Source organism: Ictalurus punctatus, chromosome 15, assembly GCF_001660625.3.
Source record: "Ictalurus punctatus breed USDA103 chromosome 15, Coco_2.0, whole genome shotgun sequence".
Taxonomy (NCBI): Eukaryota; Metazoa; Chordata; class Actinopteri; order Siluriformes; family Ictaluridae; genus Ictalurus; species Ictalurus punctatus.
The window spans coordinates 6,440,001-6,507,500 of NC_030430.2; the positions used below are offsets into that span (position 1 = coordinate 6,440,001).

Genomic DNA, 67,500 nt, shown 5'->3' on the forward strand with positions numbered 1-67,500 from the left:
TTTATTGGGAAGGAATTTGGTAGTCATATGTGGACCACGGAGACATATCTCAATTTCAAAAATGATTCGATATAAATCTGATATAAATGTGTCTTGAGTGTTTTAAAAAATGCATTTTATTTAGAATTAACAGTATATCTACGCAATATCACAATGTGCCATCATGCTTGCGTACCCTCACGTCCTAGTTGTGAGACCTTGATTGAACTGTTTGATTTTATCTTGCCGAAAATCTCTAAGTAACTTCTGGACTACTGCGCTGTGGCTCAATTGCTTCCACACAGTCAGAGACAAGATATCCAGTAGATATCCATTTATTCAATACACATTTTTGCAGATCCATAACCCAACTCCTTCATAATGTCATTATTTTTTGTCTATGCTTTTAACAGATCCTATAAACGTCTAGACAGATCAGTAACGATCTTATGTTTCAGTACACTACAAACAAAATGTTGCATTTACTAGTTACTCTTTAAGAGGACTCAGACTGATGACATCAGCAGTGACCACAAAGTGTCTTTCTGTCTTTCCATTGCCTCCTCGAGCCACTGTACCGCAGTCATATCGGCTATCAGTAATGACGTGCTTAATCATTTATGCCGGGGAAAGTGAATGGATAGGAAACAGAGACTGTATGAGACAGTGAGGAATAAAAGAATGAAGGACAGAGCACAAATAGGGAAGCAGATCAAGATTCTTCACATGGGAAATCAGACACTCCATGCTCCCACATATAGCATGTGTAAAACTGATAAATCTCCTTCCATATCAGTGCTCATACTGAATGATCATTTACAGACCCATCCTTCATCAATAACTGTACTGACTGTCCCTAACCACAGACATGAAGACTTCAAAATGGGTTGATTTGGTTCATGGGAGGGAGCGGTACAATTTGAATCAAATCAAGAAAGCTGGAAAAATCCAGTTTTCCACAGTATGACCCTTTATACAAGCTAGTTGACTATGTTTACTCTAATATCAAGTATGGTATCTATTACAGTGATTTTGGCTCATGCTTTTTCTTCAGTCTCTCAGCAATTCTGGATGGATAAAAGCAAGTAGTTGGCAACTCTCTCAGCTATGGCGCAATATTAAATGGCTGCTAATGGCTATTAATGTCCTTTGATGGTCCCTCCACAGTAAGGGCACTGTCCATAAACATAAACTGGACAAAGCCAGCATGGTCATAGTCAGCTTGTGGTGTGTTTGTGTAGGCAGCGGAGAGCTCGGCTCAGCTTGCCTGGATGTGGGTCAGAACTGGGATCATGTGCCCAAAAAAATTCACCCAATGCTTTCAGACATACAGGTTTACTGTAGACTAGTCTTGTAAAAAGTTCAAGGCTAGAAAGCTCATGCTTGCTGAGTGCTTGGGTTACAGGTGTGAGTAGGGGGGAGTTTGGCAAGCAGAAATGTGTGTGTGCATGCATAAGTTTCCAAGACAAGCAAGGGTATGTAGCACACACTGTTTCCAGGGCAGAACGGCGCTTGTGATTCTCAACCAAGCGCTTCATCTCGCTCCTGTTACACCAACTCTCCACGACCTTTATGATCCTTCTTTGAAAGGATTGCAATAAAACATAATCATGTAATGGAGCGATAAACCTGGATTTTTCCATGAAAACGTCAAGACGTGTTAAAAGAATGTGAATATTATTTGACAGTTCTACATTTGGAACGAGTCCATCACATGGTTCTCTCTTGGTGTTGCTGAGGTTTGAGGGTAAATGATGCGAATCCTAGCTCGGCACCGGGAGCGGCTCAGATGGATAGATCGGATGGGGTTTCAGTAGTATTTGAGTGTTTGCAGGTACACTGCCGAATGGCATGACGCAATAAACACGAGGTGTAAAGCGTGAACGCTCTACTGCTGACGCCAATGGAAACAATTGTGAAAAATGATCATGTTTGCTAGAAGCTGTGCAAGTTATGAAGTCATGCTTTCTTATCTGCGAACGTGGGGTTTCCAGAGGCCTGCTTTATATAGTTCCATTAGAAGCCAACGCCGTCTTTCTTTTATTCTCGAACGCTCTAATTTGGCCAACATGCATTTCCTGTCTGTTTGAACGGAGGCATCGGTTTTGGCGTTGATTGTCACCCGCTTTTTCACACGTTCCCTTTTTTTTCTTTGCCAGAGGCTGAGAAATGACTCATTAACCAACAACTCACATATACGTCATTATTCCCATACGGAAATGACGCGCACCAACTTTATCGTGGCAACCACAGCAGTGAGCATCCCTTTAGGAAAATATCCAAACTTTAATACATGGCTACGTCTTAGTGAATGCGTCGAGGGAGTTGCTTTTTCACACGCTATAAAAAAGTAGCTGTTTTCTGGACGCCTTCGCGTCTGTCTATTCAACTTGCGAAATGACTATGTCCTTTGATAGGTGTTCATGTCAGCCCAATAGGGGAGGGTGTCACGATGTTTAGGCTTTGTCAGGTTGTAAATGCAGCTCTGTCTCCTTCTCCATGTGGCTCCACCAGCATTCACTGCAAAGAAAGAACACCAAATCACTTTGACCTATTTTGCCCATCCAGGGCAACTATTCCATTTGATTAGGAGGTCATTCTTTTCCATCACAGTTGTTTATCCGCTTTAATTGGCCAACAAGAAAGAAAGTTAAAGATGCATCACCCTCTAACTTCTGGTCATTTCTGGTCTTTTCAGCAACCGTTCTCTTTCTTTTCTGAGGTTCCGGTGGGAATGACTGGCTTGAGCACTCTGAGCAGTGCCGTTCCGATGGGAATCCCGGCCATATAAGTCTCAGGACTTAATAGATGTCAGGAGGCCAAGGCTGATCAGATACAAGCTCCCCCACACACACTTCCTGCGTTTGGGGAAGAAAAGCAGAGCAGACTAGCTGGCAGTTTGAAGACAGTCAGCACAAGCTTCAAAATGCTGGCTCTTTAAAGGAACCTTCCACTCTGAAAGACATTAAATATATTTATATTGAAATATTTGTGATGTGTTTAGTGAATCTGGTGCTGATTTGTTGGTTGGTGCGGTATTTTTGTTGTTCCTGGTTGTGGTTGACGTCACAGGGGCACATTGTTCAACAATCCACCGTAAATGATAATGGTCAAGTTCTGTTTTTACCTCTTAATAAAAAAGAACCAGTTTTACATTTCTCACTCACCATTTTCCCGTGACTTTCAACATCGTATTAATGAGAAATCCAGCGTACAAGTAGTAGAGACACTAGTGTACTCAAAGTTCCAGAACGCAATGCAGCTACACGAGGCAGCTGTGCAGAGACTCAGCTTGAACGTTTAACAATCTACAAGATCTACAAGACAAGTGCGATGTTGTTGTTGGTGGTTTAGCATGAAAATTGAAGCTGTGGAAGCTGATTTGTTTGAGCAGAGGTTACAGATGAGTAGGTGAGCGAGCTAGACAGACTAAAGGACTAAAGTGCCACTTCATCGCTCTCTTTAAGTAATGGTAAATTCCTACTGGTGCCACTGTTAGCAAGTAGTCGAACTGCATTGTGGGTAAGAAGATGACATAATGATTGTCGTGAGTCGACTGTCTCACCTTCAGTTGATCGTAATGGAGAATTCCAGTTTACTACAAGTATTTCTTTCTATCTCTTTATATCTTCTCGTTCTCTCTCAAGAAGAAGAAGAATGAAAGAACCAGAGAGAGTTCCAATGATTTTAACCGCTGTGGCGATCTTAGGAAACGAGCCCAGTCGGATAGAACTAAGCAATGAACCCCTGCCAGTCAGCCTTTGGCTCCGCTAAGAATTAAACATGACAAATCTTCACTCAGACATTCTTAAGCTGCTCTGGCGGCTGTGCCAGCCCCAGCTTGGCGGCGCTCTGAGTTATGATGTGAGCCGGGTTGGAGTGATACACTTTTTTCCTGCCCGCTTGGGTAAAGACGTGTCATAAATCTATCACAGACATCTTCATTCAGGGAGGCTGTGCATGATGGTTTTATAGGCAGAGGCTTTGAAACAAGGCTGTAAAGCAAGCAGTGGTTATGAGAAACAATGCAAGGTATGTGTGTACAGGCATAGCAGTGTGCTTCTTTTACAAACACCGAGTTTTTTTTGTTTTTTTTTCTGCTGCCTTTACCTTGTAAAACATAAAAACCCCAGCTATGGAACACCAATTTTACCTTTGATTCCATTGCACAGATTTCCTCAAAGGATCTAATTGTAAGAAAACAAGCTGCAGGCAGATTTCCATTCAGATACATGCAGGAGATGTTGGACGATTGAAGGAACGTCAAGTTTTCCCAACTTGATGTGCGTAAATGTGCCGTTCATAACTCATACAGCTACCTCATGAATCATTTTGACAAATGCATTGCAAGTATAGAGGTAAGATGCTTGAGAAACCAAATTTTGATGATGTGTCTCAGTTCATTATCACTGGCATGCAACTTATTTCCATTAAAATAGCATTTTAAAAATTACTTACAATGATTAGAGTGAAGCACTCAGTAATGTCTAGCTGCTAAAAATGTATTGTGAATGCAATACAATGGCAAGTATTGAGTTTACAGTAGTCCATTGAGTCCATAAAGCTAGGTTAGGCCAGTGTATGTGCCTGACAAGTGTTCCTGCTCCTGTGTACATTATAACAAATGGCATAAGTGCCCATGCATTGCAGTAAACGGTATTATGTGACTGCGTGCATGGGCCCAGTCTGTGGTCATTAACGTATGTTTTTTTATGAGGCATTCATGGCTCTCTGGAGACAATGCTGATGGAGAGTGCTCTGAACGGCTCCATTGACTGCGCCAACTGAAACTCCCGGCTAAAACCAACAGCAGAATTACATGCTTTAGTGAGCAAGACTCCTATAAACCAGTCCTGAGAGAATGCTTGGACCCCAGCCCTCGGTGACTCCGTCTCAAACTGCCATGGGATGGTGGAAGGGGAGTGCTGGGGAAAAGGAGGAGGGGGTCTTGTTGCTGTTGTTTTCTTCTCTGCATACCGCAGCGTGGAAGCGAGGGAAACACGAACATCATAACTCGGAACCTCCAAAGAAAATAAGAGACAGCAGCTCAGGGTTTCGGGACAAGCTTAAAAGATTTCCCCCCCCAAAAAAAAAAAACACAAACAAATCTCAATTATTCTCTCAAATTGATACTTTCTTTTTCTTGCCAGCTGAAACTGAAGTCAATTAATAGTGAAGCCAGAAGCAGTGGAGCACGGTAGAAAAGGTCCGGTGGGGATTTCCATTCCAAAGCATATGCCCTTTCTTCTTTTCTTATAAGCCGTTGTTTGGGACATTGTCCGAGTCCGTTGGGATGAAGCCCTTTCTCCCTCATTAGGGTCCATAACTAGCCCTGTTTGAGCTCAACCTCATCTATCAGAGCACCTGATTGTTCTCAAAGCAGCCTTTTATCGGCGTGGGGTAATTTTGCTGTTCCTTTCGGGACCACGTTCATTTGTTTTTTACCGCTTTGTGACGTCTTTAGGGGCCCTATTACTGCCTAGCTCTGAGTGTCTCTAAGGGTGATGGAAAAAATCTGAACCAATTACCTGTTAACCCAAGACTGAGAGAGAGGAAAGAAGGAATAGGAGATGGAGAGAGAGAGAAAAATAGACGAAGCGGCGAGGCAATATAAGGTGTTTAAGACATCTCCAGGGATTGCCAGTTTGTGATGAAATATGGCTGTGCAGTTGAAGGTGCTGGGAACTTCATCTCCGCCTGTCTCACCAAACAGGCCCATGAATTATAGCAGGCAGTGTTGAGGCAGCAGGGGCCTGAGACGCAGAGAGCATAACCCTGAGAATGGAGCTGCTCGTATTCACCGTCCGCACTAATTGGTTTGGTTGGCTGCTGTTCCTCGGCCTACGCACACAGAGGCTCTGTTGAGTTCATTGATCTCAGCCTACATTGGGAGGTCTTCCAGCTGCACTAGGGTGCTGAATGTGCTGATGCTATCAGACTCATTTTAAGTAACATGCCATGCCACATTACACTTAGTCCAACATCAAGCGGGCTGGACCAATAACACAACAACTCCTCTTAAAGCATTCATTTATCAGCATTTATCTGGGTACATTCTGAATACACAAACAGATGGAACATACTGTAGATCAACTGGAAAAAAATTTTTCCCAAATTATTGTTATATATAATACACAGTGCCCTGCATAAGTATTCACCCCCTTGAACTTCTCCACATGTTCTAGTGTTCCAACATGTTTCAGAAATGGAATTACCTGAGATCATGTATATACACGAAATAATCCTAAATTAGTTCTTCTGGAAAGAGAACCTACATATTTGCAACATCAAACGTGTAGCTTGTTAATGAAGAATTAAACATTTTTTTACCACATTTTTGTCAATAGTTGGTCAAAAGTGACCTTGTGTTTGACAGAGACTACCTCTTTTTCGAATCTTTCAGTCCAATTACAGCATTACTTTTACTATAACTATTTTCATTTAAGAACATGGCTTCGCTGGATTAGAACCTCTACCAGGCTATGAGTTTGACACCATGTGTTTGGACAACTGGGAGGTCCAGTATTCTGAGCACCTATCTTCATTAATCGACTAGCTACTTTCTTTATGCTGGTCAGTTGTACTAATAAGCTCAGTTTCCAGCAATATCCTCCTGTCACACCAGAGCAGCAAACAACTGCTACCCTTTCACATCAATAATGAGAATACAGCCCCAACCAACAAATTAGCAGCAGAATCACTAAAGACCTCACAAATATTTCCATATAAATGTAGCCAAACATGGCCAAAAGTATGTGGACACCTGACCATCAGACCTATACAGTATGTGTTTGATGAACATCCCATCCCAGAATTAGTTCCCCTCGGCTTTTATAATAAGCTCCACTCTTCTGGGATGGCTTTCCACTAGATTTTGGAGTGTGACTTTGCGGATTTGTGACCATTCAGCCACAAGAGCATTAGTGAGGTCAGCTGGGCAAGGAGGCCTGTGGCGTGGTCAGCTTTCCAATTCAGTCCAAGTGTGCTTTGGGGTTGAAGTCAAGGCTCTGTGCAGGACCCTCGAGTTCTTCCACTCCAACCTTGGCAAACCATGTCTTCATGTAGCCTGCATTGTGCACAGGAGAACAGGTTTGGGCCTCTTAGTTCCAGTGAATGGAAATCTTAACGCTACAGCATACAAAGACATTCTAGACACTTCTACCTTTGAGGGAAGGACCACATGGTCAAGTGTGATGGTCTGGTGTCGACATACTTTTAATAGTATACCCGTTTAGTATATTCTATTGTCTAAACTGATTACTGTATAAAGAAGGCAACAGTAATCTTTCCTTGATTGCAACCCAGATGCCTGAAGCATCTTTTTTGACAAAGTGGCCTCACGAAGAACTCAACCACACATTTGATTTTGGTGAAAAATCACACAAAATACAGGAACAAAATATGCTAAAATGTGAAAGGGTTGTTTTTTTTTATTATTTAAGTTCCTCTTGGAGGAAGTTTCCTTTAATGTTGAACCAGTTCAGATTGCAGGTGAACAGCAATTTTACATCTATTTCTGTCTCCAGATGCAGCATTCTGTGTGTGTGTGTACTGCAGTACTGCAGTCACTCACCCATTGTGTTTAATAGAGCGTGGCAGAACTCTGTGCACGAGAACGCAACTCTAATTAAATCACCGCTCATTTTCTGCCTCACTGAGGCCACTTCACTGTGCTGTCAGATAATCAGTCGAACCTCTGCAATTACACACTCCCAGCAGACACAAACGCTACCTGATGGCGGGTCAAATTAAGGACCGGGCCTATTGCTGTGAGCGTTTGGAGCAGCTTGGTTTAATTCGTCTGTGTTGGAGGTCGTCATAAATGTAACCTCGGTGAGTTTTACAGAAACAATCACACATAAACTGAACTGTGTAAAAGAGAGAGCATAGAAGGACATCAAAACAAATCTAAAAAGGGATTTTTAGATATTTAGTGTGTGTGTGAGTGTGTGTGTGTGGGTGTGTGTGTGTGTGTGTGTCTGTGTATGAAGCCTCCCACCCGCTCAACCTCCTACCCACTGTCAACTCTAATGAACTTTTATTGACTGTGACACTCCGAGCACAGACAGAACACCCGTCTCCCCCACTCCGAAAACCAAGAGGGCAGCTCACACCACACACACCACACACACAATTCATCTGCACATCTGTCCCATACAGTAGGGTGGGAAAGGACGTGATGAATGATGCAGATAGAGTGTCTATTTAGTAAAAGGACGTGCCTGTGTATCATCACGGCTCCAATCAAGTGAGCAAGAGACGTAGATTCCCAGCATAAATACGCTACACCGTCGATAACTACCTCGACCAAACAGTGTTTACATGTCTGGCTGCTATTCTGCAAATTCCTTGATCCGGAACCACCTCTTCGATTAGCTGTAATTCCAGCTGTCAAGACCTTTTGCCCCTTCCCTGCCATATTTTCAAACGTTAGCGCTATTTCCTCACGAACGAACATGGCGCGTCGCTCTCACCTTCCTACATAAATATCAGCCTCAGGGTCTCAATCTCTAGTGTTTGTGTAGTATCATCAGTAGAACCCAAAAAGCCACGGATCATAAATCTGCTCTATTTTTTTTTTAAGTCCCCTTAATATTTTTTTAGTCATTTATAAACCACACATTGTGTTTTGTCTAAGGCTTATCTCATCAAAGTCCGTATTTAATGCCTATAAGCCTGTGGGGCCCCCTCTGGGGCTGATCGCAGATCAGTTAATATGTGATTTTAAGCCTATAAATGAGAGAGGCGGTTCAGGGTGATCAGTGAGATTATTATCAGGATTTCTGAGGCCGGGGAAATTCTTAGCAGCTTCCAGGACCAGTCAGAGAACGACTGAGGCAGATAACGGCTCGTCGTGTACAAGATCTGACTCTGGATCAGAGTTTAAATTTAGAGAAACTTAGACGTACATTTCAGAGTGCTGATCTAATGTAAATTTATCCAGAAAAATCTGAGGCTACATCCAGATAATCTACATACATATATATATATATATACACACACACACACACACACACACACACACACACACACACACACACACACACACACACACACACACACACACACAGGACGATGAGGTGATTTAGTTTTATTTTACAGAAGGTGGGACACATAAAAAAAAAAAATACATGAGGCAGGTTAACCTTAACAAGAATGACATCCAGATGTGTATTCCCAAAAACCATATATGCAAAATTATTTACACCGAAATAATTGTCAAATATTATCCATTTAAATTTTTTTTCACTCATCTATAAATTAAAAAAAGAGCAATATTCCATTTAAAAGATGTAAACTTTATTATTTAAGTGTATTTTTTATTTTATTTTAATAAAATTATACACCCCATTATGTCTACTCAGTCACAGCTACTAATCAGAAACTATGAAAAACTATGATTTAAAAAAAAAAAAAGAAAACTATAAGCAGATCCACAATAAAAATATGCGCCAAATAATTATGTCAAATAGAAACTGTGCTTTAATGATTTAAATAGTCAGTGTTTCATATTAATTATTATATGGTATTGTAAATTACATATAAATATATATAAATATAAATATGTACATATAATAACATATATAATACAATCATATATTTAATAACATACATAGGCTATTAAAATGGTAAACAATGACCTTTTTAATTTATATTGTATGTACATTCTTATTCAAAATATTTTTCTTAATTTATTATATTTATTTATTTGTTAGATATTTATTTATTTATTTAACATTTGTCTGTTGTCTGTTGGTGAAACTAGTGTTTGTGTTCAGTATTCTATTAGACATCTGAGCAATTATTAGTGCAGAATTGCGGAAATATTGATCTTGTATGGGATCAATAGAAATATGAAGTGAAGCCCTGTCAATAAGGCTGCTAATGCTCAAGTTGACCTTTGACCCTTTCCCTCTCTCATGGCCAGCAGGGGAAGATAATGGCTTCCATGATGGTCCGAGGGGCCCTGTGACTTTAGGGCCGAGTGTTCGTTGGCTCCACGGCAGGTTAATGGCGACCTGTCACTCGTCATCAGCTTCCATTACGAGAGTGAGACGCCGTGTTTGTCCGTGTTTATTAGTTTGCCATGCGCTGAGGTGATCTGCGTTTCATTACGCACTTTCTGGAAGCGATCCACGTCGAAGCTCACTCCCACGCACTTGCATACCTACTCACAATACTCACATTTCTGAAAATAGGCCTGCGTACGGATTTCCGTCTGACATGCTCGTATGTTTTGGTACTAAGCAGAGCTACATGCTCTCTCAGTGGGACAATGAGAAGAACAACGCTCTGGAAGCAATCCGGTGTAATTTCGGTGTATATTACACGGGCACGCAAAACATCTGAGGATACATGTTTCATCCGATTCGGCTCTCGTTGGTGAGAACATGCGCCGTGTCAAAGTGCCTCTACTTTCAAAGCCTTCAGCGTAATCCTGGTTCCAAACCATTCCTGCTGACGGAGGCTTACGGTCTGTCGAGATTAGCATTTACATCCGCGAAGTTGTGTTCCATGAGAGACGCGAGTTATACGATGCCATGTGCGATCGATTGAGCGTAAGGGCGCACAGTGGTTCCTAGCACGGCGTAAAAGGCCACGAAGAGGCCACGCTGAGGTCATAAACCAAGGCTGGGTCATGAACAATGTGAAGCTAATAAGCTAGCAGAAGTCGTAAGGTCGTGAGGAAAGAGAAAAGCCTGGGACGTGAACTGCGCATACATGCATGGGGTTCAAATCCTGGCAGAAGTGTGAGGTCGTAAACCAGAGGTTAAGAGTCAGCAGTAAGTGTGAGGTCATAGAATAGGGACTGAGATGTTTATGTTTCTATTGAAATATTTGTTGTTTGGTGCTGTATTTTAATTATTCGGGTGAGCAGTTGTGTCCCGCTCTGACATCCCAAGAGGATGCTGTTATTGCTAGCGCAGTTACAAAGAAAACATTTCAACCATCTCAAGCATAATTGATAACCATCAGGGTTCACTACAGCTTCCTACATTACCCACAATGCCATTTGACTACCTGCTGTGGGAAATCATCTCTACCTAAAGAGAGCGTTGCAGCAGTGCATTAGTCCTTTAGTCTGTCCACCTCATCTGTAGACTCTTCTCAAAGCTTCATTTCATGGCATCACGCTAGTCACCTCATAGATCGCTAACTAGCCAAATCAACTGTACAGCTGCATTGCATTCTGGGACTTTGAGTCCAGCGTTTGCAACAGTACTTCTGTGCTGGATTTCTCACTAATACGATGTTAAACGTCACTGCAAAATGAAAAGCGAGTAACAAAATTATTTTTGTTATTTTTGTTTTTTGCTAAACCTGATGGTAATCTCTTTTGTCTGAGATCGTTCACACGTCCACCTGCGACATCAGCACAGCTCACAACCGCTAACTTTTCACAGGAAGAACGATAACACAGCACCAAACAATAGATTAGCACCAGAATCATTGAACACACCAGAAATCTCTGCTGAAATAAATAACAGAAACCATCACAGAAATTCTTATGTTTTCCACTACGAATATCAGTACAAACCATCAGCTAAACATTAAATCATTACCACTAGTGGTCCTTACTGGTATCCACTAGACATAACATACCACCTGTAGAAGGCAACAAATTACCAGTAGAGACCCAAAGGGACCATTACAGTTTCCATTCAAACCAATACAGTTCCCATTTAAACCATTTAAACCATTAAAATTTCTGAGGGTTTCTATTTTTTCCCCAGCTTGGATATCTCAATATAAACGTTTTTAATGTGATCCAGATTGGATTTTTTTCTTTTTTGCTTTAACTTCCATGAGAAGGTTCATATTTAGTTCTTTAGTTGCATTTGAACAATGCCGGTAGCATTTATGCCGTCTCGTGGTGGTAAACTGTACTGCCAAGACACAGGACACACTGTAGCAACCAGTAATTGTGTTTAGTTTAACCTTTTAAGAACGAAAATGACCTGCCTGAGAATTATTCTACTGCATAGTGCCATATACTGAAATGATTCAATTATTTCAGATTTACACTCCGTATGTGGTTCCTGTCTCAAACATAAACCAGATTTTGGTGCATCCGATCTCTCAAATCCGATAAAATATCAAAGGAACTGTGTTTCACATTCTATATTGTTAGCATTATTAGAAAACGAGGAAAAAACGTTTGAAAGAAAACAAGCCGGAGAAGACCCGATGACTGCTTCTGCTCCGTCCATGCTCATGTTGAAATTCGGTGTATATGACCTGCGGATGTGTAGATCCCTGCCGATATCCTTCGATTAATCCGACTTTTTGAAGTTCACTTCAAATCTTGCCATTTGTCTCACCTGCGTGACCTCTCTCGGTTCATTCGTGTCAAACCCAACCCAGACTGCGTCCAAAGCAAATTCATTATCTCAGGATATGACATAAGGGGGTCGGCCTCATGGAGTTATTTAGCACGCACGTCGATCGGATCGCGCGTTGCGTTTGAAGAAGATTGGACAAAGATTGAAAGAGCATGACCGGCAGTGCCTGGACGGAGTTAGGAGCTGTGAAGAAAGCAGGTATGGAGAATCACGTTTCTTTTTTTCTTTAACTGCTTAACCGCAAATCCAGTTCGGTTCTTACTGAGTTCTTGCAGTTCGACTTACAGAGCTGATATTTGATATGTAAAAATGTTATACCATTTACAGTTGAAAATCTAGTATAGTCTTTATATAGTCTTAATGCTTTTTATTCATTCTTTCATTTTAAAAAAGTCTGAAAGGATGTAAAACCTGATTTTTTTCCCCCTCACATCAACGTTAAATTTGATTGTTTCCAGATGAAACTATTCTGTATACTTTACTTTAAAAAAAAAAAAAGAAGCAATAAATGTCATTCCTGATCCTGTTTTAGACTCTGGTGCACCGAGGCAGGTCCTTTGCCGCCGTATCTCTAACACTTTATCTTTCAGGATTTGAAGAGTACAGCTGCAACACACTGCCATCTAATGGAACATCTCTAAACCCTCAGATGAAGCTCCTCTCTCATCCACGAGCATCTGATCTGTTCAATGACAGCGACATTCTGTTTCCTAAAGGTCATGTTGGAGCAAACTGCGTCTCGATTCCATTCACTTTTGCTTTAAAACGTGGTTTTTCTCCTTTCTGGACACAATGGACCTTACAGAAAAGTCACATGAACATCACACCTGAAATAATCATGATTGCCATTTAAATTGATGTTATTTATCCCCCTCTACATGATTTGTTTATTTAGTTTACGTATTTTTTATGTGAATTATTTTCGTTATTTATTTTTTTAAATGTCAGCATATCTCTATTTTCACATTTATTGCTGTTTTACAGTATGATTTATTTATTTTCATGCGATTTTCTTCACATAATTAACTTATTTTCACATGCTCATCATTCACATGTAATGCACGTGTTATTATTTTTCACATGCTCCCCCGTTTAATTTCACGTGTTTTTTTTCACGTCATTTGTTCTCACATGTAGTGAATGCGTTTTTATTTTCACATTAATTTTTCACATAGTGTTTTACAGTCCCACCGGACTTCGGATCCACCGCCACCCTGACCAGGAAAGAATGAACCTCACTTGTTTTTCACATGTTAGTCACATAATCACATGTGAAGTGTATGTGATTTCTCCCTATGATGTGTAAGGCCACTGGATGGCCTTGAGCATGTCTGTTTGATATTAAATGAAGGTCGCTGGAAGGATCAAATGTCTTTAATAGCTGACAAAAGCCATGCAGGGAGGTCTGTCATTTTCTTGGCATTTTGGTTTTTTGTTGCATTGTAGAGACGATGTCGCACCACCGTGGTCAGGCGTCTGGCACTGCCTCTGTAAACAGCAGTTCTTTAGCAACGCCGAGGGCGAAACAAATCAGAAAGCAATGGCACACTCGAGAGCAGTGAATAAACCGCCAAGTTTCAAAGGCCAAGACACACCAAACAGTTTGGATCAATAGGTACGCCAGTCAGTCTGGAGTTGTCGCATCGGCCCATTTCGGTTCCAGAAGCTGTAACGGAGGCCATAGATTCCGTTCCACTTCTGTAAAATGTGATGGGGATGATTCATGGCTGGCATGTTGTGGCTGTCTTCTGTTGGACAAAGGCCAAGCTTTCTTACTGTGCCATTAAACCTGGTGATGTAGACTTCCACTTAAGATCCAAAACAGTCAAGTAGAGCCATGTTAAGAAGAAGAAATGCACATATTGGCATTTGTGGATATGTTTCTGTCTTTTTTTATTCACAAATTATGTCGTTACTATGTCATTTCAGTCTACGGTATCGGCATCGTTTTTCCACAGTACATTGGAAACAGAATGATGGCTAACAAACTTCCATTGGAAAATCGGCCAAATTGGAAGAAAGACGCAAAACATGATCCATAGGATCGATCCTTCCTACAAATCAAAAACATTCACCAGGAGTTTTTTTTGCTCAAGTTAATGTGCAGGTACTCACTAAATAAATCTAGTCAAAGTTGGAGTAAATTCTTCAACTAAAGAAGAAAGGATATAAACTCAAACTCTTTCACTCAGTAAAAGTACAAGAAAGCCTGAGAAAATGGTCTACTAATCTAATAATATCTCCTACCACTATCCCATTTGTTAAAGTATACATTTGTTAAGAATTTAGATCGTGAGCCATCTGATGCTAAAGTACCACAGATATATGAGAATATTTTAGAGAAATGTAGTGAGTAGAAAGTCAAAAGTATCAGGTGAAAGAAAAACAGACACAGTGTACCAATACTTTGGTACTTCCCACCTCGAATTGAATCTTGAATCATTTTGCCTTTAGCACTAAAAAACTAAAATTGAAAATTAAATTAAATGTTATATATATATATATATATATATATATATATATATATATATATATATATATATATATATATATATATTTGACCTCTGTGGGATTCTGCACCTGTTCTGGTCTCAAAGCCAACTGTCCACGTCTGTTTGGGCAGGATACGCTATTCCATCTCTAAATTAAACTTCACACCCAAAAACTTCTCTCACAGCCCACTTCCAATTAGGAAACAGGACCGCGTCCCCGAGGGAGTGTTCGCTGCGTAACCTTTCCTAAGACTGAACAGAGCAAAGCCGACAGCTCGGGGTGAAACCACGGAATGCTGATCAGCCAACCAGAGGCTTCCTCTTCAGCAAAACAGATTTATATCATGGACAATCAACTTTGCCGATCCGCTGGTTGACATGAGCAGTGCTAGGAACCAAAACATATGAGCTTTTTAGCCGGTAAAATCACTAGCACATGGTCGAACGGAGAAAACACACAAAAACAGTTCTGACCTCTGAGACCTTGCGGGGAAAAAAGAATATTAATAAATAAAGAGTATTCTAATATATTCTGTCATTTTACTCACTGAGCATGGTGTATTAAGTCCGAGTGTGTAGGTGCGTCAAGTGTACACTGGAATTATGTTATGTCTGGTGTCCTGAGTGTATAAAACTACACTGAGCTCTTTGTGAAGCATTTATGCTGCAGCCCTGGAACCTTGGCATTAGTTATTCAGCAGTCTCCAACTTTATGTCAGTCATCAGATACAGTGTTTATCTACATTAATTCCTCAGCTAGAAATATGCAGGTGTATTTACCTGCCTGTGATTCAGGCCAGCTCGTTGGACCGAGTACTATCAGAGCGTTCTTCAGGCTAATGATTTGTCGCTGTTTACACAAACAAGGTTTGTATTATGGCTGGAATCAGGAAAGTGTTGTCTTTTTATTCCTTTAGTTGTGTCGGTCACCTTAGAACGTTTCTAACTCAAAAAACCCTGACCGTTTGCACTTTGTTTGACATATAGCCTACAGGTTGCATTTTTTGGCATCCACATCAGATTATTTGCTGTTAACAAATGTCTTAATGTTGAATTTTTGTGGAACCAAGCGCAACAGCATCACCAGTGGTCATAATAAAAATATAAGGTATATATGGCATAAAGAAGCAATGAAGTGAGGTTGAGGCTGATTTCTTTCTAGCCCAGACATTATCAGCAACAGCCATATCACGTGGCTACACAAAAAACCACTAGATTTGTTTCTGCTAGTGCAAGTTTGACTCCTGATGATGCCACAGACATTTTAACGAAATTGGGGGGGGGGGGGGGGGGGGGATTTATGCCGGAAGAGGTTGGATAGCGATTTCCATCAAATTCGTTACGCTATATAAACAGCTGTTCGAAATGATGTGGTTGACTTCACATGTCTCAGAGTTGCCGAGTGCTGGGTGGTGTGTGGAAATTGGCAGATGACCAAATTGCGGAGTTAATAAGGGAATACGCCAAAAAACAAGAGAAAGAGTTCAAACGTTTCTGTTTACCATGTTGGTATTCAGAGAAAACAAGCCCTGAACCTGGCACCGTGTTCTCATTATGTCATTGATGAGACCTTATAATATATGCATTACACAAACATGACAGTTTCATTGTCAGGCTATTGATAGATATTAAGTTTTAGCCTCATGACCAGCCGTCACTGCTCTTAGCGCTCATGGCAGTGGCTTTTGGAACGTGTGACTTTATGCTAAAGTGATTAAGCGAGCTGTGGGAGAGCAGTTGGCTGCCCTTGGCCCTCCCGGGGCGTGATGTGGGGGTATTAGCACGCTGAAAGAGTGATTTACGCAGTCCTCTCGGAGCAGTATATTAAACTATACTTGGCTGCCAATTTGTGGAGTGATGCAGGTGTCACCGGGAAAGTGTGAGGTGAGCTGGACAAACTCAATGGCCCCATTATGAACTGAACTTGTGCAGTACAGAAAGTGACATTTTGAGGACATGCATTCGCACACACATAATCTAAAACAGGAAAACTGCTTACAGAAGCGAGTGCGTGAAACGAATACGGTAGACAAATGCAAACTTCCCGTGTTTATGTTTATGCTCAAGAGTCGTAAATTAACTCACAGATTTAGTATAGTTAGATTCTCATGCTCTCGCTGAACATAATTCATAAAAAATATAAACACACACTGGGTGGAAAGGTCCTTAAAAAGCACAAGCACATACTCCATCTCAGGCTGGGAATTTACATGATGGAAGTGTTCATGAAACTCATCGACCCAAACAAGATTCCCAAGCTTGGAGTCATCCAGATTTCTCCTTATATTTACTTACTGTAGGTGGTAGCATCGCAGAGTTCCTTTGCTGTGTTGAGTCTTCGCTTTTCAGATCACTTTTTAGCCTTAAAGACAAGCAGGCTCAGGATTTAATAACCACGCACTGTGTGAAATTGGCTAATGGACTATAGTAGGAGCCTTTTAAAACGCTGAGCGCAGGATAGAAACACTATCTTGGGATGTTTCTCAGTTATTTCTTGCTTCATAATGTTATAAATCCTCGTCTATGACCTGTGGTGGAGTAGCCTAAACGATACTGGATCAGTGAGCTACACAATGAGCTCTTATTTAGTGAGTTACTAAAAAAAAATAAAAATAAAATGATGAGCACAAATGTGCTAAGAATCATCATACAGAGTCACATTACACTTAAATTGTAGACACATGCCTTAAATACACAAGAGCCAATATAAATAAGTTATTACAGAACTCCAAACAAGTATTAGGCTGGCAAACTTATGATAGCTCACTCCCTAAAGCAAAATATGCATGGAACTAATTTAGTGTGTCAGTTATCTTGGAGATCAGGACATGTATGATGGGAAAAGGCATTGAACAGGAAAAGTCAAGATTTCCATCTGTTTTATTTCTTGTATACCTCGCCAATTTCAAATGTTTTATTTGTTAAAGAAAGCCACGTTGTACTTTTTCCCCCGGGAATACTACCAAGATTTGTTAAAGTGTTCATCTGTGATGTTAATCTTGCTTTGCTCTTCTTTTAGATTGATCTGACAGCCTTTCTATGTTGCATTTTCATTCCCTATCTCAACTTCTTTTCTTGACGTTAAAAGTTCTTGAGGCCTGTGACATCACCCCCCCCCCCCCCTCGCCCCTCCCACCCGTCCCCCCGTTTATGGCTCTGTTTACAACCATCAAAATCATATGTTAATGATGTCCTCGGTTGATTTTAGTGTCTGTGGTGTTCTATGAAAAGGGAGATAGATACAGATATCTGTCAAGACCAAGATGCAGTAGGTCATACAGGGTCTGAGAGGCCACATAGGGAAAGAGTAAAAGATGTGCATTTCTGATATCCTATCTGTTATAAATCAACCCAAGGACTCGAGCCATCAACAAACCAACAAGAGCAGCAGGCACAAGCCCTGGGTTTGAGAAATTAATGGTTAGACAAAGAGGTAGTTAGACGGAGGGATGAGAGAATGGATGGATAGATGGATGACAGCCAGTGGCCTTGCTGAGCTGAGCTAGTATATTATCCGTAGCTCCTCTGTGCCTTCTGTCACATTCCTCCAGTAATCTATGTAGGGGAAAAAAAGAACTATATTTATGAACTGTTTACAACAGGCAGACTTCTCCAGGGAATGTCATATCAGTCATTCTCTCTCATGCTCTCCCATGCTCTCTCGCTCTCCGTCTCCCCAGTGATGTGGTCATACCTAAACAAGAGCAATCAAGGCCACCTCACCTTTAAGGGGATGATGAATGGATTGATCCGTCTTCCATTACCAGGGGTGTATTTCTCCTGGCTGTAAGTCATGCCTGTCTTCCTCAGTCAGGAACTAACTAGAAACAAATATTCTACTTCATGTTCAAGGTTATGTGCTTTTTTTAAAAATAAAAAAAAAACCTCTCATCAATACCTAGTCCAACTGTAATCTATAGGTCACGTCTATCATGGCGCCAGTGGAGGATTCATATCTCCACACATCATGTTTTTCTTCCTTGGACTCTCTCCGATTTCTTTCAACCTTGTCCACCAGGTCTACACCCTGTAATGTGAAGTGGCAGCTCATTTTGGGATTGTTTTTTTTAAGCCTTCATGGAAAGGTAGGAGGCGGCATGGGGGTGCAGCAGGTACTGCTGCTCTCTCATATCTCCAGGGTTCCTGGTTTGATCCTAAGCTCAGATCATTGTTTCCTGTGTTTGTGTGGGTTTCCTCTGGGTTCTTTGGTTTCTTTCCATCTCTCAAAAATATGCTGCCAAGTGGATTGGCTGCAGTAAATTAACCCTTTGTGTACCATCCACTGAAGATGAATGAAAGGGTAGGGGTGAATTTATATTGATAGAAAGGAGAGTGGATGGATAGATGGATGGATGGATGGATGGTTAGATGGACGGAAGAACAGGCCAAAGACTAAGTACAAAGTACATTTTGGGACTTCTTTCTGGACTTTTGGGCCTCTACTAAACTATACCTCTGCCAGTTGAGGTTTCACATATACTTTCTTGGCTTCACCAAACTCAAATTTCCACTGTTTTAGTCATTCTGTGTAATCTATATGAACGTACCTTTCATGTAAAGGTAGGGGAAGATCAGTACTGAAAGAAGTGAGAGTGGATAGATGGATGGATGGAAACAGGAAAGTACAGTTCGGAACTTCTTTCTGGACTATTGCGCTTCCATGAAACTTCACCATGGAGGTTTCACATCCACACACATCTTGTTTTTCTTTCTTGGATTCTCCAATTTCTTCCAACCTTGTACACCAGGGCTACAACACCCTCCCATTGTCTCAGTCATTATGTCTAATCTATCTTAGACTTTCTGTGGCCCTGTAATGTGAACTGGCAGCTCATTTCAGGATTGTTAGCTATTAGTGGAATGCATGATTACTAAGCTGGCTGTTTGAAGTCAACAGTCTTTGATGGTGGGTCTGTTTGTGTCAGTTTAGCTTCACACTAACCAGGTGCCCATGAGATCCTTGAAAGAGTAAATGTCGGGAGGCTTGGCTTAAATTATGGCCAATCATAGCAGCATACAGGGCCAATTTATTTATTTATTTATTTAACCGTTTTCACATTAAGTCTCACAGTTCATTCTAAAACCCATTGGATAGCATCACAAGCACTCCCTGCCACAAGACAAATATTGGTATTAATAAGAGATGTTCATTTCTTTAGGCAAAGAAAACTTTCTTTGAAAATTTTGAGACATTGCATGATATTCCAACATCCATCATTCGCAACATTTTTTCCTCTGAAGCTTTCAGGCACATGGCCAGGTTTTAATCAGATAAGGAATCAGAGAAAAGTCATCACTTCCCTTTATGGGACATTTGACCCGAGGCCGTACAGAAACACAATGACCTATGACTTATGACAGCATATCACCACATGAAACTCAAACCCATGTATCTTTTTACTACATTCTATTCCTTACAGACCGACACACCTCTTAGATTTTGAGGTCCCGGTGGTCCCAGAAGACTGAGATGTAGTTTAATTTATGATTTTAAAAAGCAGAGATAATCACAGTGAAGTGTGGTGGTGGGCGGGGGGGTGCTTGCGTCTTAAATGACCAAAGCGCTTCATGTTTACGGTCTTCTGATCCAAGGCAGACGAGCAGACTAAACCGTTCTTAATTTTACCCAATGCGGTTTTGGTTAAGGTTCCATGTGCGGACTCAAGCAGAGATCAGCATACCGGGAAGCATGATGAGACGATGACTTTGAAAAGAGAGACAGGGGGAAAGGAGGGGTTTATGGAGGGGGTAAAGGTTGAATTAAGTCGAAAGTGTCACTGCAGGAGCTTCAAGGTGCCCAAATGGAGCCAATTACCACACAAAACTTCTTTCTTTAAGTCTGGTGGAGGGAGGAGGGGGGGTTTGAGAGCAAGAGGGAGTGGGTGTCAAAGACAGGCCGTGAGAAAATGAGAGAGACTGACGAAAAGACAAGGAACGAAAGGACAGAAGCAGATGCAGAGTTAGAACGAAAGAGAATGATGAACATTTTAATAAAAGAGGAGTGACTAGTAATGGATAATGTCTAAAAAGTAATAGTGCACGCATATATGAGTGCGTGTATGTGTGAGAGAGACGGAATAAAGGCTCTGTGAGGTTAATTCCTTGAGGTGAAGTTCCCTGTGGTAAATCTCAAGGGACATCATGTTTATTTGGATTGAAATCTCCTTCATGTAGCACAGCCAATTATCACTGGAGGAGATGATAGCCATGTTATGAATTCCTCTTTCTTTCCTCCTCTTGTGTTTTTTCTTTGCCATTTCCTGGACTCAAAGGCCCGTGACAGACAGCACCGTGTGAGTTTTTGTTTCTCCTGCTCTCCCTCCGTCCAAGTTCATTTTCTCTAAGGGATCACTGCCAATGACCTCACCGCTGGGCGCCAATCAGAGCAGGACATATGATAGCAAAACACATTCAGGTCCTATTACTGCCAAGGATGGAAAGTTCGCTGAGCTTGATGAAGTGATCATGCCACTATTTGTTTTAGCAGTGGTACTTTTGGATCTCCAGGTGTGTCTTGCCTGACCTTTGAACCGGTCTAGGCTAATCCGCTTAGCTCGCGCTGGGTTGGTGTGCCGTGTGAATACAGTTACATCTCAGTATTATCTTCAGCAGTTGAGGCCATTTTTAAAAAAGAGGACCACTGGTTATTACAAATATAATATTACAAAGAAATTGTGTAAAAGCGCTGGTTCAAAACAGGTCAATCAGACCAGTTGCAACAATTATTGAGAGTGTCTTTAAGACTTTATCTAGGAAAAGCCTTGTTGAAAGACAGGAGAGTGGGTGGGTGGATGGATGGATGGATGGATGGATTGAACAACATGCTAGTTTAACTTCTGATTGTGTCTTTAAACTTTGATAGAGAGGTAAAGGGATAGCTAAATTGATGGATGGATGGATGGATGGATGGATGGAGGTGTTCTTCCAAGGACCGAGTAGTTTAAAGTGAATTGTGTGACTTCTGTTTGGGTCTTTTAAGTTTTGATGGAGATCTAAAGGGAGAGCTAAACTCATAGACTGAAGGAAACATGGATGGACTGGTTTGAAAGTGGATTTTGCGACTTCTTGAAAATGTTGAGGAAATGCCTTATTTAATGGAAGGATAAAGGATGGGTGGAGGGATGGATGGATGGATAGATCGAATGAAGATCAGGCCAAGGACTTATCTGAAAGAAGATTTTGAGACTTCTGATTATGTCTTTAAGCTTTGATGGAGAGATCAATGGAAAGCTAAACTGATAAATGGATGATGGATGGATGGCTGGATGGATGGTTGGATTTAAGAAAAAGCCAAGGACTAAGTGGAAAGTAAATTTTTGGATGTCTTTCTGGTTTATTGAACTGAAATCACAGTACTGGAATCACAAAAAGATAGGTTTGACAACTAATAAAAGAAAACATATTGCATCATTTTATTTGAACGTCATAATGGGTTCTCTAAGCTTTTATGAGATGGGGGAGGAAAAGAGGCACCAATGGAATTGGTGAGTAGACGGATGACTGGGTGGATGAATGAAACGAAGTTGAAAACAGATTTTGAGACATTTTCTTGGACAATTTGGCATCCCAATTTTGTCGTTGTGAAATCACAAATGGCAGCTGTCTAATAAAAGAAAACATATAGTGTTTTTTTTTAAAATATCTGATATGTAAAATGTATTATTTCTCTGTTGTAGCCGGACTACAAATGAGCCTAGGCGCTTTAACACATACTTCTGTCTTTACTTATTAACAGTTCACTTTGTTTAGCATGTCTGCCCCCACACATTTCCGAATTCCCCCTATAAACCTCCTTTAAACACCTCTGTCATATTGTTACTGGCAAACCATTGTCTCGGTATTTCCTAGGCTCCATCAGCCACACATATTGATGGATGCAGCCAACATCTGGGGCTGTGATTATGTGTAATATGTTCCATGCACAGCCAGCGAATGGCGTTTTAAGGGGAAGGGGAGCGGGAAGAAGCTTGGCCTAGTGTCAGCTTGCCAATCCTGGGGGATCAGGCTTGATTTTTCCCCTTTAGCTCTCATTAGCCCGAATAGGTGGAGAGGATGGCTCGGAGTCAGAGTGTGATCCAAGGCCAAGAGCATGTAATTTTCAGTTGCCTGAAATGAGACGTATACACACACTGACATCCACTATCAAAATGTCGGTCCTGCTGTTTTATGTCCGCTGAACTCGTCCGCTGGTTTGTAATCGGACGCATAATCCTGAAAGAACCATGCATCCGATTTCTACTTAGTGCAGGGAAATACACAAGTTATAGCTTAAGACAGAAAGGGAAGAGAGGATAAATAAGCACAGTTACAGTTTATTCATCTGATCAATCTTTCAGTTTTGTTTTATTTGTATAGTATGTTTAACAGTAGACATTGTCGCGAAGCAGCTATACAGAAAACCAGATGTAGTTTATATTTCTATTGCTAATGAACAAAGCAAAGGCGACAGAGGCAAGGAAAAACTCCCTGAGAAGACATGAGGAAAAGAAACTTGATAGAAACCACACTCAAAAGGGAACTCTTCTGGGTCATACCAGATAGTGGGATTATAAATCATTACAGTATACAGGTGTAGAAAAGTAAAGACGTTGAAGACTTGACTTGACTGTTTTTGTCAATCGCAAATCTTTAAGGAGTCTATGTTGGACCATCTAGAGCACCAAAACCATTATTAACATTATTTTTAAGTGTATTTCTAACACAGGTCCACTTATAATATACCTGTAAGTACTTATTTAAAACTATACTACATGTAGACTGTTCAGTGTTCATTTCTGGTTTGTAAGCCTTTTTTTTTTTTAAACCCAGTCTTTAAGGTATTTATTTCAACCCCAAAAGGAATTACGACTGTTCCTTTAGTTGTACACGTGGAGGTTTGGACCAATTACACTCCATTATTTCTCAAACATAAGTAAAACAAGTAGCAGCTGCTTAATTATGTGTTGCTAGATGGTAATATCATAGTATAAAGATTTATATAGCCATATTTCACTATCCCTGTTTCCCTCAAGTGTCTTTAATGTAAAACATATAGAGCATTAACGATTATCGATGTCATCCAGACATTTATGATTTATCCATATGTTTGTTTCTGGGAAATGATTCTAAAGTCATAATACGTATAAATCTGTATAGACAATTTGCCCACGTAAAATGCCTTGTGATTGCGAATGTGGAATTTTTGAATCCATCATGTTTCTAAATACTGTCCAACTGCACTTTATATGGTCATTATATTTCCCTTTTTTTTCTTAAATAACTACCTGTTATTTAACTGAAATATTTAGGTGGAGATAGATTTAGGTGGTGCAAGCTTATTTTAATCCTTAGCTATCAACAGTTTGGGGGTTTTTTTAAGACTGAGAAAGTCACAGAAAGTGGAGGGTTTGCTTGCAGGATGTGGAGACTTTACCCACAGGAAGTGGACACTTCGGTCACCTTAAATGAGCCTCTTCCCTCTTCCTGAGTTTGATCAAATTTATCCATTAAAGCCTCAATGCCTATGGTTTAGCCTCAGAGGATTCTTGCCATGCCTGGGAACCTCAGCAGATCCTCTTGGCCGTTCTTATAGGGTGTGAGTTGAGCCTCTGGTGATTTATGTGTGTGTGTGTGTGTGTGTGTGTGTGTGTGTGTGTGTGTGTGTGTGTGTGTGTGTGTGTGTGTGTGTGTGGGAGTGGTGCGGTTACTGCGGCTGGGTGAACTGCACCATGGGAAATGCTGCACAGGAAGTGTTCCTTAGGGTCAACTTCAATTGTAAAACAAAAAAATGACTGGAACACAATTAAATGTTGTGACTAGTCTGTGTTTATTATGCTTTATTAGTTTCATTTCCATGCATTAGTATATTGTATGTAAGGAATAAAACACTCTGTGGCATGCGGTTTATTTTATAGGAAAATAATCAAAGTGGTGTGGTGTGATGCGGCATGATACGAACACAGTTACTATAACCACCTCGAAGTTGATTTTTATTCCTGAAACACCCCACTATAACAATTTTCGCATTTATTAAAAAACAGCGTGTCATACTTTTTTTTTTTTATCCATTTATAGTTATGTTTAACATTGAGGAACAATCAAGAAACAAGTTCTCACTTACATTACGTTAAGTGCCACTTGACGTGTTGCTGAGAAACGCATAAGTCTTGAAGGAACATCATGCTCTACTTCTGCGACAAAGTGCTGACACTGGAGACTCCTTCCATAGATGTTCAATAAAAATCTCCTTACAGAAAACGTCACCGTATCAATGATTATAAATTCTGCTTTATTAAATAACAATATGCTTTGTTTAATCAGTTTACACTGGGTGCCAACCCATAGCAGGGTACAATCGCACACCCATTCATACACTATGGACAATTTGGAAAGGCCGATCAGCGTACAATGCATGTCTTTGGACTGGGGGAGGAAACCGGAGTACCTGGAGGAAACCCCCAAAGCACAGGGAGGACAGGTTCGAACCCCCAACTCCGGAGATACGAAGCAAACGGGCTAGCCACTAAGCCACTGTACCCACCATGATAATGTTAATAAATTAATTTATATTCTGACCAATCAGAATCTAGAATCAAGAATTCAACAGCTCAGTGCAACAATGTGAAGTAAAAAAAGATCATTTGTGTCGTTTTGACTTGATGAAATACGATTAGCAAAGTTTTGATACATTTATTAAAGTATGTAATACAATGCGTAAACAAGGAACATACCTGGATATGAAAATGATGAAAAATTAAGCAAAAATGATTACGTGAAATGACTCTTGTGTGACCTTGGAATGTGTATTTGTGTACTGTATCAAAAAATACAGATCGCAAACATTACTAAAGCGCTCATTCTCAGACATTCCAGCACGCTTCCCTACGTGAGGTAATCATTTAGAGATGGGTGTCCTTGCACAGAGTGTTTTATATCCACCTGGGGAGAGATTTCATATTCCTTACATTAACTGCTTTTTTTCTCCAGACAACAGGGACAGTATGTCCCCGAGCAAATCGGCTTTGCACCGCGGTGCCCCAGCGTCCCGTGACGCTTATGCAAACATGGCACACATGGCTTCTGCATAAATCAGCCCACCAAATATCCGCCGTGGTGAATTGGCCGAACACGGCCCAAAAACAAACAGAGCCGTTTAGCTGTTTGGCCAAGCATCGATTCGCCGTGCCTCTTTAAACTGGGGATTTATGAGAGCGCTCTTGTTTCTCTGAGAACTCTAATTCTCCCCCGGAGAGAACAAAACTGTCAGAGAAGAGAGAGCTGGAGAGAGAGAAGGACAGAAAGGCCTAGACAGAAAGTGCTCTAGATTCTGGAGAGCTGGAGGACAGTGTGGCGCGCTGTGTTATTTATTAACGCAGGAAAAAGTTGTTACAGGACTGTTGGTCTTGTGTAAAGGCAGTGTCGGCAATTATGCAGTCACGCCTGTGTGAGTGTGTCAGTGGCACTGATACTACAGTCCTGGACCAGCTCCATGTCTGCATCTGGCTCTATCTATCTGTCTTCCACACTCCCCCCCCCCCCCCCCCCCCCCTTTATTCACTCATTTCTCTACCCCGGCTGAGATCTATTTTGCACTGAGACACATAACTATGAATGTCTTCAGTATGACTTGATACAGAAACAATGTACCTTGATATGGAAACGTTTGGTTTCTAAATGTTAAGGGTTAAAACACTAGGAGGTACGCTGTTATAGGAAAATAATCGTCCTCAGAATGGTGTGACGAAGTGGAGCTACTGTTACCACCTGCAAGCTGATTATTTTCCTATCATACAAGTGTTTTATTCCTCATACCACATCAAAAATGACCATTTATACCATTTATTCATTGTTTGTTAATGGAGGCTTGTCAAAGGTTTTTATCCATTTATAGCTTAATGTTGTGGAACAAACGAGTTCCTGTTCTCACTTACGTTATAGCAGCAGTAAACAATTGTCCCTTTTGGAAAACAAAAAAACAACAATAAAAACCATTACAGAAATTCTCATGGTTTTCACTACAGATACCATCACAAACCATCAGCTAATCATTAAAACCATTACCATTATTGGTCTTTAATGGTATCCACTAGACATAACATGCCACCAATAGAAGGCAACAAATTACCAGTAGAGACCCACATGGACCATTACAGTTTCCATTAAAACCAATATAATTCCCATTATAGCCATTAAAACCATTACAAATTCTATGAGGGTTGTTTTTTAATAAAAAAAATTTAGCAAGGGTTATTTAGTAGTTTTAGTAATATAAAGTAATTTGGCTAAGCTCTAGCCTGTTGTTTTGTATATCACTAACTAAAGGTACCCCTCAACTTAGCTTTACATTAGCTGATTATTCTTATTATTATTATTATGTATATATATTATATATTATATTATTAGCAATGATTTCATTGTTTCCAGGACAATATTTAAGCTAGCAAAATGGTAACCAATGACACCTGATGGGTTGCCATGATGTTTGCTAAATAATAATAATAATAATAATAATAATAATAATAATAATAATAATAATAAAGAAACTATTAGGTTTATGATTTAGCATTTTAGATTTTGGACATTTTGTGGCGTGTGAATATTCTCATATCTCACTGCTCTGTCCACATGTGTGTGTACTGAGATTCTTCCCAGCACATATCACTGACCAGCACTGATAAACCAGCACGCTACTCTCCTCTTACCTGCCTTAAAGCAACACTCACCCCCCAAAAATATATAACTGTTCCTCAAAACTATTAGCTATAAACTTTTCTTACCTGTTAGCTAAATCAGATTTGTAGCTCTAGTATAAACCAGTGCAGAAAATTTTACATACATAACATCTTGTCTAATTGATGTCTAATTTTGAGCAAGTGAAGCATTATGTAAAGAGTTGTGAATGAACTATTCCTTTAATGCGTGGAGGTCGGTGGCAGCTATATAAGCTCGATGCCAGGCGTCCACACTGACATAGAAATACGCATCATGCTAACACGTCTGGTGTTCGTTCTGCTCTTAGCAGCTTATGGTGAGTACGGTACCAGCTGGAGATCTGAACAGTGGCCTTGTTCTTAAACTTGAACCTTAATCTTCATACCATTTCAAGCTAATTGAATTGTTGCATATGCTAGCACTGTGAAATGCTATTCATCTCCTCACATTATATTTTAGCAAATATTTTTTTCAAAATTGGAAGTACACAATATGCTTATTTACCTTCATCCTTATCCAGAGCTAGTTATTTGGGACACATGGACTTTTCCTCTGAGAAATTGTCTTTCCCAGCTTATATGGTCATATCCTCTGCTTTCAGTATAAAATATAAAGAAACATGGGATTTATCATAGATAAAAGTGTGTGTATTTTTCCTCTAGCCTATGCATGTGGCGCTCCTGAGATCGAGCCACTCCCGGGCAGAGTGGTGAACGGAGAAGAAGCCAGGCCTCACAGCTGGCCCTGGCAGGTACTTCAGTATCTTTCCTAATCCCTTAGCTTGGAAAGCTTCTTACAATACCAAAAGTGCTGTTTTCCCTCCTTGTATGTTCAATAAATTAAAGTTTAAACTGCAACCTATGCTCAAAGTGTCTGTGGAAAAAAAGACATAACTATATTTATCAATAGATATGTTGGTTAATTCATAAGAAAAACATGGAAACTACAGACATTAAGCTTTGGAAACTAATTAGCAGCTCATAGCCGCTACGTCCTTGTTACAGACAATGTAAAAGCCAAGTGACTGTGGAAACCAGACTTAACTATTGTTTTTTGTCAACATTTCCCTCAGATATGTTGGTAAATTTATAAGAAAAAACCTCTGTATGAATGAAATTAGACTTGATCACTATGTTGTGTCTGATGTGTGCTTTGTTAGCTTTGCACTGGAGCTACAAGGCTAATGCTCTAAAGCTTCTGACATTTTAATGTACATTCTGTTTGAGACAGATATTTACAAAATAGATTTTATGTGAGATGGACTTCAGTTACTTGCTAGCTGTATTATCTTTGTAGTTCCCAAGAAGCGAACATCAGACATGAAATAAAACATAAATTAGATACATTTTTTGCACTTTTTATTTTAATGTCTTGATGACAATTCATATTTTTTCTTTTTTTTTTCCCATTGTCTAATCAATGTTCTCTCTCTGTGTGTGTGTGTGTGTGTGTGTGTGTGTGTGTGTGTGTGTGTGTGTGTGTGTGTGTGCGTGTGTGTACAGATCTCGCTCCAGTATAAACATGGCAGCCGCTGGTATCATACCTGTGGTGGGACTCTAATCGCTCCACGCTGGGTTTTGACAGCTGGACACTGCATTTTGTAAGTGTAGAGAGAGTTAGTATCCAAAAAGTCTAGCAAAATCTGGGTTTATGTCATCACTTTAGAATTAAAAATTGGTGTCTCAGAGCTGTCTGTTAGTCTTATGGATACTGATATGACAGTATATCTGAAAAAAATATATAGAGATACAGATATTCACATTTTAATTTTATAGTTCAGCACTACTGGGGGGGAAATGATTTTTTAAAAATTCTGATGATTCACAACTATAGGCACAACTTATGTTAAGCGATCGTCCAGTTAAATGCTCTATAGAACCATATGTCCCGCCCCTGGAGGCGGGTCTTACTCTACAGTACTAGCTTGTTCACTTGTAGTGAACGTGGTTGATTGGTGCATTTTTGGCTGTCTTCCTACACACTGTTCACTTTTCTTTTTGGATGTGTTCTACCAACTAGGCCTGTTTTTTGTTTTCTGTATTGACTTGGACTTGTCTTAAACTCATTGCCAGTTATACTCGGGCTCGGGCATTGGTCTCGTTAAATATGGTCTCGGTCTTGACCGAGAGTTTGTAAAAAAAAAAATAATAATAATAATAATAATGATTGTGTTATCTTTTCTTTTCATGTGCACAAAGTTTCACAAGAAGTATTATTTTCTTCGAGAAAACAGTCTAATCGATGCACAAATGAAGCTGTCTAGTAAAGGTTTGGCCTTGAAAAGGTTTTGATGTTTTTTCTATCTTAGGAGTCAGTCTTGCTTTCATCTTGACTTGACCTTGTCTTCCTTAAGACTCGTTCTTGACTCGATCTTGGCTAGTCCTAGTCTTGGCCTTGACAATGGCGGTCTTGACCACAGCTCTGGGTACAGTATCTATCCAATAGCATGTTCATTTATTCACTCTTGTACTCAGATCATGCTCACATACCAACATCTAATCCCAATGACAAACATAATCTTAGTGTACGTTGTCACATTAATGAACAGACAACACGAAATGATTGCGATCTGGACGTATTTCATAGTTAATTATTAAAACAAAGAAACATCTTTATGTGGTTAAAGAGTTATCTTTAATAGCAAGTCTGAAGGACTCAGTACAGTCCAGAAAGATCTTTCTTGCTTACCTGGACTTTTATGTGGAAAGTGTGAGAAATATACTTTGACAAAAGGGGAACGGTGGCTTGGAGGTTATAGCATGGTCACCTCTCACGTCTGAGGGTTTGAATAGTGCCTCCGCTCTGTGTGTGCGGAGCTTGCATGTTCTCCCCGTGCTTCTGCGGGTACTCCAGTTTATTCCCCCAGTTCAAAGACATGCATTGTAGGCTGATTGATGTCTCTAAATTGTCAGTAGTGTGTGAACAAGTGATCTGTGAATGTGTGGGCACCCTGTCCTGGGTGTCCCTCGCCTTGTGCTCCAAGTTCCCTGGGATAGACTCCAGGCTCCACGACCCGGTATTGGATATGCGGTATGGAAAATAGTTGGATGGATATTATGACAAACATATTAGTTTTTGATAAATGATGAAATAAACACAGTGTTTGGTTGTAGACTGGGATTTTTGGACAGTACTACACTACACTCACAGCAGGACTGTAGATGTATAAGTGATGTGAAAGTGATATGGCTAGTAGCTGAAAGGAACTTCTTCTCCGTTCCAGTAGGGTTATTTTTATTTTTTTTTTGGTGATTGTGGTTAAATGGTCATCGATTCGAGTGTGTCTGAGTGAAATAGCCACCCGGTACCGAGCGTCTTTTATTCACACTGGGTCCAGTTACAGCTCCTGCTTCGATGCCAGACCCACAAAGAAAATAAGTATGACCACAGAGTTGGCCAGCACCTGAAGGAATACAGAAGTTTCTAAAGGGAAATATAATATTAATGATTATGGTTATTCAATATGCTTCACAGAACAGTATGACCACCATCTGTGTGTGTGTGTGTGTGTGTGTGTGTGTGTGTTTCTGTGCACAAAGCTCAGGTGATATTTATCGCATTGTCCTGGGAAAGCATGACCTCAGCGTGCAGGAGGACACGGAGCAGATCAGAGACATCCTCCGCATCGTCGTCCATCCTAAATGGAACATCGAGTGCGTGGCATGCGGGTGAGTGGCAGCTATTTTAGCCGAAATACACGTTTAGCATACAAAAGTGCAGTTTCCTCTATTGCAAGGTTGCCAGGTCCCCTTCTGAAAATCTCAAAATGTCGAAACAATTTGAAATCTACGAGCCCCGAACCTATCCAAACACTATACACTACTGTTAAGGTCCAACGTGATGTAGATTTGAAATGAATGTTCTTTAAATGGATGAATATTACAATCGTCATGTATCATGCATCACAAAGTCGTGCCGTTATGTTACACTATATGATATGGTACCTTGCATAAGTATTCACACCTCTTGAACTTTTGCTCATTTTTGCTCAAGTTATACAACCTGAACTGAAATGGACATAATTGGGATTATATATCATGAATCTACACAAAACAGCCCATAATATTGTACAAATATTCACAAATTTAAAAAAATATATATGTAAAAGTTGTGATTGCATAAGTATTCCCCTCCCTCCCTTATTGTGAAACACCCCAAAGTCATATGATTCGTTAAATGGAGTCAGCCTGTGTGCAATTAAAGTGTCACATGATCTCAAAATAAAAAGAGTTTGTTACCTAAACTAACAGCACCGTGTGTGTGTGTGTGTGTGTGTGCGTGTGTGTGTGTCGCTGTGAACTTGTGCGTGTTGTTACAGTAATGACATTGCTCTGTTGAAGCTGGATAAAGCTCCGATTCTCAGTGCGAGCGTTCAGACGGCCTGCGTTCCTCCTGCTGGAGAAATCCTGCCCCATGACACGCCCTGCTACGTCTCCGGCTGGGGCGACCTCTACAGTGAGACTACATACACACACACACACACACACACACACACACACACACACACACACACACACACACGCAAAATAGGACATCAGAAGAAAATGACAGAAACTTGATAGTTAATGCAAGTGTATTTAGTTGTGTATTTCATTGTGTTACTTTGTTAACATTATTAATGGTTTATTAATCCTGAAGTTTAAGATGTGTTAATGTTTGCTAATCCTGTAATCAATGCTAGTCAAGAGAAGTTTAATGTAAAGTGTTACCTTTAAAAATACAACAAATTAATTGCTAAAGCTAGCTCATTTGAAGCAAGAAAATAAAAAGGAAGTAGCTTAAACCAGGGTTTCCCAAACTTTTCCAGGGCAAGGCCCCCCAAATGGAATTACATTTGACCGAGGCCCCCCTTTTGCAAGATGTCTTTAAAACACATTAAAAATACAGACTTCTGAATATATCACCCTTTTTTTTTTATTAATAATTACATCTTACACTCTTTACATTACATTACATTAGGAATTGATTGTGTGTGTGTGTGTGTGTGTGTGTGTGTGTGTGTGTGTGTGTGTGTGTGTGTGTGTGTGGTTGTCTGAGAGTGACAATTTATTTTTCACACCAAATTGTTGAGGCCCCCGGGCGCCCCTTGGCGGCCCCCAAGGGGACCGTGGCCCCCACTTTGAAAACCACTGGCTTAAACAATGGTGCTTTTACACATGATGGTTTATTTCCCCCCCAACCACTAGCACACGTTTTATATATAATCCTACAGGAATAATCGGCTTTTTGGAAAACTTTTTGGAAAAGTTTTGTGTAACTTTTTTTTACATCCTGAACTATCAAGTTGCAAGCTGAGGGACAAACAAGAACAACAAAAGTGGAGGACAAAGTGTGGGTTTTGTTAGAGAGTGGATAAAAAATATTCGACAGGTTGAACATGTTCAATATTCTAACATTGCAATGCAACTAAATGCAACAATGTGTGTATTTTCTTCTCCAAAGCTACAGTGAAGACAAACAACCTCCTCATCACCTCACATTTCCTCCTAAATCTGCATTACTTATCTTCATGAATCTAATTCAGATAGCAAGATAAGCTATTAGGCTAGTTAGAATGCTAACTAGGACTGGTAAGAGCGTTGTCATGGTTGCAGTGTTTGTGTTTGTAGCTAGTGTCACGCTGAGGGAACGGCAACCAAGTATCTTGGTAGTTATCTAGCTACTTTACTCTAGCTTGATAGCTAGCTAACTTGTCTGAGGTTCAAATCAGTGATGTGTGTGTGTGTGTGTGTCCATCGTAGCCCATGGCCCCATACCTGATAAGCTGCAGCAGGCCATGTTGCCGGTGGTGGAGTACAGTGTGTGTAGTCAGAGCGACTGGTGGGGCAAGAACGTGAAACCCACCATGGTGTGTGCAGGAGGAGACGTTCGTGCTAGCTGCCAGGTGAGTGCTCAAAAATGTCCCTAAATACTACAGAACACGACGAAGTATTTCCACACACACACACACACACACACACACACTGGGAACTTCCCACACAACAGGTCCAGACTTACAGTACATAATTCAGTCTCATGATTACACTGTACTTACAGGATAATTCATATTACATGTGGAATACTTTTCTGAATAGATGTAAAGGTTTAGAGAAGAAGCGAAACTCCATACAGACGTTATCCCGAGTTCAGGATCGAATCGGTAATTCCCGAAGCCGTTAGGAGGCAAGGAATCCCCACCGCATCGTTTTCTATTCATTGTTCTGTCGTTGCATTTAAGGAAGATTTTAACCAACAGGGCGAAAAAGTAAAGAAATTGAGCTCAAATCCTCATTCATTTTAAAATATTCAGAGTTTTTATACGAAATTAAAAACTTAAATTACAAAATTCTTCGTATTAAATATTAGTTTGTTTACATTTAAACTTTAGTGAATGTTTTGTGTTGAGTCAATGAATGTTAATGAAGTTGTTTTTTTTAACTGAAATTACATTTCATATGACTTTTTATGCAGAACTGAGTGCTGAAGAGTATTTTTTAAATCTATAAACTGAGATTTCTAATCATTTATGAAAGAAAGGGTTAAATTTACCCATCCACTTGCTCACTTCTCTCTCTCTCTCTTTCTTTCTCTCTCTTTCTCCCTCCGTATCTGTTTTTCCTCTTTCTTCTCTTTTTAAATCCTCTCTCCTCTCTCTTTTCTTATATCCATCCTTTGTTCCTACTTGTCTTCCACTCGATATCGTCTGTGTATCATATTTATCTCTTCTCTCTCCTTTTTTCCAACCGTTTTCTGTCTCTTTCTCCATTTGCTTCTCTTCGTTCTCTATTGTAATTTCTCTTTTTCTCACACTTTCGTCTTCCGCTCTTATTCCTCGCTGATCTCTCGATCACTTTTTTCTTTTTAAAATTCCCACTTTTTCTCTCTTGTTCATTTTCTCAATGTTGTTTTATCCTCCTGCCCTTCTCCCTCTCTCCTCTTTTCTTTTTCTCTCTCTGCTCTCTTTTGTCCACTTTCATCTGCTTTCTTATTTCTCTTTCTCCCTGTCTACCTCTTTGTTCTCTTCTCTCTCTCCTACTTTTCTCCCTCTCTCCCTCTCTCTCTCTCTCATTTTCTCAACCTTTTTCTCTGTCTGTCTCACTTCTATTTACCCTCCTCTGTCCTCTCTGTCTCTTCTCTGTCCCTTGTCTCTCTTTCCATATTTCCACCTCTTTTTCATACTTTCTTTTTCACTAATAATTTTCTCTTTTTGTTCTTCCATTGCTCTCTCTCTCTCTCTCTCTCTCTCTCTCTCTCTCTCTCTCTCTCTCTCTCTCTCTACATAGGGAGACTCTGGAGGTCCTCTGAACTGTAAGGGGAAAGATGGTAAATGGTATGTTCAGGGCGTCACCAGTTTTGTGTCGTCCACCAATTGTAATGAACTGAAGAAACCTACAGTGTTCACGCGCACATCCGCCTTCAACGACTGGCTGGATGAGGTGAACGCAGACACAGACACAGACACACACACACACACACACACACACACACCAAAATGCAACCCAAACAGAACTGGGATTAGTATATTGAACAATTGAGTGACTGTAGCAATTAGTAAGAAGTAAGTAAGTGAGTAGGACGGAATTTGATTAATTTCAGTGTTTTCTGAAACAGTGTTTTCTTGCTCTTATATCACAGCAGCTCGTGAGCAGTTCTAATTATTATCTTAATGAACGAAACTATTCGTAATTATTTTATTCAATTATAGTTACATTTTATGTTGGTGAACATCTGCGAAACAAGTTGGTTCCTGTTAGCACTTGGGTTATAGCAGCTATAAACAGTCGTTGCATCACAAGCCTCTGTTTTTTCTGTCTAAAGTTGAAACGCCAACAACAACAAAAAGCAGTTCATCACGTTACAGAGAAAACTCAAACGCAAAAGTTACAGCCCTGACTGTTACAAAGCGCTGACACTAGAGACTCCTTCCATAAATGTCACATAAACATCTCCTCACAGCGATTGGTTAGGTAACGACACGTTTTTACTCATTTAGTATTAGACTCGGATTATGTGACTTAGATTATCCGTCACGCAAGAACGTACGAATGAGCTGTTGCTATAGAAATGGTGATGTATTAGAAGAAGCGCATTAGTACAAAGCTGTAATTTGGATTGGAGCCAGCAGAGCTGCTGTTATAGAAAATGAATCATGCTGTGGTATAAAAAAAAAAGAAAAATGCTGTGGTATGATCACAATTCTAATGTTAACCTAAGCCTGTTTTTATGCTAATTTGTACTTTTGACAAGTCCCTGATTTTCCCTCGGGGATCATTAAAGTACATATATCTATCTATCTATCTAGCTAGCTCTCTAGCTATCTATCTATATATCTAACTCTAATAAGTAAATGAAACTAACATGGGGACATTTTCACTGCTGAGTCTGTCTATTCGTAAGTTAAAAATTAAGATTAAAGTGGTTTAAATAAATGTGCATGCTTCAAAAAAATTATATTGTTGTAAATTCAAAATGGCGTTTAATCTTACAGACAGGTGAGCTTCGGACTGAAGAATAGGGCATAGTCATATTCAGTATACTTCAGGGCGGAAAAAACACAGCCACAACTTAATAATGTTACACGTTACATCACGTGACTGTCCTGCCCTTTTCTGTTCCAGGTCATGCTTAAGTACTGAGAATCTCTCATGGATCACTGGACGACTGGCGAGAGAGAATATCAAACCTATTCAGTATGTGAACTAACCCCTTAATAAACCCATTATTCAGTGCTGCATTAGGCTGTCATTCTTGATTTAAAAGCACATGTGTGTTTTACACGTTAACTTTCATGGCATGCCAACTAACCACTGGCACGTCTACATGGTGCTGTACTTCTCCGACGTGTTGATCCTCTGTCTCATTCGATATTCTTGATTAAAGCAAATGGTTGAGGTCCGTCCAGTCAATCAGCCTCAGCGTTACAAACATCTAAAATACTTTTTTATTTAAGCTTGGACACTGGTCTGATTTCTTACTCTGTTTTTTATTATTATTTATTCAGCTCTTGTGTTTATTGGATGTTGAGATTTATCTTTAAATGAACTGGGCTAATCTTTTAACACTGTTTAAAACACAGTGCTGTCAAATACTCGATTCTGATTTGGTCCGAAAGTGTGGAAGCTGTCAGCCATAATTCAAATCACAGGTTTATATGAATGCGCTCATTCAAAAAAGCTATCGTTTCTATAGTAACAGCTCGTTTACAGGGAGTTGCATGGTGGACGATGTATATAATCTAAGGCGAACGATATTAATTTTGTTTTCTTGGAAGGAGTCTCCAGTGTCAGAGTTTGTAACATTCAGCACATTTCTCGGTAAAATGACAAAGCTGTTGTTTATTTCTGACCTGTTTTAGAAAATTAATCAGCAGCTTCTGACCAATCGGAATGGAGAATCATGCTGTGCTAGACTAATTCCTATGTTAGTTCAAGCCTGTTTTTTATGCTAATTTTGGCATTTGTAAAAATGTGTAGGTTGGAGAGGGACTGTTTATAGCTGCTTTAAAGGAATTGATAGCATTAAAGGTAACTATAAAGAGATTTAAAAAAACAATGTGTAATTTGTTAATAAATTAGATATTGTAGTCTTTAGCAAATTGCTGTCGTATATAGACTTCAGGACATGCTGTTATAGGAAAGTAATCACTGTGGTGATTACAGTAACGTACATCACAGTGTCGTTGATTATTTTCCTATAACAGCATTACCCCGAAGTGTTTAATTCCTCAGCACTTTTAGTGAGGCAGGATAATTTCAGCAGTGATGTAGTGCCTTACTTTCATACTGTACGTGTGTGTGTGTGTGTGTGTGTGTGTGTGTGTGTGTGTGTGTGTGTGTGTGTGTGTGTGTGTGTGAAAGAGAGAGAGAACTGATCTAGCTTCTCTCTCAAAGATAAGAGGAAGCAGAGACATCTCAAATCAATCATGGCAGAGGTCAGTAAAGTCCAAGCTGCAGGGTGTGTGAACATGTGTGTGAGACTGGGAAAGAGAGTGCAATAGAGAGAGAGAGAGAGAGAGAGAGAGAGAGAGAGAGAGCTAGAGAGAAGGTGGATAAATTAGTCTCGATGTGCAACCTTGACTTGAAATTGCTACCATTCCGACTCCATCGACATTTGATCAAAACGAAGGCCTGACATGGAAAAATATCGATTTCCCAATCGTTCCTCGTTCTTTTACCGTTTATTTCATTTTTGCATCGCCTTGAGATGACAGAGGAGGGTGATGAGTATGTGTGTGGCGGGGGCAGGGGAGATGTGTGTGTGTGAAGCGATTAGTGTCAAAAGTATTTTGGCGTGGTGGAGGCTACTGTGTTTCTGGAAGCTCTGTCGAAACTCCAGAAACATCCGCCAACAGTTGACCTCTGGTTCTGTGTGTGTGTGTGTGTGTGTGTGTGTGTGTGTGTTTGTGTGTGTGTGTGTGTGGCATGTAGAACATTGCTCAGAACACCAGTCGAGCCTCCTCCAAGGTTAGACCACTGACTATTAGCGGTAATGTTGTTAGCGTGTAATACCACCTACAATTTTTTCCCCTACATCTGAAATCCAGGAGTTACAGAAATATGTACTCGATCCTGAGAACGTCAGACCTCCACGACTGACTATATGTTTCAGTATGGAACATATCAGGACATATTTACCTAACTCTCATTGTCACTGTCTTATCCAGTTTACACAAGGGTACATATACTGTAAATGTGGCAGTGGGACTGTGGGTGGTCAAGGGAGGTGATAAGTAGGCTCCAGAAATAACGACATAATGTCAGCATTTTTATACCCCAAAATCACACCAGGTATCAGCTGGGAACACATTTTATCAGAGTGAAATGGCTATGTTTTCTAGCATTTTCTGTGACGGAGATTTAATGTACAACTAGAAGAGCTAGACTATACAAAATAATGTTTAAGATCTGCCAATGATTATTTCCACTGAGTCAAAAATAAATGATTGAGGGGGTGTAAAGTTGTCGTAATGTAATGTAAATTCCACAAATAAACAATTTATAGAATTCTTCATTCAACAGTATTTCTGAATCCATCTCTCAATCTGTATAATCTGTCCTTTCAAAGAAAAAAAATACATGTCTTGAAGTGTTTTATTCCTCTTATAATGTACAATTTGCAATTTGCCAATGATTACAATTTTTATTAAACAAGGACTCATTATACTTTTGATACATTGATACAAGTCTCTCTTGTGGTGGGAAAGGTTACAGCTTTAGCTCTGACTGCTACAAAACTCTGACACTGGAGTCTCCTTCCGTAAATATTAAATAAATATCTCCTCACAGAAAACTTCACCGTATCAACAAACACAAAAGGGTTTTTTTTTTCCTTTTTTTAACTCATGTAGCGCGTCCATAAACAATTCCGCCTGTATGTTGTTAGTATAGAAGCAATCCGTATTAGAATGATCATGGTTATATTTGCCTTGCTTGTTGTCAGAGTTGCTTCAATAGAAAATTATTAAACACCTTTTAACCCATCAAAATGGAGAATTCAGCATCACCGTGGTATAAAACTAGATCAACTTTGGCACCTTTCGGGTAACAGTTGTGGTTTTGAATGCTTATGCACAGACTTACATAATAAGTGAGTTTTGAGTCAGTGGGTTTTCTGTTCTCTTTCTCAGTACAGGGAAATGTATCAAAGTGATCGTCTGTGGTAATCGTACAGACAGAGATTAGGCTGAAAATGCTTCTTTTGCTCCAAAATGCCCTAAAACCAAGTCTCGAATTGTGAATGCCTCCCCTGGGTGAGTGTCTTGCCAGGAAATAAGCACACAGACTCGACTGTGAAATGGGTAAAGCATGCATTTAAACCATAACTAATACTTTTACTTTGGAAAAACAAAAAGGCTCTCACAACTACAGTATAGTTTAGTGGATTAGGAAATTGACCATAGAGAAGATCAAATTTATTCTTAAATATAGGATCATCCATTTCATAGAATCTGGCAACATCTCTGCTACCTTGATGAAGTTCCTCAGGATAGATTTCAGCCAAACATCTCAGGGAAGTTCATCGGGGAACGGAGGGAGAGATGGGAGTCGGACTGTTCATGTGTATATCTTTTTCTGTTCATATATCCTCATTTAAATATCCTTGACAGTGTTAATTGTGAGTTTGTAAGTGTGGGAACGAACAAACACGCACAATAAAGAAAGTGAGATTAAGTTCAACTGCATATTTATTTACATCTGTTTATATTTGTTTAATTATGTCTGTGTAAGATCAGCATTTAACTCACAAATTTTCACAAAACTGTCTCATAGCCATTATTTGACCTCAGACATGCTCAGAAAACACATTTAACACTTTACCTCATACATACACACCAATTATCATGTTTACACTCTCTTATGTTCATTACTTTACCGCACAATTTCACACTCAATTTTACTCTCATATTCATAATTTTACCTCACACAATCATGAATGAAAAATGCTCCCTTATATTCGTTGACCTCATACGTTCACACAAAATATTCTCATATTCATCATTTACCTCACACAGTTAAGCAAAATACTCTCACATTTGTTACTTTACCTCATACATTCACAAAGAATAATCTCGCTCAACATTTTACCTCACACAATCATATAAAATGCTCATGGTTTCTTTTTGTCATATTTTCACATGAAGTACTCTCATATTCAACGTTTTACCTCACACAATTAGGCATAATACTCTCACATTTGTTACTTTACCTCATACATTCACAAACAATAATCTCATATTCAACATTTTACATCACACAATCATAAAAAATGCTTGTGATTTTCCCCCTCATATTTTCACATGAAGTACTCTCATATTCAACATTTTACCTCACACAATTAAGCAAAATACTCTCACATTTAATGCTCACATATAATGCTCATATGCATTACTTTACCTCATACTTCCACACAAAATACTCTCCTCTTCCTCGAGTATCCTCACAGATTTAAGCTAAATACTCTCATATTTATCATTTTATCTTACAGAATTGTACAAAAAACTCTAATATTTATTTTACATCAGGCAATTATAAAAAATGGTCTCCCTATGAATCCTAACTTTAACTCATATATTCACACAAAATAGTCTCAATATTACCTCACACAGTCATGCAAGATACTCTGTATTTATTACTTTACCTCATATGTTCACACAAAACACTCTCAGATTCAACATATTACCTCACACTGTTAGACAGGATGCTTATATTTATTACTTTCCATTATACCTTTATGCAACATATTCTCATCTTCCTCACCTAACCTTAGACAATCATGCAAAATGCCCTCTTGTTCATTATTTTACCTCACACATAAAAAAAAATGCTCCATATTTATTAATTTACCTCACACATTCAAACAAAACTCTGACATTTTCTAGTTTACCTTACTCATATGCACAAAACACTTCGGTATGCTTTACTTTGCCTTACACATATACAAATCGTCATCACGCTGATTAATTTACCACACACATATCTACAAAATACTTTGTTATACAAATAAAACGTAACACATAAAATATAGTCAAAATATGCTACTTTCGCATACAAAATATTCTTACACTACTTTAACTTAAATTCACTACTGTACCTCACAGATATGCACAAAACATTGTGAAATGCTTTAGAATGACTCACAAAATTACAGAAAAAATCTTTCACATAAAAAAATAAATAAATCCCCTAATGTTAACTAGTTTCCTTCATGGACCCACACCAAACATCCTACTTTCACATACATGCAGAATGTCTTTACATCAACAGTACATCACACAAACACATAAAATGATGTCATATTCAGTACTTTACCTCACACGAAACCTCACACATATTTACTAGTTTTCTACACACATAAATGCAAAATACTCTGACATTTAAATGAGAAGTAAAGTGAGCAGTGCGTGTAAGATATTTCAATAATATCCTCAGCAATATCTGTCCAGTAGTTGCAATTTTATGTGTGATTTATTATTATTTTTTAGCTTGGCCCGTCCTCTAGTGGTTAAATGTATTAATAACAAGTCATTTGATGTAACTACAAATAGGATACGGCAAAGATAGATGGCACTACATATAAGTAAGGTTAAAAACAAACATGGCTTTTGAAGATAGCGCTGAGACGGTGCTAATTAATAAATATAGACCAAAGGAAAAGTAATGGAAATGCCATGTGTGTAAAAATGATTGTTTGCTCAGTTTGAGATCAAATCGAATAGTAGACACATTTAAGCACTTGAGAAATGAGGTTCATTGTGTGATTTGTCTTATTATTATTATTATTATTATTATTATTATTATTATTATTATTATTATTATTATTATTATACTGCAGAGTGAGAAATGACTAATATATCTCAGTATACCACAGAAGTGTTGAATTCTTGATTCTGGTGTTGATTAATTTGCTAAAACAGCTCTGACTACAAGCTTTATTAATGTGTTATTGTTTCTGTAGTAAAACCCTCTGTAGAGAGGGTTTTCTAGGAAACATGACAAACTACTTAATTGTTGTTTTTTTGTCTTATTAAGTTCACTAGAAAAAAAGAAAGGGTTGTTTGAAAGACATCTGTTTGTAAGCGATGTAAGTGCTAACATTGCACAGCTTAAAATGTAATTATAAATGGAAATATATATATATATATATATATATATATATATATATATATATATATATATATATATATATATATATATATATATATATATATATATATATATACCGTGAATTGCTGTAGTGTAAGAAGACTATAACGCAGGAAAATAAAAAAGTGTTTTATCATCATTTTAAACTCATAATCAGTAGTTTGCTTTTATTGTAGTCTTAAATCTTATGGGATTTTTTGTTTTGTTTTGTTTTGTTTTGTTTTGTTTATGAGAGCTGAAAAATTTGCAAAAAAACGGGGGGGATCTGTAATTACAGACTTTTCTTTGGTATGCTATCAGCATACACACACACACACACACACACACACACAAAATAAGTCATAAGGTTATAAAACTAAAGATTAATTTCTGTCATTCTGTATCTGTAAATGATTCACCTTTCTACAAACTGCTTACAGATTTGCAGCTGAGCAATGTCAATGGTGTATAAATGTTCTAAACTATACCTACAATCTGATTCCGGTCCTCTGACGTTGAAGTCTGATTCAGAAATGTAGTAACATATCAGCTTTCTATATCATTTCTTGTCATTACTAAAGTGCAGTTTAACCAGCGCATACGTTTTTACCTTATATGACCTCATATTGTCTAATTATCAAGCTCAAACCCGGAAAGTGTTCAACTGTGCACTGACCCTACAGTAATGCAGTTACATGACTACTAGCATGAGGTGTGTGTGTGTGTGTGTGTGTGTGTGTGTGTGTGTGTGTGTGTGTGTGTGTGTGTGTGTGTGTGTGTGAGAAGTAATTTAATTAGATTTTTCTTTTTCCATCATGCACAAAGCATGATAGTTTTTGATTAACTCACATTAACTACTTCTCTTAGATGCACGGCAGTGTGATTGTAGTCCTGCTCCTGCAGTATCAGCATTTTCCATGCACTAACACACACACACACACACACACACGTTCATTAAATAGCGTATAATCAGGCTGTTTATTAAACTCTTTATGAGCTACATTAGGTGTGTTTGAGGAGGTTATATTATAAAGGGAAACTCCTTCATACCCATGTTATACAGAATTCATTTCATGTCATGATGATTCTGTGTATTTCATTCTGTTTTGTTTAACTTTATTAAATATAAAAACATTCGATTTTTTATATTATGATATTTATTTCATTAAATTCTACTTTTTTATTCTATTTTCTAATTCTGTTTTATTTTACTCTATTCAGCAGTTACATTTTATATTCTATTCCATGTTTATTTTTTATTCAATTCTACATTTCTACGTTACATTTTTCTATTTCGATTCTCATTTTCCTACAATTTTCCATATATTTCATAAAAATATATCTATTTCTTTTATATTCTATACTATTTTATTCTGTTCACTCCACTGTATGCTATTCTTTAGCTTGAATCCTATATTCTATTTGAATCCTTTTCTGTTCTGCTCCATTCATTCTGTTCTTATTTACGCGACCTGTATATTATATGTTTGTGTCTATTTTATTTTTATATTCTGTTCTGTTCATCCATTTTATTGCATTGTATTTTTCTGTACTCAGCTCTAATTTTAGGTGACTAGTGTTGTATATTTGTCCCTGGGCTTTTCTACTCTATTTTATTCACCTTGTTTTCATATTGTTGTATAGTATATTGATTACTTTTTTCTATTATTTTCTATGCTATTCTATTTTGACGTCAGAATTAAATTTTATATAAAATTTTTATTCTTTCCGATTTAATGTTATTCTACTACATTCATTCTTTATTCTACTTTACTCCATTTGTATGTCCCGTTTTTGTGTTTTATATATATATATATATATATATATTATATATATATATATATATATATATATATATATATATATATATATATATCTTTTTTAATTCAATTCTATTTTCATGCGATTATAGTTTAATGGTATTTTAATTCCACTTCATTACTATTTCTTTTATTCTACAGTATTTTCATATTTTTATTTATATTATACTGTTTTTAAATTGTCTATTCTTTTACAGTCTGTTATGTTTTGCTTGTTCTATTGTGCTCTATTTTTGTAATTGAATTCTACATTCTAGTTTTATTCCATTCATATTTATTCTATGTTCCTCTACAATCATTCCATACATGCATACTATTTTTTGTACTATGTTTTATTTTTATATTCTGTTCTATTCATTTTAATCTGTTTTACCCTATTTCTATTATTTATTTTGTACGTAATTCTAGATTTATTTGGTTATAGATTTATTCTATTAATTTTGCTTTACTCTATTTTCATATTGTGTTTTTTTATTCCATTTTGCGTTGTAATTAATTCTATATTCTATTTTATTCAATCTGACTGTATGCTATTCTATTGTACTTAACTCCATTTGCAAATTAATTTTTTTTATATATATTTTTTGTTTCATTTTATTTCACTCTATTTTTATGATTGTTTTTTATATTACACTAGTTATATTCAACTCTACTTTTATTTTTGTTCTATTATTGTTATAATTGTTATTATTATTATTAGTAGTAGTAGTAGTAGTATACAATTTTACTCTATTTTAATTTTTATATTCAAATTTTTATATATATATATATATATATATATATATATATATATATATATATATATATATATATATATATATATATATATATATATGTTTATTCTAATCTCTTCTAAAGTGCAAAGATAATTCCTACTCCCCATGCTGATTACTGCTTAGATATTTTTCAGGGTACAGCTGATAGAGTATCATTTGACTCTTTTACCTTTCGCTCAGTTTGTTTGTAATCGGACGGATGTACGCTGGTTTGCATGATTGAGTGATTGGTAATGACATGAGAGGAAATCAAATGCCTGTTATACTTTACCTCGTGCTGCTCCACTTTGTGAATCGCAGTAAAATCACAGGTGCAAGTGTGTGTGCTCCATTACCATTACCATATTTGCTGTAAATATTTGTTTCAAGTTATTCCTGAAGTAAAAAAAAAAAAGTGACCTATGAATAACATCATGCTGGTGGAACTGCAGTGACTCTCTCTATAAACTGTCTTTAATGTTATACTGTATATTACAGACATAATGTGCTATTTAAAGTAGATCAGAGAAACAAAGGCCCAAGCTACAGAACCTTTACACAGATTCACCTACTGAATGATTTGTTTTTCTTCTCATGTTTGACTCGGTTTGATCAGAATCTTTAACAGCTGAACAAACAGCTCGCTTGCTTTTATTTACTTCTAAATTATTGCATGTGATCAGGTCATTGCAGTTTGATTCTGTAATAGCAGGTGGAATTTACTCTGGTCAGTTGAGTTGTAATACATGACATGGCCGTGACCTTTGCCTTCATTTCACACTGACAGAGAGGGAAAGACTGGTTTGGACACGTTTATCCGAGGAGAGCGGTTTATGACTCCATGTCAGTGCGAGCTATAGTTTGGTATTGGCGTTTAATATGAGCATTGTCCTCGATGACCGCAATCATGAACCTATTGAACCTGGCTATTTAAAAAAACACCCTGTAAATCATTTGCTACAGCGCTGTAATCACAGCGCACTGAAAACACGTTTACTCTACTTTTAGTTTTGTGATTTAGACACAATTTTAAAAGCAGATCATTGCCATTAAACATTTGTCCTGCATATTTTACCACAGTGAAACATATTTAAATGTGGAAGATCATAGAGTTGATTTGTTTATGCCTTTTACACAAATATTTATTTACTTTATTGCATAGCCATTTGGATAGCAAGTGTATGACGATACACACGTGCATTAGGCTGAACTTTGTGGCTGTATGTTTTCTAGTCCTTGTTAGCTACATTAGCCAAACTTCAGACCCATTTAAGTCTTGAAAAATGGTCTATATTTAAAGTTATGATAAAGATTCTGTACAATTTTTTATTATTATTTGTCAGCAGGTTCTGGTTAATATTCTATAATAAATTGCATGTCTTTGGACTGGTGGAGAAAACTGGAGTACCCTGAGGAAACCCCCAAAGTACAAGGAGAACATGCAATCTCGATGCACACGGGGTGGAGGCGGAATTTACCACCACGCCCCCTGATTTTAAAGAATGCTGTTATTTAACAACGTAATACCGACATGGTGAAGTTTCTTGTAAGGAGACGTTTATTTAACAGTGTCCAGTGTCAGCGTTTTGTAACAATAGGTTTTCCAACATGGTAAATTCTTCAATACAAAGGACTTTGCTCTTTCCAGTTTCTTGTTGTAGGTTTTTTTTTGTGTCTCATTAACTTTAAGAGAGGGGAAAAAAGACATTGGTGAGTTAGCAACTGTTTATAGCTGCTATAAGGTTGCTATAATGTTTTACAGACTTTCCATGCTATAGGGTGTCCCAAAAGTCTCCATATGTAGGGGAAATGAACACTTTTTTATCAAAATGTCTTCGTTTATACTTAGTATATATATATATATATATATATATATATATATATATATATATATATATATATATATATATATATATATATATATATATAAACTGACAAATATATATATAAAATTTGCAGCCTTTAAGAACACCTTTGACAAAAGAAGAACGCATTGGAATCATTCTCATAGCCGAATCTGGAAGCTTTTGCAAGATTGCGATAGGCTTTAACGGGAAATGTGGCAAGCACATCATCACACACAACACTACTGCCAAACTTATTCAAAAATTCATAAAGACTGGAAGTGTCGTGGACCGACCGAGAAGTGGATGTCCATGATCATCCACTGACGAAGGCTCAAATGATGTGGTGCTGGCAGACGTAGTCCGGTATGTATGGAGACTTTTGGGAAACACTGTATTAAATGTAACTATATAAACAAATACAAATATGAACAAATTTTTAATATCATGGACAAATTGCTGTGGTATAAAAGGAATAACAATGAACTTCAGGTTGATTGTTTTCCTATACCAGTAAGCATCCTCCAAGTGTTTTATTCCATATGTAATTCGGTTACTCAGTATGATGGCATCACAATTAAATTATAACTAAAAAATATTCCATGACTTAAAAGAAAACTTGGATGGAAATTAGGCAAAAGATTAAAGCATAATTAAAGCAATGAAAGAAAATTAAGGTTAACCAACAACAATTTAGAAAATGTTATGATTTTGCACATGTGATTCATTTGCAATTTTATGAATTTAAAATAAGCAGAATACAGGATTACAAATTTCTATAGTAATGTGACCCACATGTGAACAAACGGCATCAATATATCATAATAAATCAGCTGTGCAATTCAAATACAGTTACAGATACGATCTTTTTTTATGGTTGTGTGGGAGTACTATAATCATTGCTTTTTCAACCACGATGTTGATCTACAAAAAGAACAAAAATAATTAGTAAAATATTGCTTTATCTGCCATTATTTTGTCCATTGTATTGAGTTTAAACCACACGCTGTAAACAATTTCTATCATTTCTACTCTGTACAAAGGAGTGTCGTACTGTACATGTGTTTTACAGTTTTACTATTGAATACAGCAGCCTGAGTGGAATTCTGGGAAAACATTTACAGTACTGGTAGATTATACTGTATCAAATGACCATACTGTGTGGCTACAATAACACTGCTGTGACTGTATTGTAAAAACGCAATGACGCATACAGTATCATTAACTTTACTAAAACTGGGTGCAATTTTTTTCTTCCTGAACCAGCAAATGAACCTTGTGCAGTTTTTATATCTTACATTATTTTGTCAGCCCAGGTTTTGGGATGTGCAGCTTCAGTTTGTTTACGTGTTGCAACAAGTTGAAGCAAGCAGGTAAAGCTATAGGCAATGTTAGCTAAGATTTAATAGCTAGCCTATATTTCCTTCCACAAGTAAGATAAAACAAAGATATCGACTTGCTCAAATTATGCAAAGATTACACAAAAAGAAGCTGCTAAGATGAACAATGAGTACAACATGGACAGAAATGTTGGTCACAGTTCTGAATACCACAGGAAAGTAGGCTGTTATGGGGTGTTATTTTTTTTTATTTAAACATCTAGCTAGCTAGCTTCATTTATTTTAGTGAATCAAACTGGAGGTAAAGCTAAGCGATCTTTGCTAGCTAACATTTGCTAGCTAGCAGGATATTTCAAAAATAGAACACACACTCAGCAACTCTCTGATTCTGTGCATGTTGTTCTCATTGTCCATTTTAGAAGCTTCTTATTGTGTAATCTTTCATTGTAGAAAGTCGTTACTGTGTAATATCGCCAGTTTGTTCTTACGTGAAATGAATTTGTAATAAAATGTGAACACATTACGATCAGATTGCTGTGTTCGAATTTCAAGTACGTCAATTTGAAGTAAGACGCATATCAAGCAATAAAACAGTTAAAGCAACAGTGTAACTACACCTTAACTGTACACTAATATACTGTTACCAAAATGTAGTCATGTAAAGAGGCAGTTTTGCACTTATTTTAAAAATACTGTACATTGTGCTGTAAATATCAATAATAGTAATTACACCTGCCAATAATGCTGGCAAGAACATACTAGGAATTTACAAGGTAATTTACAGTGCACCTAATATCTAAGGAATTTATGGTACATCTTATTACATAATGGATGATGGAATAAAATGATTTTAACAGCTAGAGAATCAACTATTCCACAGAGACACAATATCATAAGATAATGTAAATCACGTAAAGTAATAAAAAAAGTCCACGGGAGTTACTCATGGTCAGATCCTAGTTTAAGACTGGTGTCTCTGTCTCACAAAGTCTCCAGTACCTTATCTCTCAAGACACACATGTGCACACACATAACCTTGGTCTCTAGTCCTCTAGCAAAATAAGTCTTGGTGTATAAACACAGTAATTAACATAAGCTACTGATGAATATTGATAATTATTGTAATTAGCTGATAAGGCCACACATTCACAATCCAAAGGGCATCAGAACTCCATTACATTGAGTCTCAAAGATGTCACTGTTATCTGAGATTAATCAACAACAGAACATAATAGCTTGATTTCAGTCATAAAACTGTAAACCGATGGAGCTATTTAAATATATACTCTAGTTGATTCCATGATTGAAGTTTCATATATTCTGCTTAAAATTGTTGTTGTTTTTTTCAACAGGTTGCTATCTCAAAGTTTATTTCCTGAAAATGGCCACATTTAACTCTTTAATAAGTAATACGGTTGAGTTGTTTTAGCATTGAATTTGAAAATTCAAAAAAATAGCATTAATGCTAATGACATCAGGACATTAAAGACTTGGTAATGTTTTTAAATGAATAATTCTGTTCCAGTCAACAATTTGGGTATCGTGGTTGTGTGTTTAAAAGACATCTAGTCAATTAATATTACAATATCATCAAAAATAAACAAAAACAGAATGAGAGAAATTTTTCTTCAACTTATGAACTTCACGAAATACAGATGATGCAACGTCCTGTCGAACTAGAATGTTGTAGAAATAAAAATATCAAATTTTCATAACCTATAATGAAAAAGTATGTTTCATGCCTGAAATATTAAATTAATTTATACCTTAATGTGAAAATGATATGATTTGTGCATTTTAATGATAATATTTCAAGATAAATTTAGTTATAATAGTCATAATGAACTGGGGCAGGTGAGATACTGCTGCTGTAGATGTTCTAGCAATGTTTTATTTAGAGTTATTTATCTAAAAGATGCACATACAGGAAGTGGGCCATTTTCAATGAATATGTCAACAAATGCACCATACCAGGAAGTAACGCTTATAACTAACAGTATAGCATAACTTTATCGCTGAACTTCAGATTCATATATGTCATAAAAGTATATCTCTTATTTTGCTCCAATTTATAGAAATAGGTTGTTTTGAAATGTAAAAAAAAATTATATAACATGCATTTAAGCAGGAAATCATGATACCTGTTTTAATGTCACATTTATAAAACAATTTACAGTAAATACCATTAAAACCCAAGAGTGCAGCTATCAAATTATTTGTTTAGTGAAACTTACTAGTTTATAGCTAGTATGTAAGTATAAAATCATGTACATAAACAAATATGCTATTTTGCAAGTATACAGTACCAATATACAAATACACAAATAAGCTTGTACTGTATGTGTGTACATAATTACGCTAGTATACAAGTATTAAAGCATCCAGTTACAACAGGTTTATGTTCTGGTAAAGTGTAAAAGAAGAATAAAAAGAAGAAAAGACATAAAGGAATGGAATAAATGGAATAAAGACTGTGTAAAGTGCTTTATTAGCACAGGTTGCTAGTACTGTATGGTGAAATTTCAGATATATCTCTTTGTTGATCTTTTGATGCTTTATGTGTTCTATACTAGAAATGTTACACGTGAAAAGTTTGTGTAATGTCACAGTGGATGGCAAAATCATGCTTAATTAAAACAACATTCAAATGAGATTTTAAATACAAAATTTCCAACAGGTCAACCTATCTCAAAAACACTTTCCATCAGTTTAAAGGAGGTATCAAAAATGAGCTGGAGCGACCTGGATGAAAGTCCTTTTATTGTATTTTCCATGAAATGTACAAGGGTCAAAACACACTCAGGCGTGGTTAATGCAGGTAAATTCATTCTCATAGTAGAATGAAACAGACAAACTAGGTAAAAAAAATAAAAAAAAAACATCTTCTATTAAAAACTATTAAACCTCAGATACCAGAAGACAACGAACAAGGAAATCAGGCTGAGAATTACAATGGAATACATGCTAATGACGTGAAGGAAAATCATGGAGAGAGGACAGGACAGGGCTGGGAGATGACCAGAAGAAGACATAAAATAATCAACGCCCCTTCTTTACTGTATGTGCGAAAAGCAGCAGATAAGAGATAAACTCTGATCACAGGGCAGTGCAGGTAGCAGTGATACACCTTAACCTAAAACAGAAACAGGACCAGGGAGTAAAACTGAACAGAAACAGTGAAATATTTTGTAAGCAGGAGCAGGGATTGACACGGGAACACCACTGGTTGCATAGACTGATTGGGCCAAGGCCAAAAAGATTTGTAGAGACTGATTTTGAGACAGGATCAGGTTTGTTTGATCAAGCTCAAACAAGAGCTGCAACTGAACCAACATCAGAGCCATGAGTAGATAAAGAGTGAGGCCAGGGAAGAAATGGGAATGAGTCTACCATGGGAATCTGAAATTGCCACCCACCTTTAAAACCAAGCACTACATGGAAACAGTGGAGGCTAGCAATGGTGGAGAAAATGCTGGCAATGGAAGCTGAGGGACTCTCCTTTTCTTCTCACTTTACAAATTACAGTGGAATTCGATGTGTCTGCTCAAAATGTCAACTTCTTGTTTAACCATCTGGAGGAGCTTTGAATTGTTATCCATCCTACATGGTACTATCTATCCCCAAAAGTTGGCATTCAGAAGCCAAACAAGCTCAAATTACCACATGTCCAACTTCCACACCTTGAGCACAGGACAAAGTTCTTTTCTGCCAAACCTAGCACCAAACACATGACTGAAATCCTTAAATTGGTTTTATCTGAAACTTTAAATAATGCTTAGCAAACTCTAGGTTGGCTTTGACTTGGTTTGACAAAGCTCTGTGGCTCCAGGTGACTCCTCATAAACCAATATTTTACCCCTCGAACCATCCATCTCACTTTGCATGTAGTTTGTAAAGTGATGTAAATGATGATGTGACATTTAATCTGATATGTCCTGTTTCAATACTCTTATTAACATATCCTCGTCTTCAACTTGCCCAACGCGGTCTTCCCGAAGTCATCTTAAAGGCCGTTCAGGTTCTTTGTTAGCTCAAGCGAAGTTTTTTTCAGTTTTTGGAGGAGTAATGGAACAACTCACCATAGATCTACCCTTCAACAACAGAATAATAGGGAATGATAGGGAATCAGAATAATAGGGATGTCACGGTTTCCCCTTTAAGCAGTGCGCTGTGGAGCATGTGGGCGCGCGTGCACGAGCAAGGTGTGCGAGCACCTGCTTTTCCTTTGTTGACAACCGTGACATTTGGACACATGCTTTTGTTATGTTTCTGTTATGTCTGCTCCCTGTTCTGTCACTGGCTGCTTTTTCACGTGTGTCTGAAGTGCTGTCAATCGTCAGCAGTTAAGATGCTAATTATGTATGTATATATACAGCTCGTCTCCCAGCACACGGTGCAGAATATTATACTAGATACGATACACGGTCATAGTCATAGTCATAGTTATTGTCCATGTTTAGTTTCATGTTAGATTGATGCATTTAGTCCACGCTGGTTTTCCGCTCCCAGTCCATAGTCATAGTTTATGTTTCTCGTTTTGTTTCTCGACCCTGTTTTCCGTGACCACGACATTGATTCATGCCTTGCCCAGTTTTTGCCTGTTTGCCGATCGCCTGACCTGTGTATGTTTCTGGATTACGTTTTGGATTACAATTTGGATTTACCCGCCTGTGTCTATCTTCAATAAAACTGTCAAACTGCATTTGCATCCGTCCCTATCTTCGTTACGTCTCGAGACGTGACAAGGGAAGTTTTTCCTCGCCCCTATCGCCTCTGGCTTGATCATTAGGAATAGATTTCCATTACATGAGAATAAATGTTAAACTTCATGCTCATTTTGTCAGCGAACTTGGCTCTCACCAAGATAAGCACCAACTCAGATATCACTTCACAGTAAACTAATGTCCTTATGTGTTTCCATCCATTTACGCTTCCTTCCATGTAATGTACTTCAGTTTGGTGTTGATAGCTGACTCCAGGGATCTGCTTATTTTGGTTGAGCTAAGTAGGGTACATCCCTGGGGTCTTCAAGTGGGCACCTTCCATCCTCGGTGTTTCGTCGACTAGCCCACGACACCTCAAGAGGGCTCGACGGTGATTCTGGCATCCCAGAATCACACCCCTCCGTACCCCACTCAACTCAGCCCAGCTAATTTACCTGTACCTTTCTTTCTTTCTATTGTGCTTGAACTCCCCAACCAGAATTTTTCCGTCTCAACCACAGCCAATTGCTGCTCCTCTCTGCTGCTTCAGATAAATTCTTCACTGTGTGACGCAACTCTTGGCCGTTGAATCCTACATCTCTAAGAAACCAGGTTGTAGAGTGTGCCACAAATCCTCGACATCCTACTTCCACTGGGTAAACCCAAATTCTCCATCCTCACTGTTCTGCTTCAGTGGCTAGTTGAGCATACCGCAATTTTTTCCTCTCATACGCCTCATCTACAGCATCTTCCCATGGTACTATTAACTCTACCAGGTTGACAAGGCGTGCTGACCCAGACCACAAGACTATATCTGGTCGAAGGTTTGTGGTGGCAATCTCAGGTGGAAAAATAAGCCGTTGATCGACATCTACCAGCATTTTCCAATCTCTGGCAGCTTCCTGTTGTCCTGGGCGAGGATTGGTTTTAACACCTTTTTTGGTGGTTGCTCTCCTGGATGAAGGAATATTGTCTTTTGTATGTACTGTTTTGATGGAACAGGTGGCAACTTATTGGTCATGTTGCGCCTGTCTTCCAATGCTAATGCCAAACATCGCAGCACCTGGTCGTGGCGCCAAGTAAACCGTCCTTGGCTAAGAGCCACCTTGCATCCTGTCAAAATGTGCCTTAACGTTGCAGATGATGAACACAAAGGACACAAGGGATCCTCTCCTACCCAAAGGTGTAGGTTCTGCGGTGATGGGAGAACATCATACGGTGACCTTATAAGGAAACTGATCCTGCTCTGTTCCATTGCCCATAGGTCTTGCCAGCCAATCTTGCATTGTTCCATACTCTCCCATCTCATCCATTCTCCCTGCTTGCCCTGAGAAATGGCCTGTATACACCTCATCTTCTCTTCCTGCTTTTGCACCTCGTTAACTACGAGCTTCCTCCGTTGCTCTGGGGCTGCCTTGTGCCATGTAGGAGGAGCTGAACTGAAACCAAGACCCCCTCTTCCATGCTGAAGTTGCCCCATAATATCACCAATTTGAAGGGAAGCCTTTGCATCCTCCACAGCTTTCTTTGCCACCCACTTTCTTCCAGTTTTCAACACAGGTGCTGCCTCCCTTACGCATTTATCGCGTGACTCTACTAATGTCATTTCCAGTTGGACCTTAGCGCACTTAAACTCCTCGGTTAAAGCAGAGACAGGTAACTGCAGTATTCCTTTACCATAAAGCCCCACTCTGCTGAGGCAGCGTGGAACTCCCAACCATTTCCTGATGTATGATCTGATTAAAGCTTCCAGCTTCTCTACTGCTGTCAAAGAAACCTCGTACAATGTCAGTGGCCAGAGCAACCTTGGTAGTAGGCCAAACTGAAAGCACCAGAGTTTCTATAAACCACGGATTTCTATTAAATTGTTAAAAGTGCTATATAAACAAAATAGAATTGAAATCATTGCTTGATGATGCAGTTTTCATTTCCATTTCTGAAACCAATGCCCCAGTGAGATAGCTGTACATCAGACTGAGCAGGAACATTGGAGAATACTTAGAAAAATTTATATTTTAAAACAGATTTTGATTGGCTAATTTGGGGTTTCTGTAGCAGAGTAAAGCAAAATCTGTTTAACATGAATGTACCTGAATGTACATATGTAACATGAATGTACATATGTAACATTCTTCGCTTTGTTAGCTCGTTAAACTTAACATAAACACAAACATCTGCTCAGTGTTCTAAAGTAAAATCACCAAGAAAATTACTTCTATGATGCACGTGTTACACACTTACACACTCACGCACTCATAGGGCATATTGTAAAGCGGATTGACATTGAGCTATAGTCTAAGTGAGATTGAAAAGAGTAATAGTTATGAAAAGAATTCTAATATTTTTGCATCATAATAAATAATACAACATATTAAAGTTCAATATTGTGTAATCTAAATCAGATGTATAATTTCCTATTTATGAAATACTATATGTGTATTTTCCAAGCTTTTTGTCTTAATGATTTTTATATTGTTCTGCTAAAACCCTGATTTTAATCAAACTCTCAGGAGTTAATGTCCTTGAAGCATCTACACTTGATAAGGAAACACACAGTTCAGTAGGCATAATAAAGGCAGACTAAATGGCATAATTGTTGTATTATCTTTTATCAGCTTCTCTGCAAAACTTTGTCCAAAACACACCTATCATTTTTAGGTTTAATGCACTTCATTATATTTAGATGTTCACTAAGAATTTAATATAAACAAATGAAAAATGTAACTGGTATAAATGAATTGAGCAATATTTAATATTAAATGTTGGTTAATTGAGAAATATTAGATTTTTTTTAACAATTGCAAGACAATCTAATTTAATTAGGGGAAAAAAGCCAAAATCTTTATTACTCTGATTAGCCACATTTAGCACATATGTAGGTTTTTACAGTTAATAGTAACTTTGCCTATGAGTCTTTTACTTACTTGTAGATTTAATGGTTTTATTGTCCATAGCATAACGCACGCATTTAGAGTCACATTCGGATCCACAAAGCCCTATCCTTACTTAATTGCTCTTCTGTATCATTTGTAACATTTTGTTTGGACTGTGGAAACGAAAAATTGTAATGAAATTGTAAAAAAAAAAAAAAAAACATACAAAGCCATATATTAATGAAATATTGTTATTAGCTTGTTAACTGGCTTATACTCATGGGGCATAAAACTGTATATTCTATAGCTAAAATACTCATAGACAGTGTTGATATAAAATGTAAGAATGTGTAATAAAAAACACACACACATAGGCATGTATTGAAAATGGCAAATTGTCTAGAGAGTAGTGAAATCAGGATAATAATTTATATTACATTATAGTAATTGTGGTTTAAATCTTATAATTTCTGTAAACTCCTGGAGCACGAAATGGTTAATGCATCAAATGAGTGGAAGAAATTATTACTTCATTACAGTGTACCTCTTTAAACAATAAAGTCACAAATTCAAGCAGGATTAACCGATCCAGATTTTTCCTACCAAGTTATTGTTATTGTTGTGTGTGTGTGTGTGGGTTTTTTTTTTATATAAGATTTGTGTGTGAGACCGATTTAGGTGGGAAAACCCAAATGACAGTACAATAGCCAAAATAGCAGAAATTGCACATAAACAACAGTACAATAGTACAATTGCATGTAAACCACAGTGCAATAGCACAAATACACATAAACAACAGTACAATTGCACATAAACAACAGTATAATAGCACATAAACAACAGTATAATAGCACAATTGCACATAAACAACAGTACAATAGCACATAAACAATAGTACAATTGCATGTAAACCACAGTGCAATAGCACAAATACACATAAACAACAGTACAATTGCACATAAACAACAGTATAATAGCACAATTGCACATAAACAACAGTACAATAGCACATAAACAATAGTACAATTGCAAATAATAATAATGACAGCAATAGGACAAATAACAGTACAATAGTACAATAGTAAATATATTACACAATTGCACATAGTACAACGGGACAAATGACAGTATTATATTACATAAAAGACAGTACAGTAGCACAAATTACACAATAATAAATAAATGGCACAATAGTACATAAACAGAAATAATACATGGGCATGCATTAGTGCACGAAATTGTTCTTAATGAAAATGGACCTCTTTAAACACTAAATTCAGTTGTTTTAAACAGAATGATCAGATCTAGATCCTGACGTTTCCCCCTTGTACCAGCAGAGGGCGCGCGGAGCTGTTAGAAACACATTAAGTAAAATTTCCACTAATAAAATGACAAGTTTAATTGTCTGTTCCACTGATTAAGCATTCGAGTGTATGCAACAACAACAAAAAAGCTTCAGCTTGCAGCGTTACAACATGTTTTTATGACATTATTGAATCTGAACATTGTCCAAAGGCTGTTTATTGGCGCTCGTAAATTTGTAACGTGCCTCCGTGTGGCTGCAGATCGCGCGCTCTGTGTGCTTGTCGGTGGTGGGAGGAGTGGGGTGGTCTCGTGCTTCAGGTGTGCTGTATAAAAAGCGGCGCGCGCCCCGGTTTCGACAGGTACATTAGGTGGACTCTGCTTTGTTGTTCAGGACTTAAAGCTGCTTTAAGCTCAATCCAACAGGTAAGAACAGATATATATATTTCCCCTATTTAATAGCCTTTCTACAACTTACGACTCGGTAAGTACACACACTACTCACACTTACATAACTGGAACTTCCACCATCATCAAATTAGCTATTATATTTTTACTATTATTAATATTAGTAGTAGTAGTATTAGGGTTCTTGTAGAATCTGCATGGAAGATGCTAAAAGTAGACCTAGCTAGGAAGAACTCATAAATGACAGTACAATCGTATATAATAAGTAACAGCAATAGTACATAAATGTCAAAACAGTCACTCATAAATGACACAATATTACGTAAATGACAGTACACTAGCATGTAAATGACAGTGTTGTTTGTTTGTTTTTTGTTTGTTTGTTTGTTTGTTTGTTTGTTTTTAAAATCTTGTCACCATCCACCAGGCAATGACTTCACGACCAGAGATCGGAAGTGACACTTCAGTCTCTAAACCGGATCTTGGTACATGTCTTCTTTTATTAGTGCCACAATGGAAAACGTTTTTTTGTTTTTCCTTTCTCCATCTTTTCCTGTCCTCAACTATGATCCATAATATTTCTTCTCCATTAACCAGACCCACACTTGCCTAAAGATGAAGTGGTGCTTCCAGCGTACTCCACTGTGGCTCTCGTGGATTTGGATTCTGAATCGAGCAACCCATGGGACCTTCCTGAACTCCAGGACATGAGGCCCAAATGGTCAGGTGAGCTGCCACTCAGCAGTCTCCAAAGATGAGGAATGCGTGTAAAGCAGTGCTGGGTATGAAACAATCTTTCATTTCTGCTTCTTCTGTATAGAATTGGATACAAAGGGGAAAGTTATCCGAGTCGTGACGTCGATCGGAAGGTGCATTCTCTTGCCTGGTTTCCTTTACATGTTTGTTTGCTCACTGGATGTTCTGAGTTCGGCATTTCAGCTTGTTGGTGGTAAGTGACAAAAATTGCTACTAGTAAAATATGTGTAACCTTTTTTTTCTTATTCTTCCAAGCTTTGTGAGTATATCAAATAATTTCATAAATCAGCTGGAATGTAAGGTCACAACTTTACAGCTTGCTACTACTATCTACTACGATTAGGGATGTGTCGAAATGAAAATTCTTGGCTGAAGCCGAAATCGAATACAATGGAAAAACTTGGCCGAAGGTCGAATACCGAACGCCTTTTTTTCGCGCAGTTTCCATTTATTATGCCATTTTTTTATCACCAGTGCATAAATGAAATAGTCCAATTGTGCTTTTTACTATTTTGTCTTTCTTTTCAAAGAAAAAAAATCAATTACAAAAACTAGAATTTCAAAATATTTACTGGATTATTTATTTGGATTACGATTTGGATTTGTCTGCCTGCCCTTAATTAACGGCTTTACCTGCTTCCGTACTCTAATCCCGTACGTCACGTGACGTGACAGAATACTCCGGAACAGAAACAAAAACGCACGTGTCCACAGTAAACATCCGAAGTGCACATGGCTCGTGCACGCGCGCGCCCCCTCATCGAGGTCGTCACCTTTCGTCATGCCATGTGTTGTTTTGTTATATTTTGGGTTTGTTTGTTTTTTTTAAATAGGAAAAGCAGCTGGAGATATCTTCCAAGACAATGTGGTGTTGTCCAACCCTGTAGCAGGACTCGTGATTGGTGTCCTGGTTACGGTGCTGGTTCAGAGCTCCAGCACTTCTTCATCCATTATTGTCAGCATGGTGTCATCTGGATGTGAGTGCACTTTATATTTTATCCAAACGGTAACTATTGTATACGTCTCATGATGAATGGTCTTGAACATAACGTTTGCTTGGGATTTAGGAGTGTTTCTTGTGTGTTTTCAGTGCTGGAGGTGCAGTCTGCAGTGCCTATCATTATGGGGGCAAACATCGGTACCTCCATCACCAACACCATCGTGGCTGTGATGCAAGCCGGAGACCGTAATGAGTTCCGCAGGTAGACATGACATGTCAGATTTGTAGATGCTGCTTCTCCAGCTTTTTTTTTTTTTTTTTTTTTTTTTTTTTTTTTTATAGCTAGTTTCATTTGTTTATTGAGATGTAGTTGGGCTGTAAATTTTACTGAGACCTGGCAACCCGGCAAATAATTCCTAAAGTATTGAGCAATGTATATGATTTCATGTCATGTCTCAACAGTCGTACTTGGCTCTAATTCGTAGTGTCAATATTCTTCAATATTCTTCCTACAAAATTATAGACCATACACCAAGCATGTACCATCAAATACCCAGCTTTTCACTGTTTAATACAACTTTTCATTCTGTGCATTCCAGGGCATTTGCTGGAGCAACAGTACATGACTTTTTTAACTGGCTGTCCGTGTTGGTGTTGCTGCCTCTGGAAGTGGCTACTGGTGTCCTCTACAAGCTCACCAAACTCTTAATCGACTCATTCCACATCCAGACAGGCCAGGACGCCCCAGACTTGCTTAAAGTCATCACTAAACCACTCACCAAGAACATTATCCAGGTACAAAATAAAAACAAACTATAACACTGAAGGACTTAGTGTCTCAAAATTAATGAGGCAACCCAATTGTGACTTAAAAGAATGGTTTGGAATGGTATAGTCTCAGATTACCCCACTGAGCCTACCAATGAAATCAAATCCATCTCAGTTGAACGTCCATTCTGGAATGTAGCTGTTTTTCCTCTGACAGCGTGACTTCTAGACTCTGATTTAATAACTGATCTCATTCTGAATGTGACCTCAACTGCATTCTGCACAGGTTAAATCTAAATTACAGCTCTGTAGTTGGAATTTGGTCTTGTGATTCATATATCGATCTTCCTCTCCCTCTTTAGCTGGACAGCTCGGTCATCAGTGACATAGCCATTGGTGATCCAAGTGCTCGAAACAAGAGCCTGATCAAGATATGGTGCAAAAAGCAGAAAGTCACGGTAAGGACTGAGAATGTTGGCAAACATGCCACTTATAAATGTCCACTTTTTCATCTCCAGCAAATTTGCTGAGAAAAAGCCTAACGTTTGACTAGTGTTAATATGTAACAGCCTTTGTGCTCCACTGAAAGGTGTTTAAGGGCTTAAAAAGTGTGGAGATAAATACTGGTTACTAATAGCGTGTACTTTGACACTGGCTACATTGTGTATTAGCTGTTCTGTTTGGAAACATTACTGACATGAATGTGAACTTAGACATTTTATTGTTTTTTGGTATTTCAGAGTCTGGTGAATATCACCGTTCCTGGAGAAGCAAACTGCACAGTTGGTGTCCCATGCTGGACGGAGGGCAACCAGACATGGACACAGAAGAACATAACAGAGACCATCAACTTAGAGAAATGTAAGTGACTCGTCATTTGTGGGAAGGTTGGATCAGCCGAGGTTGATCGTTACCTCTCATCCCTGTGTACATACTTCAGACCATTAGACCGCGACTCCCATTAACTACTGCACTGTGAGGACAATTGGTTTCTTTCAGTGGCGTGTGATTCGGCAAACATCTTCCCCATCTTCCCCTCCCTCTTAGGCTACTCTTACCTGCTCAATGGGGCTATTCTTCTCTTTGGGCAGAACTACCTGAGGCCACCGAAACCAGACAAAAAAGGCACAGCCAAATAGAGATGAAGGCTTGTGGTCGGGGGTCACGTTTAGATTTGAAATCGAAATTTAAGCCTGCTCGCAGTTTGTTGGTTGTAGTAGGACTTACATACATCCTGTAGCATTTTCGTGAGACAGCTTTATCAAGTAGCACCATTATCATTCAGTCCTTTTTGTACTCATCAGTTCATGTAATTGGATTTCCATCAGCGTTCCTCAGAATGAAAATGTTTTTTTATAGTATAAAAGTGTTTTAGGACCTTGAAGATGTTTTAATAATCTTCTGATAGGCTTCTGAAATACATCACATACATTATCAGAACTGATGAAGCCATTCAAAGGAATCGTACAATTTCTTCAGGATCCTTGACCAAATGATCAATGGAATGATGGCCATGCATTGGTTCCCCACTGACTGAAATTTGGTCTAAAACTTCTCTTGCTCCAGGTAGTCATCTCTTTGCATCAGCGAATCTGCCAGACCTGGCTGTGGGACTGATCCTGCTAGCTCTGTCCCTGCTGGTGCTCTGTACCTGCCTCATTCTCATCGTCAAGTTGCTCAACTCCATGCTCAGGGGTCAGGTGGCGGTCGCCATTAAGAAGGTGCTCAACACAGGTGAGGCAACACAAATGATGAACTTACATAACTTGAATGACATTTGCACTGAATTGCTTTCTCGAGGCAGCGTAGGATTTAATATTAAATCTGGACATTTGATTTATTTGCATATGGTCAGCTTTGGTGTTGATTTGGCAAACAAACTGGGTGGACTGCCAAGGCACTAATTCTGTTTGTGAAAAGGAAGCAGTAAAAGCTCTTGGATAAATTATGGATTAGTGTCTGAGTATAAACCCTGTCAATGATAGTCAGCGCTGGCTTCCTCATTCTGATGTCTGATGAGATAAACAGGTACAAAAATGTGAACCTGGGCATGTCTTTTTATATCTGAGCATGTCATATGTCACCAAACGTTCTCAGGTACACTACATTACTGAGTACGGTGTAATGCGCTGATTAAAGATTTGCTTTGTTTGGGGAATCTGCACAAACCGATTCTTGGACGGCTTTTTTATTGTTGCCATCGTCGGTCCGCTCCCGAACACCTGTATGACCATGTTCTTTGAGTAACAATGCTGGATTTCTCTTTGCAGATTTCCCCTTTCCATTTGCATGGGTCACCGGTTACCTCACTATCTTGGTGGGGGCAGGAATGACCTTCATCGTGCAGAGCAGTTCAGTCTTCACCTCCGCCATTACACCTCTTGTTGGTGAGTGTGAGCTGAAACACTTTGAATCCTTTCACAGACAAAAAGTGTGCGCTACACTACTTATCAAATAATCTAACGGCCTGTAAAATGGCAGCATCCAGGTTTTTCCTCAAATATTTTGTATTTTGTTCTGGCCCTAGTTTCATTCCATGTTTCTTTTCAGGTATTGGTGTTATTAGCATTGAGCGAGCCTATCCTCTTACGCTTGGCTCAAATATTGGGACAACAACCACTGCTATTCTTGCTGCCATGGCAAGTCCTGGAGAAACACTGGCCAATTCGCTACAGGTTAGCCCTCCAAATATGATTACATTGATTAAACTTCCATTTGTAGTGCATTGGCCTCGTTAATATCATGCCAAACTCATGATGAGTCTCATTTCCTTGCAGATCTCTCTGTGCCATTTCTTCTTCAACATATTTGGCATAATGCTGTGGTACCCAATTCCGATCACACGTGTACCTATCCGGCTGGCTAAAGGGCTGGGTGACCGCACAGCCAAATACCGCTGGTTTGCCGTCGTCTACTTGGTTCTTTGCTTCTTCCTCATGCCCTTAACAGTGTTGGGGCTCTCCATCGCCGGCTGGCAGGTCCTCGTAGGGGTTGGCGTACCTGTGGTGGTGTTGGTGGTCTTCGTGATTGTGGTGAACATCATGCAGTCACGCTGCCCACGCTTCCTGGTCCCTGTGCTGCGCACTTGGGACTTTCTTCCCCGGCCACTGCACTCGCTCAAACCGTGGGATCGTGTCGTCACCAGGATGATGCACTTCTGTGGGACACGCTGCTGCTGCTGCTGCAAGTGCGGCAAGAACGAACAAGCGGACAAGGAAGAGAAGAATAAGAAGGGCTTGGAGATGTACGACAACCTCACGCTTTTTGTGGACGATGAAAAAAGCCAGATTCAAACAGTGTCTGGAACACATCTGTAGCATGTAATAAAGTGTATAGCTGAATATTACAGGACTCTATTACATAATATAATTTAATGGACGCGCTGCTGAAAGGGGCTCAAGGTAGGCTGTGTAGCAGTTTCCCATGCGGCTTGCGGTCTATTGTACTCAAGGCTGCGAGGTGGTTCTTTTAAAGTGGCCCAGAGGGAAACTTTAGAACTATTCTAACAGCAGCAGATCCCACTGAACAAAGCTTGGACCTGAAGACGTTCTGCTACACACGTTAGCTAGACTATGCTTGCTGTATGTTTATTTTTAGTCTCCTTGTGAAGCTGCTCTCATTGTATGGCTGTCTGTGATGTGCAATGCGAAATGAAAATGCAGATGGCCTTTATTATTAATTCGTACCTAAGAATTTAAAACTATTTAAAGAGTTGTATTTTTTAAAGGATTATATTTGTAAAGATTACTTTTGATGCCTTTTAAGCCCATGTCGAATATGTACTTTTCTTAAATATGTGCACTGTTTTTATGGATTAAAAAAAAAAAGAAAAAGAAAGAAAATAACCAGAGGAGGCTCATGCTAGATGATTTGTATTGTATATAAGGATTTTACACCAGTCAGAACTGTAAAGTATGGCCTGTAAATAAATATGTAAAAAGAAAAATACTTGATTTATGTGGTTATATTGGTTGTGTGTGGGTTTCAACCCAATTTCAACAAAGCATGCAACAGAAAGCATATTCAGAAAAATGGCTACATCTAATGGCTATGTTCTTCAGTTTGGACCTGTATACTTTTTATGTGCATACATATGATATAAATAATACCCAAAGTAAAATACAGCGTTTTGTAACAGTGTCGTATATCGAGGAGTTAACTCTGGACTTCAGTTCCCATCAGCGACTGCGCTGCACTACATGTCACATGACCACCTGCGCCTGATTCACGGTTGTGTTAATGAGTACACTTGAGTATATATAGCCATTGTTTGCACTGTTTCTCTGTCTTTCGTTGTCTTAGACTTCCGGGTTTCCATGTTCCTGTGTTTTGTTTCATGCCACAGTATTTTGCCTAGTTGTCTTAGTGTCTTTGTTTTGTTTTTTGTCGTTCGTTTAATAAACTATTTGAAATTCTGCGATTGCTTCCGAACCCATCCTTGATTCGTGACAAACAGCAACAAATGTTGGTGCTATGGTGGATGATAACTAATACTAAGACCATTCGAAAATCATAGCAGTAGTAGTATGCACTAAATCAATAGGCATCAATCAATGAAACAATTAAACAGTTGCTGGTTTCTAAACAATTACTGGAGCACAAATTCTAAACTGCTGCTATTTTTTTTTCCCTGTGTGTTAGCTACAAGATCAACTTTGATCAAGATCAACTTAACAACTTTGCTTGCTAGCAAGAACAAAAAACGGCAAAAATTATTATTAGTTATAGATTAGGTGGAGCGTCCACCATACAAGTCCGTGTTAATGAGTCTATACTGTAGTAACGGTTACACATTAGAACGAGTGTGTTCGTATATACCTGTGATTTGCCTTGCAGAGAGAACTACTGTCAGATCACATCCACTGTTATAGAAAATAAATAGAAACGTTCTGACCAGCTTCCGATTACCTTCACAATTCAACAGCACTGTGGTACAAGAACATATTAAATGCTAGCTTTTATGTTAGGTTATGTTAAGTTAGCTTAGCGCGTGCTCAAAACTGGCTTGGAATCTTCGATATACTGTAGTAGTAGGATATAAGAAGTGACTTTTTCAAAAGACAAAAAAAATTCTCAAAAGGGCAAACTATCGCATCAACACACTGCGTTGTCTTATCGTTTTATCATCTATGTAATCATGAGGCAGTGCATGGTATAGTATTGACTTGGAACATTAGCACTGGCCGGTTTTATTACGAAGCCTATCAGTGGATATCTGATGGTGAAAGCTTTTTCCGTAGAAGAACTTTGCTCTGAAGAAGAACACGGTCTTCAATGCCAAATGACTGTCTATGAAAAGGGCAATGACGCTGTAGGCACCAGGGCAGCATTAGAAGATTATAATCTTGCTAACTGCAGTTATATAATAAGACATCATTTGTACATTTTGTACAGATGTAAACATTTTTAAGCACAGGATTTGTGCGGTGTGAGTTCATTTCATACTGTGTATGTGTATTTCTGAGCATGTACAATGGGCAGCGAGTGCATACTGAATTTCCTGGAAAATAAGCAGGTTCAAGAAATCGAGGACTTCAGATTTGAGCTCGCGAGTTCTCACATTGTGTCAACAACAGCTCCAAGGGGTATTTGTCTAGCTCCGAGATACTGTCGATAAATCTGCGGCGTTAATTTTAGATAAGTTCGTTCAGCAAATATTCAAAAATTTGACATATTTCTAAGTCTTATTGGTAAAGTGATTGGCAGGTCTTTGTGTTAAAACGAGGCTTGCGTGGCACACTTTAAATTGAATTACATGTCAATAATTTAAGTAAAAATATGTAATTAATTTAAGTAAAACATTTTTACTTTTTAACTTAAGTAATACCGTTTTTGTTTTTATTTTATGCACAGTAAATGAGTTCTGTGATACAAACACATTGAGACTTTTTAATAGCTTCCTGTATTAAATCTCACTGTAATATAGATTGACTTCAAGAGTCAATGTTAAGTAAATGTGAAGTGTAATCTCCATAACTTTGTATTTTGACACATTTGGAGGCTGTATTTTATAAATTAATTCATATAAAATAAAGATAAAAGACATCTTAAGCATAGATAAAGTTTGCTTAAAGTTTTCAAATATGAATAAAACCTACAAAATCTACAGCAGTTGAAAACAACATTTTGCCATTCCCAACTCATTATAACTACACTTTACCTTACAATATATATATATATATATATATATATATATATATATATATATATATATATATATATATATATATATATATATATATATATATACATTTTTTTTTTTTTTACATTAATGTGTTTAACATCTCATGAGTCATCCATTATAGATTATGAAAAATGGACCTTTTTATTAACTCAACCATGTTAACTGAACACATTCAACTTTATGAAATATTTGGAACATTCCACTACAGGAAGTTGCATCATCCGAATTTCCTGAAGATCATGAATAGATGAAAAGTCATTTCTCTATTTGTTTTGGTTTAATTTTTGTTTATAATGTTAGCGTGATGTAGACTGACGAGCTCACTTTAAAAGTACAACATTATTACTGAAATTATACATTGAAAGTAGATTATTACTTTAACAAAAACAAAGTTTAGGTTATAATCACAACAAAGTCATTAGGGTTTCCTAAATATCTTCCATTAGCCATTAGCATGGATGCTAGTTGAAAACACGTTGTGTAGTTGCTAATTCTATGCTAAAAACTCACCCCTACTATACTTTTCCTTTAAGAAACCTTCTAAATAATATTTTTTAAGAATTACAAAAGTTATTTAAAAAATTTTTTAAAAACTTGATAGGTATATGTTAAACTAAATCAAAGCTGTCAATTAAGACCTTTCGGTTAAATACTAAGAATAGGACAAGAGATAAGTTTAACAGTTGTTTGAAATCCAATCAAATGTGTTTCAAGGCCAATAAAAATTGAGGTAGCTTATTTAAGTGACTACTAAAATTAACTTCAAAGCAATAGTGTAGGTCAGAGTGTGTTTTTTAATCACCCGTCATAAATTGATAGCTTCTTTTACAGTAGAGAGAGAGAGAGAGACAGAGAGAGAGAGAGAGAGAGAGAGAGAGAGAGAGAGAGAGAGAGAGAGAGAGAGAGAGAGAGATGACCTCCATGACATTTATAGATGGAAACTGGGGCATACCATAGCTATCAATATTTTCCAGAGTTAAAGCCAAGCCTACAATTATCCTCTGTTAAGTCATATCACAGATGATATGTCTTGCTCATTATAAAACAACTGAACAACCTGTGCTCGACTTGTAACATTAGTTACACTCTTAAAGGCTCTATGCAACAGTAAGAGTTGTTTGACAGATTTATGTCTAAAATAAAATGGTTTAAAAAAAGAAAAAAGATAAAGGAAAAAAAAAACAATGCTTACATATATACCTAAATACGTTTAAGAAACTCTTCTTCTTTCTCAAGATGCAAACTCCAGCATATTGCTCATTTACAACCTAATTGCCACACTACAGAATGGTTGACGTCACTCACAGCCTGATTTGCAGCGAAGGTGAATTTGTAAATCTGCAGCATAGCAATTAATAGCCTACTGACAAAGAATGACCTTCTGTTGTTCTTCCCCGTGCAGATAGATTTCTCCAAAGATAGCTAGCTAATACTTTTGTGGGATGTTGGTGATCATGTGTCCAGTCTAAAAGCAAACCCTCAATTTTCTTCACCACATCTCATGAAACCCTTAACAGCTCTGACTGAATAGCAAGTTAGCATGCAAGCTATCAGGGAAGGTAGAGTCTGGCACCAATGCATTCCAACCAAGCATATATAACCAACTAGAAAGCAGATTAATACAGCAATACATCTTTTAGGCCAAAGGACATTACTCAAAACCCTGAAAATATGGCCCAATATTTGAAAGACTTTCAGGTTG

At 38.2% G+C, this 67,500-nt stretch overlaps 2 protein-coding genes across 2 annotated transcripts; both read left to right on the top strand.

Moving 5' to 3' along the window:
* The first annotated feature begins 27,687 nt into the window (after positions 1-27,687).
* LOC108275518 (proproteinase E) lies at positions 27,688-36,216 on the top strand. Its single transcript, XM_017486381.3, has 8 exons — positions 27,688-27,821; positions 28,168-28,256; positions 29,008-29,105; positions 31,045-31,173; positions 31,824-31,960; positions 33,247-33,389; positions 34,768-34,920; positions 36,103-36,216. Exons 1-8 carry the CDS (start codon positions 27,743-27,745, stop codon positions 36,118-36,120), a joined length of 846 nt encoding a protein of 281 aa, XP_017341870.1. The 5' UTR covers positions 27,688-27,742; the 3' UTR covers positions 36,121-36,216.
* Positions 36,217-56,610: 20,394 nt separating this feature from the next.
* On the top strand, positions 56,611-64,031 carry slc34a2b (solute carrier family 34 member 2b). Its single transcript, XM_017486335.3, has 13 exons — positions 56,611-57,168; positions 57,578-57,635; positions 57,748-57,876; positions 57,971-58,099; positions 58,740-58,883; positions 58,997-59,108; positions 59,446-59,641; positions 59,977-60,072; positions 60,355-60,475; positions 61,181-61,348; positions 61,885-62,001; positions 62,165-62,289; positions 62,392-64,031. Exons 2-13 carry the CDS (start codon positions 57,581-57,583, stop codon positions 62,929-62,931), a joined length of 1,932 nt encoding a protein of 643 aa, XP_017341824.1. The 5' UTR covers positions 56,611-57,168; positions 57,578-57,580; the 3' UTR covers positions 62,932-64,031.
* Positions 64,032-67,500: the final 3,469 nt, after the last annotated feature.

Coding starts and splice junctions, on each gene's coding strand:
- LOC108275518 (XM_017486381.3), top strand. CDS start 27,743: ATGCCAGGCGTCCACACTGACATAGAAATACGCATCATGCTAACACGT. Junction 29,106..31,044: donor ACAGCTGGACACTGCATTTT/GTAAGTGTAGAG, acceptor CTGTGCACAAAG/CTCAGGTGATATTTATCGCA. Junction 33,390..34,767: donor ACGTTCGTGCTAGCTGCCAG/GTGAGTGCTCAA, acceptor CTCTCTACATAG/GGAGACTCTGGAGGTCCTCT.
- slc34a2b (XM_017486335.3), top strand. CDS start 57,581: ATGACTTCACGACCAGAGATCGGAAGTGACACTTCAGTCTCTAAACCG. Junction 58,100..58,739: donor GGCATTTCAGCTTGTTGGTG/GTAAGTGACAAA, acceptor TTTTTTAAATAG/GAAAAGCAGCTGGAGATATC. Junction 62,290..62,391: donor CACTGGCCAATTCGCTACAG/GTTAGCCCTCCA, acceptor ATTTCCTTGCAG/ATCTCTCTGTGCCATTTCTT.